General features: G+C 39.5%; 4 protein-coding genes and 2 pseudogenes across 6 annotated transcripts; 4 read left to right on the top strand and 2 right to left on the bottom strand.

The window, feature by feature from the left end:
- The first annotated feature begins 16,867 nt into the window (after positions 1–16,867).
- Positions 16,868–19,234, top strand: LOC143588584 (protein TIC 22, chloroplastic-like). Of its 2 annotated transcripts, XR_013145129.1 has the most exons (9): positions 16,868–17,298; positions 17,371–17,433; positions 17,966–18,040; positions 18,169–18,219; positions 18,313–18,372; positions 18,470–18,541; positions 18,637–18,672; positions 18,764–18,924; positions 18,998–19,234. XR_013145129.1 is itself a non-coding variant. In XM_077069549.1 (8 exons), the coding sequence occupies exons 1-8, from the start codon at positions 16,882–16,884 to the stop codon at positions 18,854–18,856; spliced, it is 867 nt and encodes a 288-aa protein (XP_076925664.1). In that variant the 5' UTR covers positions 16,868–16,881; the 3' UTR covers positions 18,857–18,949. The 2 variants fall into 2 exon arrangements, 1 of the variants encoding a protein (XP_076925664.1); XM_077069549.1 differs by lacking the exon at positions 18,998–19,234 and having other exon boundaries at positions 18,764–18,949.
- Positions 19,235–21,568: 2,334 nt separating this feature from the next.
- Positions 21,569–22,920, top strand: LOC143588587 (pre-mRNA-splicing factor SLU7-A pseudogene; annotated as a pseudogene).
- A 15,475-nt stretch (positions 22,921–38,395) lies between these two features.
- LOC143588586 (protein WEAK CHLOROPLAST MOVEMENT UNDER BLUE LIGHT 1 pseudogene) lies at positions 38,396–41,730 on the top strand (annotated as a pseudogene). The gene is made up of 3 exons (XR_013145133.1): positions 38,396–38,439; positions 39,402–39,879; positions 39,963–41,730. The product of XR_013145133.1 is annotated as a protein WEAK CHLOROPLAST MOVEMENT UNDER BLUE LIGHT 1 pseudogene (transcript).
- Positions 41,731–45,278: 3,548 nt separating this feature from the next.
- On the top strand, positions 45,279–46,228 carry LOC143588583 (thioredoxin-like 4, chloroplastic). Its single transcript, XM_077069548.1, has 3 exons — positions 45,279–45,734; positions 45,927–45,980; positions 46,063–46,228. Exons 1-3 carry the CDS (start codon positions 45,297–45,299, stop codon positions 46,183–46,185), a joined length of 615 nt encoding a protein of 204 aa, XP_076925663.1. The 5' UTR covers positions 45,279–45,296; the 3' UTR covers positions 46,186–46,228.
- Positions 46,229–47,982: 1,754 nt separating this feature from the next.
- LOC143588582 (uncharacterized) lies at positions 47,983–52,465 on the bottom strand. The gene is made up of 6 exons (XM_077069547.1): positions 52,216–52,465; positions 50,670–50,675; positions 48,676–48,712; positions 48,392–48,587; positions 48,187–48,318; positions 47,983–48,095 (listed from the first exon to the last, which is right to left on the bottom strand). The coding sequence occupies exons 1-6, from the start codon at positions 52,463–52,465 to the stop codon at positions 47,985–47,987; spliced, it is 732 nt and encodes a 243-aa protein (XP_076925662.1). The 3' UTR covers positions 47,983–47,984.
- A 1,834-nt stretch (positions 52,466–54,299) lies between these two features.
- LOC143588580 (cold-regulated protein 27-like) lies at positions 54,300–56,062 on the bottom strand. The gene is made up of 5 exons (XM_077069546.1): positions 56,011–56,062; positions 55,080–55,259; positions 54,770–54,989; positions 54,594–54,688; positions 54,300–54,513 (listed from the first exon to the last, which is right to left on the bottom strand). Exons 1-5 carry the CDS (start codon positions 56,011–56,013, stop codon positions 54,457–54,459), a joined length of 555 nt encoding a protein of 184 aa, XP_076925661.1. The 5' UTR covers positions 56,014–56,062; the 3' UTR covers positions 54,300–54,456.
- Positions 56,063–72,089: the final 16,027 nt, after the last annotated feature.

Raw genomic sequence — 72,089 nt, 5'->3', positions numbered from 1 at the left:
GATTCTTTTGCAATAGAAAGTTGGTATTACCTACAAGTGATTAATTTCTTTTTAGTTTTTTAATAAACAGATTATGGTAGTAATCATACTATTGTTGTAACAAAAATAATTATCAAAGGTAAAATAAAGTTGCATACCTTTTCTTATTACCTAATTATAGAGACTTCATTCACGTCTCATAAAACATGTCTTGTCTCACAAAAAAAGTAGTTTTTGCTCATTTTTTACGAACTTCCGAAGATAAAACACACGTTTGATACTACAATTATTAAAAGATTAATGTAAAAAAAGGTTTTAAACTACATATTACAAACATACAAAGTCATACACATACCCAAGAGCACATCATAAAATCATATTTCATATAGAGTGTAAACAACTGACCTTGAGTTTAGTACCAAGAGATTCTCATAAGATTGTTACTTCGAAGAAATAGCACGCAGCTCAAATTTGCAAGAATAATTATCCGTTTGTAATATGCGAAATTATATTATTTCTTTATTTATGTGCAAAACTGCATATAACACATTCATTCAATTTTGATACTTAAACTTACAAATAAGTAAAACATGTAGTAATATTGAGTTGAAAGTGAAGTTTCAAACACCAACAATGTCGTTATCTAAAAAGTATATTATTAAACAAAACCATATGAATCCAAAAGTCAAACAAACATATGTGAAAAAAAAATGTTGTAACTTAAATAAGCATCTAAATTAAAGTGAGTTGGGATATGCAAATAAATGAGGAGATAAAACAATTTACGAAGCCTTAAAATAAGTTAGGCACGCATTTTAGCAACTAGTGTTAATTTATGTAGTAGTTAATGAGCGGTAAAATGATGTCTTTTTAATATCTTATATTGTGTATTTTAGATATTTATATACATTGAACACGATTATTTTGAGTTTTTTTTTTATAATTACGGGTGTTTGGAGCTAAAATGAGTTAATTTGGAGTATTAATGATGCCGAGCGTTGAAGGCATATACGATTGAGGATGATATGCACTCACATTGAAGAGATATGCAAAGGAAATAAAAATCAGGAAAATCATTTCCGACCGCGTCATGAAGAAATTGTCTGACTCCTTAGTGACGCGTGAAGATCCATACCTAGCATAGAAAATCATTGGTAAGGTCCGAAATAGTGAGGTATAAACATATCCTACCCCTATCCCGGAGGATAGAAAGTTGTTTATAGGAATTACCACCAACTCCAAAAACGATACATGAGCATGAAAGGTATATTAGAAACAGAGTGCATGTATCAGTTATAAATCTAAACAACAAAAACAATACCCACACTGAAAGTACTAACAATATAGCATTAGTGGACTACCTATGAAAGGATCGTTATAAAAAGTATAATAGTAACAAATATAACATCTACGGGTGTTCAACAAATCGAATTTCGAAATTCGAACATATTTGAATCGAATTATTCGAATTTTGAAATTTTGAAGTTGGATTCGAATTCGAAACAGATTCCACAAATTCGATTCACGTTCAGAAAAGCTAATTCGATTCGAGAATGAAGTTCGAATCGATTCGAATTCAGTTAAATAAATCTATTTGAGTTTCAAAACCACTACAAATTTGAGTTTTTTAACAATAAAAAGTACAATCACATAAAATAAATAATCATTTAAAGTTATCATATCATAAATATTCAAAATGGTATTGTTCAATTACATTAATTATTGACCAAACCGATGATCTTTCACTTTTCAATCTCTATAACTCAAAAGATTTATTTGGTTTATCTTTTCATAAGTATGTATAAATATAACAAAAATAAAATGTATAATTTGAATTCGAATTTCGAATCGAATTTAAAATCATAAATTCGTATGTGATTCGAAATTCGATTTCTAAAATCGAATTCGAACCGAATCAAATTCGCGAATCGAATCGAATTTCGAGTTATTCGAGTCCGGTTCGAATACTAAACACCCCTAACATCATAGAAGACAACAACAAACATACTATAGTATAAACAGAAACATGATGATGGATAAAAAAACGTATATAGATTTTATAAAAGATAGAATCATGGGGTTCTATACTTAACAGAATGTTGAAATACAAATACATCACCTGTTAGCAATTGAAAATTTGAATGCCCAGGTCAATTTATCCCAATAGTAGGGGTTCAAAAGAAACACTAAATAATTTGGTTTATTTAAAACGATATCTTTCATAAAGCATGACTAGATCAGTGGTTTGCTTAACTTTTAAGCTATTCCTATCCACTCAGAAGGGGCAAGGCAAGATTATAATGGATAACAGAATAATATTGTTGTTTGGTCAACAAAAAGGCACCATTTGCAATGGTAGAAAGTTTATTGCTAGTTAGTGATGTGTCTTTAATTTGGATGGTGGTTATATATTCGGTTGATATTATAAGTGATATGAATCATATGATCTTGTTGTAGGATGGTGGTTATATATTCGGTTGATATTATAAGTGATTTGGGACCCATGCAGATTGATTGATATCTTTTCAAGTTATATTTTAGACAATATGCAAGGAAAAAATTGTCGAGAAATCCTGACCACTCGAGCAAACTCATTTGTGATGACTGATTGACTAACTCAATACGGTATATATTTGAAGTTGATTGACTAACTCAATATCGCATTTGAAGCACAGAGGTTCAAGCAAAAGAAAATTGAAATATAAGCTCGAAAGGATACTTGATTATGCTACCAATGGAGTCACATGCATTTACTTGTTCTGACTTGAAGAGGTATGGGCTAGTAAAGTAGTGTATCAGACTAATTCAGTTTGGCGATTAAGCGAATCAGTTAAGAGTACATTTGTTAAAGCATGTTGATTAACGGGGAAATTTTATAGCGTCGCAGTTAGACCTGCAATATTATATGGAACAAATTGTTGGGCTATCAAGAAGACAAATGCACTTAAGCTGGATGTAGCAGAGATGAGAATGTTGTGGTAGATGTGTGGGTACACGAGGTTGGACCAAATATGAAACGACGTTATTCGAAAGAGATTATGAGTGGCTAGTATATTAGATTCGATAACGGAGACCAAGGAGATTTACATAGTTTGGACATGTAAAGAGAAGAAAAACGAAAGCTCATGTTAGAACAGTAGCTAACATTATTGTATAGGGGATGAGGAGTATAGGCATGCCCAAACTGACTTGTGATGAGAAGATTGGATATGATTTGTTAGACTTTCACCACACATGACATGTCAAAGATAGAAGTTCTTGGCAGAAGTAGATTAAGGTTAATGACTTTTAAATGTAAATATAGTGTTTGGTTAAATGTGTCTTATAGGATTTTGTTATATGTCACTCTGATTTTTGTCATTTCTTTATTTGAGGTGAGATAGAATACAAATAAAATTAACATAATAAACATACAATTATTATGTTAATTTTATTTGTATTTTGATCCAAACCCTATTTATTTTTATGCATTTATTTTTAAATTCTTCTACTTTATCAAGTTATATTCTATTTTGTATGTTTATGTATTCAACTTAATCAAATTTTTATATGTATTTATTTATTTTCTTGAGTATTAAATGTTATGTCGTTATATTATATTATATTTATTTGTTATTATATGTTTTTTATATGCAATCTTAAAGTTACTTGTGTTGTGGGGGTTTAAAAGGGGTGACAAAAGTGATGTGACGTATTAACGGGGCTTTAATAGTGCGTCAGGGTATTAAGACCCGAGAGATAAACGAGGAAATAATAACGTGATGATACCTGCTCTTGAGAAAAACTTTGCAAATGAAGACCGCGAGTAATATTTGCTCACAGTTATATGATTTACTCATTTACAACATACTTCCAACTCATTCTTCTTTATTTTTATTAAACAACATGAAGTCGGTTACAGATTCACACTTGACCTTATTACAACTTAGCAACAGGAAATGTACATGAAATAAAAAAAGAAATATATTTCAATACATTTAAATCCTTATGGAAGCTTTTAAGTAATAAAAATGCCACGTTTGTGAACGTAGTTTGCAAGCTCGTTGGTCTCTTCATCGCGGATAACACCATCTCTGTTAACATTAACACAACACGACACGATGCGCTATTAGCTTAAAGAATGGTTTTATCGTGTCCATTGGTATCGATATATTTTGGCAGACCCTTTAACTGTTCATCCTTTAAGTGTTCTTCCCTCCCGTGAAGTTTCTGTTTCGGACACTGTTGTATAATTGCGTACCTGGAGGATGAATTCGATCATTGATGCAAACCTGTAACACTGATTTCAATCTTGGTTTCTTGAACAATTGTCTGGATTAATCTCTGAATCGTGAATCACTTTCAGATAAACCTATTTGCGGGTTACACGCAATGATTTATCGGATAAGACAGAGATTTTCTGTAGATAGAATTGAATTTTGAAGAATCTGTGATTGTGATGAAGAACAAGAGATAGTAACCGTCTCTTATGTTCTTTCTATGCGATCAAGTTAGGAATCCCAGAGAATAAAACCATCGGTCTATATAAACTGATTTCCATCTCTATCCCACATAAGCCCAAATAATTATTTAGAAGCCCACCAATTATTATACTTAAGCCCAGGTATAGCCACATAATAAATTCAAATAACATTTAGAATTAAATTGAGCCCGCACTCCCGCGTCACCTAACTCGTTTAATCTCTAACGTTATTTTCTCGATCAACAAGTTAATCCAATAACACTAAAATAACCAACAATCCTCCCCTATTTTAGTGATATCCATGATAACTTAACCATCGTCACAGAAATGCAAACATATGCATAAATGAAAATATCCTACGGATTGAATTTTCATCTTAGTAAATTACACGATCCAAATATTCGAATATCGGGGTGTCCTATGGATTGAACCCTTGCTATTCATTTGAATACTTGAAGGTAAAAGACACATACGTTTATAAATCCAAATTCCACTCGACACAATATTTTACTAGCCTGTGTCCTAATCCTTCAAAGAATACATCAAAGCTCAAGTCCAAAGCTTCTTGAAACGGCTAAACTTCATATTCTTATAGGTAGTTAATTATTCTCGCACCCGCACTGCAATTTATCAATGAACTATTAAGAAGTTATACTTCAACCTTCTTTATCTTGCGGTCCGAACACAAACCTTGGATGTTTATGATATTGTGTTCCAATATCTCTATGACAAGCTTTCCGCATTGAATTCAGCATCTAACGTTGTATTAGATGGGAATTGGCTGTCTTGACACAGGATATTAAAGTATGGACTTTGAACTCATCCCCATGACTGATATATTCACGAGATCACTTCCTAACATCTTATTTAGATCGTCAGCCAAATTTTACTCATATATTACAAACCAACTGACATCACACATTGCATTGTATAATATATAACTGTCTAGACTTTCCATTATACATCTGACTATAACCCATATCCAGCACTATCCCACTTGATAGATTTTGGTGATATCGGTTTGACCACAATAGAATTTCATAAATCTCGTTTCTTAGCCATTCAACCACTTTTATCGGTTATTGCAAATGCTAGAAACTCGCATTCCGTTGTCAAGTGATGCAAATTCATTTCTTAATTACCTAAGAAATGAAGCATTCTCCAAAAGATAATACACATCCATTGCTAAGCAGTCTGTTTACTGCTTGCCAATGTTGAGCACTAGGATTACTAGTTTATCTGCTCAAGTTACCCGCAACATAAACTATGTAAGTCATTATGTTAATCATAGTATACATTAAATACCCAATTAACTTTGAATACTCTAATTATGAAATAGAATTACACTAATTAAACACAAACTTGATATTAGGATATATATATATATATATATATATGAGTGCTAACCGAAGAACAATCAAACTGATTGAATTCTTCGATACTTTCTCGATATAATGAAATTGAGTCATAGCTATACCATTTTTACTCCCATTTATAATAATAATTATTATACATAGGATAACATCAACCTCCCCCAGATCTTTTATATCAAAACTAGAAAATAATACTTTCTTTCTTATTAATCACTCAAACCCAAGTAAGTTAACAAGGAATTAATCATTTCCATCAAGATTCTATATTTCTTTTCACTCCAAAATAATTCACATGCTTTGAGATGAAGATGTCATACAAACAGATTCAATGGCAAATGGGACATTAATATTTTGTTTAAATACTCCATTACAAATATCCGAATCCAACAAAGTTTCATGTCAAGATAAAATAAATTTATCTGACTTATTAACCTGGTTAAAATCACCAGACAAGAGATTCTTTTTAATCCATAAAATATACAACACATAATCTAAAACAAATGTTTTCCAGAAGTCAATACAAGTCAAACTTTCACATTTCACATCCCAAATACAGATCCATTTTCATATGATTTGAATTCTTCAAACCATCTCAGATCCTTGCATACATGACTCGTATCACCCAAGTCCATTTACCATGCAAGCATGTCATCCTGTACATAATAGGATTAAAAGAAATAAACGACAAATAATTCTCATCTGAATTATTATTAGAAACCATTGAACTATTTAAGTCCAATAACAAACTCAAAATCGAGTTTCGTTTATTTCACACCCCAAAGGGTTTTTCAACTTGTATACTTCTAATGATAATTATTATCCGGGCCCTGGCCCATTAACCATGTGTGTACCATACTGAAAAATATTTCGATACCATATTTATTTCATTCAAACTATGAAACCACTTTTGGTTCTTTGAATCAAATCCAATTATGTGTTTTACATAATTTAACATGTCCCGAATAAAACATTGAATCAACTACAAAACTTATACGTTTTATCAAAATTAAAGTCGAATTAATAAACGTACCTTTTGTAGAATTTGGGTCTTTCACCCACTTTGACCACATTATGCTTGTTTCCACCCGTAATTTTCACTTGGCGATCTTTCTTTAGGTGTCCCAAATTTCCACATCTCCAACAAAAACAACTTTAACTTCCGGCAATCTTAAATTGAGATCAACTTGAATCCTTTGAATTTCACCTATAACACCATAAACAAGTCGAAAACAAATGCTAATAGCAATAAATTTGATATAATATCAGTTTCAATCTATTGGCATAATATAACCAGTTAATTCTAATATGCATCAACGAGTACTGCAAAGTCAATCGGTTTCTTCCATGAGTTTCATGCCTCATGTACTTTGACTTTTACACAATCCATGATTTCTTGTGGATTTTATAATATAATAAATTTAATATAAGATTCAATGGTGGACAAATACATCACCCCATCATGAGGCAAATTTGTTATACCGGATATTGTTCTGTTTAAATGCTTTCATGTGAAAATCCATAAGACTATTCATTTATTAAATAATGAATATTTGAAAATGGATTATACATAAAATCTCAAATCACACAAACAAGGCAGTGGATTGATTTTATATAAAAAAAATTCACACCCTTGCCTTTATCAAAATTCCAATTCGATTCATTAACCCTTCAGATAATGTCCTATATCATGATCCAGTAGTTAATATAAGTGTCCTATATCCAGGGCCATCTTCGAGAATTTATATGCCTCGGTTGAGCCGAAATAAAAAGGCCCGTAGACTCTAACGAGTAACGAAAAAAAAATTTAGGCCTTATGTAAATGAGTTTTTTGTTTGCTTTAAACAATTAAATTTTTAAATGTGATTACTTGGTTATGATTTATGTTATATAAAAACTGTGTATATAAATAAACCTAAAAATGTCTCAAGTAAGACTAGAACTTGCAACCTTTTGATTGAAAATTATACCCCCTTACAACTAGACCAACCTAGTTATTGAAACATTAAATTAATATACATATTTCTTTTCATAAAAATATATATAAAAAAAAATTTGTGCCCTCGAAAATTAAGTGCCCCGGCCGGTCTCCCACATCGCCCTATGCCCGAGCCGCCCCTGCCTATATCACGTTGACCAAAATTAATTAATTTAATTAAGAATTATTTATGATGGTTACCATGAGATATATTGAAAAACATATTTCCAGTAACACGCAATGGAATCAATTGGATTTCATTAAATCTCAAACTGAAATCCAATCCGAAATTTGGTACTTCTATTATTAAACCATACGAATTAAATTCACCATATGTGAATTAGGGTTTCCACCAAAATTCGATCGAACCACACATTAAACAGACCGACAATTGATAAAATAATAACCAAATCAAACCAAATAGGTTTATCTTTGTTGTATAATTGCGTATCTGGAGGATGAATTCGATCATTGATGCAAACCTGTAACACTTATTTCAATCTTGGTTTCTTGAACAATTGTCTGGATTAATTGTAAGGCCCCGTTACCGGTAGTCCTACTTTCGTGTTGGATTTACTCATAAACGCAGTTCTAAATATCAGAGTTAAATAAAACATTCGTGGAACATTAAAAACATTCAAACCATTACATTCCATAACCATAATTCTTGTCTTATCGAGCATTCATAGTCATTTAAAAACAAAACATAGTCTTTTAAAATAAAACATCATAGCAAAATCTTCAGATGCCAGCTTCGTCCAACTCTGCCATGTGTCCTCCTCAAGCTACCTGCCTCATTCTACTCACCTGCGTGCATACTAAAAGTCAGCTACGCTGAGTGAGTTCTAGTTAATCACATACTCATACAATACCTTCTTACATTTCATACTTAACCTCTTAACTTTCTTTCATACACACATAAGTGCATATACTTTCATTCTTACCTTCATATTTTCTTTACATACATAATCATACGTTTTAAAGAGCCTTTCGCCCTATAACCTCACAGATATTATAAGGGTCTGGTCCCTGACATCACAGATATTATAAGGGTCTGGTCCCTAACATCACAGATATTATAAGGGTTTGGTCCCTAACATCACAGATATTATAAGGGTCTGGTCCCTAACATCACATATATTATTAGGGTCTGGTCCCTAACATCACATATATTATTAGGGTCTGGTACTTAACATCACAGATATTATTAGGGTCTGGTCCCTAACATCACAGATATTATTAGGGTCTGGTCCCTAACATCACAGATATTATTAGGGTCTGGTCCCTTTGTTTCGTGTAACTGTACCGTACCTGTTCATACATACTTTCCTTGACAATACGTGCAACCTCCGAAGAGCGTTCACGTACCATCATCATACATACATACATTATGCATACATCATATATTCATACATACATCATATCTTTCATCATACTTATCAATCATATCTTAACTACCACCTGACGGTTCATGCAATATCCGAAGATCGTTCATGCACCGTCAAGCAATCATCATACATAAATCATACAAGGCATACACTTACCACTTAAGATAAGTGTATTAACTATCACATAGAGTATGCACACAGCCCCGAAAACATAACAAGGAAGTGGGGCTAGAAACTCACCTGAATCCTGTTACGCTCTCCGTTAATCGTTATTCCCTTCTTGAGCTGTGCACGGCTAACTGTATAATATTTACATGTATCAATTAACTACTACTACTCATGTTGTATTTCTATCTTTATATAAACCACAACGAACGGGGTCCGGGGGCAGCGCCCCTGGCAGCGGGGTCTAGGGGCCGCAGCCCCTAGCAGGGTCCAAGGGGCAGAGCCCCTGGCTGGGGTCGAGCTGCCAGGTCAGCTTGGAAAATTTTTATTTCCATTAACTGTCTTAACACATTTTTCATTAGGTTTTTAATTTACTTTCTAATTTGCTAACTCCAGCGAACTTATCATTAAGCGAACTTAACAATAAGCGAACTTAACATTAAGCGAACTTAACAATAAGCGAACTTAACATTAAGCGAACTTACTGTAGGCGAACTTAGTGTTAAGCGAACTTAACATTAAGCGAAGTTAAGCATTGAGCAAACTTATCACCAGGCGAAGTTAAGGCTCGGCGAACTTAGCTTTAGGCGAAGTTATCATGGGCGAACTTATCACCAGGCGAAGTTACAGTTAGGCGAACTTGGCTTTAGGCGAACTTGATTGCAAGCGAAGTTAAGCTTGCAGGCGAAGTTAAGCTTTGCAGGCGAAGTTACCCAGCCGCCGTCTCTGTTCAAACTTAATCACCAAAATCACCCTTATTTCATCGAGAATTTCTTGGATATTACGTTAACTAACTCCGCGATCATTCCCATGGCCTAGTTCGGGTAAAACTTGGCCCGGAAAGACATAAAGTTTGGAGCTTTCGGCTTAAAACGTTTAATAACAAGTCGCCGTACATAGCCATAGGTTTGTCAAGTTCATTTCCAACATCAAGTTTGTTACTTTACGTTTCGTTTAGACCCGATTTACTTTATGTTTAAGTTTCAAAGCTAACCGATCCTAAAAACGTAAACTTTAAGGTAAAAGGCATACCTTTACGCGTTTGGTGTGGTCGCGGTTTGCTTGGTTATCTCGTATCTAGCTCGTATATCGAAGGTCTAATATTGGTTAGCTTGATTTTGGACTCGAGTCTCGTTCTCTCTCTCGCGGCCGTGTGAGGTGAAGGATGTGTGTGTTTTTGAGTGTGTAGAGATTAAGATGGAATGAAATGAGGTTTAGGGTTTTATGGTGGTTTAGGGGATATTTATATCCCTTAAAGCCCATGGACCTAAGACTCATTCCCATTTAACCCACCTTAATTAATCTAAGTCCATGATCCGTTCTTTACTCGGTATTAACTAATTAATAACGCGAAATCACTAAACGTAACTTTCTTTATTTATTATTAGAATATTTAGGATGTTACAAGTCTTCCCTCCTTAAAGAGGTTTCGTTCCCGAAACCTAACTATCTACTTAAACAGATTAGGATAGAACTTGCACATCTCATCTTCAGCTTCCCAAGTAGCATCTGATCCTTAGCTATGTTTCCATATCACTTTTACCAGAGGTATAACCTTGTGACGAAGCTGCTTCTCCTTGCGATCAACGATCTCTATCGGTTGCTCGATGTAGTTCAATTGTTCATCAACCTCGATGTCCATTAATGGCACGTGAGATGTGTCATCAGCTAGACACTTCCTCAGATGAGAAACATGGAAGGTTGAATGAATTCCTTCTAACTCATCAGGTAAATCCAGCTTATAAGCTACTTCCCCCACACGATCTAAAATTTTAAACGGTCCAATGTACCTCGGACTCAACTTCCCCCTCTTTCTAAAACGGATAATTCCTTTCCAAGGCGAGACCTTAAGCATCACATTGTCGCCAACGTTAAACTCAATTGGTCGTCGCCGCTTATCTGCATAAGACTTTTGTCTGTCTTGAGCGGCTTTCATTCTTGCTTTGATCTGATCGAACTTTGAAGACGTTTCTTGAACCACTTCTAGGCTTCCCATTTCTTTCTGACCAATCTCACCCCAACACACTGGGGTTCTACATCGTCTACCATAAAGCATCTCAAACGGTGGCATACCAATACTTGAATGGTAACTGTTGTTATAGGAGAACTCTGCCAGGTGCAGATGATCATCCCAACTTCCACCAAAATCTAAAACACAAGCACGCAACATATCCTTAAGGGTTTGGATCGTCCTTTCAGACTGTCCATCGGTTTGAGGATGATACACCGTACTGATGTTCAACCTTGTTCCCATAGCTTCATGGAACTTCTTCCAGAACCTCGAAGTAAACCGTGTATCTCCATCAGACACGATCGATAACGGTACTCCATGCTTGGTTACAACTTCTTTAATGAACAAGCTTGCTGACGTTTCTGACGAGATGGCCTCTCATATGGGCAGAAAGTGAGCACTCTTGGTCAAACGGTCCACAATCACACAGATAGTATCATGATGCTTAGCTGTACGAGGTAGCTTAGTTATGAAATCCATGGTGATGTGTTCCCATTTCCACTCAGGTATCTCTAGCGGTTGCATCTTCCCATAAGGCTTCCGATGTTCGACTTTGACTTGTAAGCAAGTTAAGCACTTACTGACATAGTCTACTACCTCATTCTTCATTCCCGGCCACCAATAGTCTCTTTTTAAATCTTGATACATCTTAGTAGCTCCAGGATGGATTGAATATCTTGACTTATGAGCCTCATCTAAGATTCGACTTCTAAGATCACCATGGCGTGGGATCCACATACGGTCGAACCTAGTCTTAACTCCATGAGTGTTTTCCATTAACTCATCTTGCTGGCCATAAATCCTTTCTTTCTTTACTAACCCTTCATCTACTAACACCTCTGACTGCACCTTGATGATTTCTTCGAAAAGACTTGGTTCATGATCAACTTGTATGACTTTACTGTTGCAAGGAATTCCTCATTCTTACGACGTAACGCGTCAGCGACTACATTAGCTTTACCGGGATAGTACTTAATGTCGCAGTCATAATCCTTAATCAACTCCAACCATCTTCTCTGCCTCATGTTCAATTCTTTCTGCTCGAAGAAGTACTTTAAACTCTTATGATCTGTATAGATAGTACACTTAGTACCGTACAGATAATGCCTCCATATCTTAAGAGCATGCACTACAGCTGCTAACTCTAAATCATGCGTCGGATAAGTACTCTCGTGGACTTTCAACTGTCTAGACGCGTAAGCTATCACCTTTCCTCGTTGCATCAGCACGCAACCTAATCCCTGATGCGAGGCATCTGCACAAACAACCAAATCCTCATCACCATCGGGTAGAGTAAGGATTGGAGCTTGTGTGAGTCTTTTCTTCAACTCCTCAAAAGCTTCTTCTTGAAACTCACCCCAACTGAATACTACTGACTTTCGGGTCATACCGGTCAATGGTGCGGCTATCTTGGAGAAACCTTCGATGAATCTCCTATAGTAGCCAGCTAACCCTAGGAAGCTTCGTATATCAGTCGGATTCCGTGGAGTCTTCCAATTTGTTATCGCTTCAATCTTAGCTGGATCCATGGTAATCCCTTCAGGATTGATCACGTTACCTAGAAATTGCACTTCTCGCAACCAGAACGCGCATTTCGAAAACTTAGCATACAACTTCTCTTTCTTCAGAACTTCCAATACCTCTCTCAAATGCTCAGCATGATCAGTCTCGCTCTTTGAATAAATCAATATATCATCTATGAAGACGATAACCGACTTATCCAACATCGGCCGACACACCCTATTCATCATGTCCATAAATGCTGCAGGAGCATTTGTTAGACCGAATGACATTACGAGGAACTCGTAGTGTCCATACCGCGTTCGGAACGCTGTCTTAGGGATGTCTGTCTCCTTCACCTTCAGCTGATGATAGCCTGATCTGAGATCTATTCGTGAGAACCAACTTGAACCTTGCAGTTGGTCAAACAGATCATCAATCCTTGGCAAAGGATATCTATTCTTTACCGTAAGCTTATTCAACTCACGATAGTCTATGCACATTCTCATACTTCCATCATTCTTCTTCACGAACAACACTGGTGCGCCCCACGGGAAAACACTTGGTCTTATGAAACCTTTGTCGAGGAGTTCTTGCAGTTGGGACATCAATTCTTTCATCTCGGACGATGCTAGACGGTAAGGCGCTTTCGCGACAGGTTAGGCTCCTGGTACTAAATCTATTTGGAATTCTATCTCTCGCTCCGGTGGCAACCCCGGAAGATCCTCTGGGAATACTTCTGGGTAGTCACACACGATGGGAACATCTTTCATTTCTTTCGTCTCGGCCGTAGCGTTGACAACATACGCCAGGTAGGCACCACATCCTCGTCATAATAACCCTTCGGCTTTAGGTTTTTAACTGTCTTAACACATTTTTCATTAGGTTTTTAATTTACTTTCTAATTTGCTAACTCCAGCGAACTTATCATTAAGCGAACTTAACAATAAGCGAACTTAACATTAAGCGAACTTAACAATAAGCGAACTTAACATTAAGCGAACTTAACATTAAGCGAACTTACTGTAGGCGAACTTAGTGTTAAGCGAACTTAACATTAAGCGAAGTTAAGCATTGAGCGAACTTATCACCAGGCGAAGTTAAGGCTCGGCGAACTTAGCTTTAGGCGAAGTTATCATGGGCGAACTTATCACCAGGCGAAGTTACAGTTAGGCGAACTTGGCTTTAGGCGAACTTGCTTGCAAGCGAAGTTAAGCTTGCAGGCGAAGTTAAGCTTTGCAGGCGAAGTTACCCAGCTGCCGTCTCTGTTCAAACTTAATCACCAAAATCACCCTTATTTCATCGAGAATTTCTTGGATATTACGTTAACTAACTCCGCGATCATTCCCATGGCCTAGTTCGGGTAAAACTTGGCCCGGAAAGACATAAAGTTTGGAGCTTTCGGCTTAAAACGTTTAATAACAAGTCGCCGTACATAGCCATAGGTTTGTCAAGTTCATTTCCAACATCAAGTTTGTTACTTTACGTTTCGTTTAGACCCGATTTACTTTATGTTTAAGTTTCAAAGCTAACCGATCCTAAAAACGTAAACTTTAAGGTAAAAGGCATACCTTTACGCGTTCGGTGTGGTCGCGGTTTGCTTGGTTATCTCGTATCTAGCTCGTATATCGAAGGTCTAATATTGGTTAGCTTGATTTTGGACTCGAGTCCCGTTCTCTCTCTCGCGGCCGTGTGAGGTGAAGGATGTGTGTGTTTTTGAGTGTGTAGAGATTAAGATGGAATGAAATGAGGTTTAGGGTTTTATGGTGGTTTAGGGGATATTTATATCCCTTAAAGCCCATGGACCTAAGGCTCATTCTCATTTAACCCACCTTAATTAATCTAACTTCATGATCCGTTCTTTACTCGGTATTAACTAATTAATAACGCGAAATCACTAAACGTAACTTTCTTTATTTATTATTAGAATATTTAGGATGTTACATTAATCTCTGAATAGTGAATCACTTTCAGATAAACCTATTTGCGGGTTACACGCAATGATTTATCGGATAAGACTGAGATTTTCCGTAGATAGAATTGAATTTTGAAGAATCTGTGATTGTGATAAAGAACAAGAGATAGTACTCTTCTGTTCTTTCTATGCGATCAAGTTAGGAATCCCAGATTTCCATCTCTTATCCCACATAAGCCCAAATAATTATTTAGAAGCCCACCAATTATTATACTTAAGCCCAAGTATAGCCACATAATAAATTCAAATAACATTTAGAATTAAATTGAGCCCGCACTTCCGCGTCACCTAACTCGTTTAATCTCTAACGTTATTTTCTCGATCGACAAGTTAATCCAATAACACTAAAATAACCAACAGACACCACACGTATTCTGTGAGCTTCGATTCTCTCATATTAATTGTGTTGTCTCCATCTTTATCAAATGTTCTGAGCATGCCCTTTAACTGTTCTTCCGTCAAACGAACTTCGCCCAGTTTCGGAAACTGCGATCTTTTATGAAGCATAACTAGAAAAAGGAAAGGCTTTATGTTAATCGGAGAAAGTGATTTGAGTTGCTAATTAAGGGGGTCGACACATATATAATAACTAGTGTTTTTTCCCGGCGCGTTGCGCCAGGCAGGTGGGTAAACACGGGTAGTGATAAAACACAAACGTTGATACGGTAAGTCGACGTGAATTCGGTCGGTTGCAGTTTTGTACATTATTGTATGGGAACTAAGACAAAAATAAAACAAAAAAAATTATAAAATTTGGGGTGGACCAATGACGTGGCATCGGCCGGTAAAACTGGATCATTTGTAAACGCGAATGTTATAGATCCAGGGCGTTGATGCGGTTGAGTCTACACGAATTCAGTCGATTTTCGTCATGTTCGTTACGGTACCACAATTACAAAAACAGAAAATAACATTCGGTTGGTTTTCGTTATGGTACTGGACCTAAAACAAAAGGCGGTGAGTCTACGCGAATTCGGTCGGTTTCCGTCGCGTTCGGTACGGTAACTAAAACAAAATATCAAAAAAGAACAAAACCAAAATTCACAGACGGTGGGTTTTCATTATGTGCATTACAGCCAACACAAAAAAACAAAAAACAAAAAAATAAAAAAAAATACTACCAATAAGGTGCCGCAAAGTGGCCCAATCGAGACTTCGCGGCACCAAACTCTTTAATTATATTATATAATAATAGTGTTGGTGTTAGTATTATAGGCTTTCACTAATATGCTAATATTCTTTCTTTTTTACCTTTTGACTTGGATGTTAAGAATCATGCATGAAAGCGTTTGATCTTGTTTCGTTGCGTTTCATCAAAATAAAAATCTTTACGTTTTAACCATAAATCTTAACCGCTTGGTGTCGATCAAGTGAGAGAATTAATGAGGATAAATAATGAGCGTTAGGAGTTAGGAACAAATGTTATAATGTAATAGAGTTTTTAAACATAAAATATAATTTTTTTATATATTTTTATAGATAAATTAAGGTCACTAAAATTTTGGACAAACATAAATGACAACAAATGTAAGTTACTTTTTTTTTTCAAATTATAAATTCAAATTAATATTTCAAACTTCACGCCTTAAAATAGAAAAAAGAAAAAAAATAGTACTATGCTGTAAACACGATTTTCAAGCTAGGAGCTAGTTGTTAACATGATACATACACGATTGATACGTAACTGATAATAATCGAGCCAAAAGATTGTTCACATTAACAGATAACCAAATGATTACAATTCACACATACACACTCGGTTAAGCTCGATTCACCCCGATGTACACCTCATGACCAGTGTTGTAAAAATCCCGACTAGGCACCTATTAATCCCCGATTAATCGCTAGTCCCCACTTCCCTGATTAATTTTGGGCTCGTCAGACAATTAATCGGTCAATGGTCAAATCCGACCAAAATCTGTTGTCTCCGTCAAGATTCTGACAAAATCAACGGTTTCCGGCGACAAAATTACAAAGGCCCAAGTTAATAATAACATTAAGAATCCAAAAAACCCATTACCAGTTTACCACCAACTATCTTCCTCCTTTACCAATGGAGTCTCCAAACCCCTCTTCTTCTCCACCCCCAAATCCCTTCACTTTCTTCCACCACCACTTCCATCGCCTCACCTCCGACCTCTCGACCCGGTTCGACCAGACCCGACGCCAAATAACCCGAACCCTCTTCCCATTTCAACCCCACTTCCGTCCGTCAAACCCTTTCGCCTCATTATCCCACAATCAACAACACGGCAATAATAATATTAATGATAATAACATTCCTGTCGGGAAACATGCGTTTGACTTGGCTCTATCCTCTGCCCACGTGTCCAAGACGCTGTCTGGAACGGAGCTGTACACAGTCAGCAATTCGGATAATGAGTTTGTGTTGATTTCGGATCCTAATGGGCTTAAGTCTATTGGCTTGCTTTGTTTTCGTCAAGAGGATGCTGAAGCGTTTTTGGCTCAGGTTAAATTATTATTATTTTTTTGTGTGTATGCAAATTCAATTAAGGAGTTTTATTAATGTGTGAATTTGCAGGTTCGGTTGAAGAAAGGCGAATTGCGGGGGCGAGCGAAAGTTGTACCGATTGCGCTTGATCAGGTGATTGTTAATGAATTTAGGTCATTCAGTTTAATCCCAATTTTGCTTCTTTCTGTCATAGGCGTGTACACGAGCTCGGAGCTTGGCTCGGGCTCGCCACTTGTTAGTCTTTTTTTAAGCTTGAATTGGCTCGTTTATATTTATTAGTTGGTTTATATGCGGTTTTATTATTTCTATATATTTAGAGGAAAAACTTTAAACAAGCCTAGGCTCAATCTCGGGTAGTTCCTTAAACGAGCTAAAGCTCGGCTCAAGCTCGGCTGTGCGGTTTGAAATTAACACCTAGAAGTCAAAAGGTGGTAAAACTTAAAAATACCTGAAGGATTGATGAGCCTAAACGAGCTTCCTATACAAGGCTTGAGCTTGGGCTCGATAACTAAACGAGTTTTATTTTAGGCTTGGGCTCGACTTGAACTCGAAAATGCTTGGCTAGTTTCGAGCTTTATATTAATTCGGTCTCGAGTAGCTCACAAGTGGCTCGGCTCGTTTGCACCCCTGCTTTGTGATGATCAACATTGTTCTTTGTGTGTAGGTTTATATGTTGAAGGTTGAAGGAATTGCGTTTCGATTCTTGCCTGATCCTGTTCAACTCAAGAATGCAATGGAGGTTAGTGCCCCCGTCAATTTTAATTTGTTTGTGACTATTTACACCCGAGTTTGTAGGACTAGTTGTTTTGGATTGGTATTATATCTTGGCGGTGTAATTCTGAGTAGTTGTTAATGTGGTTTCGATAGCTGAAAACTTCTGCTACTAATAACGGGTTCGATGGAGTACCGGTTTTTCAGGTATGAAAAGTTAATTCTTGCATGTAATCTTTAATTTTTACATTTGATAGAATAAAATTATGTTTTTCACAAAGTACTTATTTTTTTGCACAGTCGGACCTCTTGGTTATAAAGAAGAAAAACAAACGTTATTGCCCTGTATATTTTCGAAAGGTTTGTGTTTTATTTTGTTTTAACACTCGGCATCTTGAGATTCTTAGTAAAATGGTTTTACTAATGTAAACACGAATCATATTTGTTGCAAAATCAGGAGGATATTGAGAAAGAATTGTTAAGGGTTCCACGAGGACCTAGAGGACCCGCAATTTCACAACATATTATGGTATGCAAACCTTTTTTACTTTTTTTTGACTGTCATTCACAACATATTTTAAGCTATATTTTTTTACTGAGATTGCTGTTTTGTGATCTTTACAGGTGGGAAGTCTAGAAGATGTTCTGAAGAAAATGGAGGTAACTAATTGATTCTAATGTGCCTTAATTTTTTATTTTTTTTATATAATATGATTATCAACCAAATTAAAATTTAAGTTTTGGGTGGCAGACGAGCGAGAAAAACTCGGGTTGGGAAGATTTGGTTTTTATCCCTCCCGGTAAAAGTCACTCTCAACACTTGCAGGAAGTTGTAAACGCGTAAAACATTAAAGTTCATAACCAAAAACATATCCAAATGTAGCATTTTTTGGTCGTCTTGCAAAACAACGGGTATGTTTTCATACGTGTTAAACTTTTAGATAAAACAAATCAATAAAAGCGTGTATTTTACTGTTCTATTCAGGATTGTGTTACTGGTGAAAATTACTGCCTAGAGGATAATGAAAATTTCCGAGGAAAAAGTTGTAACTTTTGTGTGTGGTTTTTGATAATTAAAACAGAAAACATAGTTGAGTTGAGATTGTAGACATGGAAACCAAACTGGTATGTACTATGTAGTTTGTTTCTGTTTTAGTTTTGTTTATAAGGTTCTGTTGTATGAATCTTTGTGATCCTAATGTTCTTGAAGTTCAGAATTATCAAATATTTTACCTTTCTGGCCTTTACTTTTATCTTTTTAGTTAGATAATAAGTGAAAGCTCATTGGATTTACAGATTTTTAGTTAGACCATTGCCTTTTGTTTTCATATGGATGGCCTCTTATTATAGTTATGGTGCATAATTATATGGCCCAACATGTTATTTCTTTGTAGATGAAGTTAACCACTTAATTGATATTCATATATTTTTTATTTATTTTCTTTCCACAAATCTAATAAATTGGATTGAGTTTATACCATCATTGTTGGATTGTGCCAACACTATTGGACCAAGTGACCAACTCACCATTGTGAGAGTTGAGACCATGGAAACACCACTTTCATACCATTACAACCACCATGGCAAGCTTAGGTGTAACATTTGAATACCTGATGTATTTTTTATTATTGTGTTGGAAATGTAGAAAGTGATTTATTTGAGAGTTTTTGTTAATATATCTATGTAATTTTAGTTTGTGTTTGAAAGCTTAAACTGGTAGTGCAATATATTGATAAATCTCAAAATAAGTGAATTTTGGGAAAGTAGCACAAAATGAAATCTATGATGGTCTTGGTGCAGATTGTCTTAGATCCTTGAACGCGCCAATAGGCTTGTAGTTTGGCTGTATTAAGGTGTGATCTAACTAGTTGAGTTCTAGTTCTATGGTGAACACGGATGTAGATTTAAGGGTAGGCTTAGAGGATATATGAGTTAGCCGGTCTAAAAATCCAATCCATGTACGTGGTTAAAAGACCTCTTTAAGAGAAAAGCCAGAATGGGTAATAGAACATTGCTTTGGATCAAGAGTTCGCTATCAAAGACTTGTTTCCTTGTCTTTTTAAGCTTGAAACTCATAAAAAAAAATTCTTATTTCACAAAGGTTACAAAATAAATTCATCTAAAAGTCATTAACTTGGAGTTGGAGAAGAAAAAAGATTCACCATTGTGAGCAAATGGACCTGTGAGATAATCTGATTTATTTTGCAGCTTCGAATTTTCACTTCGAAAGGATGTTTGGAAAGGGAAGCCTCGGGTATATGATCAATAAGGACATGGATGCCAGCTGTGTCGCCTGTCCGGAATCTGACAAAAACATGACTGGCTTGCTATCAAAGTAGTTTAGTTCCACATGCATTCATGCTTGTATCATTGTTGCAAGCTTGACGATGAGACTCGGAGCACTTATTCCTTCGACGCCTGTATGGTAAACAAGTGTGGGATTGGTTATCATGATGGTGTGGGAGACTTCTCTGAAACTTCTTTTGTTCATTTTCTCATGACCAGCACTACCACGGCTTTCGTTTGTAGTTATCTATTCGATGTTTTGGTCCCTGCGGGCTGGTCGTTTAGTTGTGGTTTTAAAAAACGTAAAACGCCCTATATGGCTATATCATAGACGGTGGAAGATGTTAAAAGCTCAATTGTGCACGTCTATTCTCAATATGTCTAACTATCATTCTATATGTTGGTCTATGTAATGTCAATCTCCCTCTACGTTCTCATGAACCTTTGATTCTCAAGTGCTCTTGTAGTTTTGGTTGTAATCTGTCTGCACCGTTTTTCTCCTTGATCTATTTTTTTGTATTATTGTGTTTACACGTGTTTAATACAATGCATTCGTTCAAGTACTGGGCCGATTTGGCCGAAGTTAAATCTCTCTCTCTCTCTATATATATATAAATAATAAAGGGTTATATTATTAACGTCTAAATTTTACTAACGCATGCATGGTGTAATATATTATGTGACTTTGACATCATTTAATTGGTTTCATTTTATTTACTAGTTTTCTTCTAGATATATATAAAATTTTATATGATTCTAAAAATTGTCAACATTTTAATATAAATCTTATCAGAAATTTGAGCCGTATACTTAATTTATCGTATAAAAACATTCTCAAAAATTTTTTTTTTAAAAAAAAGATATAGTTGTTTCAAACTTGGGCCCAAAATCTCCAACTTGAGGGCCACGTTAACACTCACCTAGAGGCCCAGTAATAATCACTTATAAAACAAAATTATCTTTACATGTTTTCAAACCAAACAAATTAAAAGCAGAAGTTTGTAAAATCATCATAACCGCTGTAACAATTTCTCTTAGTAAGTTATTATTTTTCCCTTTTATATTTAATAATCGCAACAATATCATATTATTCGTTTAATATTCGTTCATCCATCGGCCTATATATACAAAGATCATGCATAATATTACTAACTAGTCTCTTGTTTATTTCGATAATAATTTAGGGTTTTGCAATTACATAGAATTATTATCACAATACGAATAGTTTCAGAATTGATTTATTTTAATACATTGTTAATTTCCTGCCTAAATGAGCATTATTAATCATAATATTATTATTATTATTATTATTATTGCAGTGGTGTTTAAATCCAGAAACGATCACAAGAAAGATAAAGAGCTGCAAGAAGCCCGTAAAGCCGGGATCGCGCCCGCCGAGGTTGATGAACATGGAAATGAGATCAATCCGCATATCCCTCAGTTTATATCACATCCTCCTTGGTATCTCAATAATACTGAAAAACCGGGTAATTTAAACCATCAAAGGAAACGAAAGCCGGATTCAAACGACACGAAACCAGCGAAAACAAGCAAAGCCGACAAATGCGGAAAGGTTGCGTGTGACAACTGTGGAGCCAAGACACATGCAACCAAATCCTGCGTGGAAAGAACCCGAAAACATGGAGCTAAATGGACCGGTAAAAACATAGCACCTGATGAGGTAATCAAGACCAACGAGAGCGATTACGAAGGTAAACGTGACCGGTGGAATGGATACGACGTGGCGTTATATTCTTATATGGTTGAACAACGGTATGAAGCTCGAGATGAAGCTCGTGTAAATTATTTAAAAGATGAGAAGTTAAAAAAGCTTGACGAAGCGAAAATTGATGAGAGCAATGAGATAAATTTTGGTAAAGTGGAGAAACGCGTACGGACGACTGGCGGTGGGTCCACGGGGACTGTTAGGAATCTTCGTATACGAGAAGATCCAGCAAAGTATCTGCTTAACCTTGATGTGAATTCGGCCCATTATGACCCGAAAACGCGTTCCATGCGTGAGGATCCGCTTCCCGAAGCGGACCCGAGTGAGAAGTTTTATAGTGGGGATAATGAAAATAGAATAAGTGGTGAAGCATTGGAGTTTAAGAGGAATATGTATGTTTTGGAAGCCTTTAATAAAGTGCATATGCAAGGTGCACCTTCACAAGCTGAGTTAGTTTGTAAAGATTATATTATTAATCAAGAAAAGGTGAAATGTAAAGTGAAGGGGGTGATTTTGGAGAAGTATGGAAACGCGGGGGCTGAAGATGAACTTCCGAGAGAGCTGTTGTTGGGTCAAAGTGAGGTGGAAGTCGAGTATGATCGCGCGGGTAGGATTATTAAGGGGCAGGGAGTGGCTGTTGTGAAGGGTAAATATGAAGAGGATGTTTATGTTAATAATCACACGGATGTTTGGGGTTCGTGGTGGAAGGATCATCGATGGGGCTACAGGTGCTGCAAGCAATTTTTGAAGAACAGTTACTGCACCAGTGCTGCTGGAATCGCGGACCATATGAACTAATGGTCATAGTGTGATAGTGTTGGTTTGATGGTTTTTTAGTAATATGTTGGTAGTTAAATCTGCTAGTTGATATTTGTTTTGGTTTTAAGCTTGAACCATATGAGCTTTGGTTTTCTAGTTACTTGCTAATACTGAATTTAACTTTTAAATATCTGATAAAATGGAACAACGAAATGCGTTTTATAAAAAAAAAAGATGTTTTGTGATATATACTTCTGAATTTTAATTGTTAAAATTATATTTATGAAGAAATAGTTTTTAGTGCTATGTAGATACGTATAAAGTATCATGATATAAATTGAACCACCTTAAACAATTAATAACAAGTGATTAACGTTCAGATGATTACCATACACAATATCCGTTATATGAGATATATATTTTTTTTATTAAAATCTAACTTTTATAATAACTTGTGGATAAACCCACCTTTTGCGGTAGAGACACAACACGAATTCAATTAGCATTGGTTTATTATAGTACCCATATAGCATTGGTTTATTACAGTACCCATATAGCATTAACACTCGCTATAACAATCTAAATAGAAATAATAAATAAATATATAAATAAATAGATAAACGCAAGATACGCCCAAAATGATATAGTTTATGTTGACCATCGAATATCAAAAACCCTACTGGTTACTTCTCATGTAGCATAACCGAGCACGATAAACCTACATTAAATTTTATTATGATACATCAGTCAACAAAATGAAAATAAAAGAAACTAAAGAAATAAAGCAAAGAAACTAAAGCTAAATAAATGTTTCTATCGGGGAAAGAAAAAAAAAAGCCTTGTAAAACATTAAGATTTAAATATAGGAACACAATGATTAGATGAATAAGTGGAAAACAATTGGTTTGCCTTTAATATGGGAAATTTTTCATCAACAGAATAAAGTCCTATTAAGGTAAAATAGATTTATCATATGTTGTCTAATATTGAAAATTTTGAATTGTTGGGGCCGAACTTTTATAGTGTTCCCTTTTAAAATAAAATAAAATCTGAACAGTGTTCCCTTTTATACTTTTTCTAATATATATATTCACATTTAATTAACCCCTATAACTTTTGTAAGCTATATTTTTATATTATAAACACCACATAATGACACAACCAACTAAATGTCATCTTCACCTAACAGGTAAATAAAAATCAGTCCAAACACTTTTCAAATTAACTATACAACAAGTTTCAAATGAATTATAGAATTCACGTGCAATCAAAAGTATATTCATAAGCATAAAGAGCTCAAACATTGGTCTTAGTCCTAAAATAAAACCCTTTAAAGTCGCATTTTGTTCAGTGACCGTCCCTTCATCACAACTCCTCATGGCCAGACTGAAACTCCTCCAGACGATCTCACGTTACAAAATCTTGCCGGCGCGAAACAAAAAGGACCAATGGGTCCAGAAGATGAAACCAGTGACCCCAAAGAATGGCTCATAAACGAGCAACGACGTCTAATGGACAAGTACAATGAGATGGTCAAACACAAAAAGTCAGCCGACTTAACACAACGGCTAGCGTTTGACAAGCAAAACGTTCATGGAACAAAAAGGGCGCGCGCGCCGGAAGATGGTCATTCCGTTCACACTGCACACACTGAGTTTAGTGATGAAGAAGTGCACAGCATGAGGAAGACGCGAGATACTCATGCAGGAGGCTCACAGCTCCGCGCGCACGTGAACATGGCGCCTGGAGCCAAAGCCGATCTGGATCTGCACATACCGTACAGCCCACCAGTTAGAGGGCAAGTGGACGTAACCACACCGTACAGACCAGCCATCTTGGTGAAACATTCAAAGTTCACTGAGCGCATCGCGAAGGCCCCCATTCAGCACAAAACCAAGATGCCAAGTGGTTTGGGCAAATATGACGGCACAACAGATCCAGACGATTTCTTACAAGGGTTTTACAACACTGGAAACCTAGAAAGCTGGACGATGCCAACAAGGTGTCACATGTTTGCTCGCTGCCTCACGGGCGCGGCGCGTGTCTGGTTCGAGAGCTTGCCGACTGGGCAGATCGATGGGTTCGAGGAACTATTGGAAAAGTTCCAAGCCCACTTCGTACAGCAGCGCAGACACACGCGCGACCCTGATGACATCATGCACTGCGTGCGCAAGAATGATGTAACGATTGAAGACTACATAACTCGTTTCAATCAGGAGTCTCTGGCAATCGGAGGTATTACTGAGCAACTCTTGCGCGTGGCCTTTATACAAGGCGCGCGTAGTGATCAACTCCGCCGAGCTCTCGTAAGTAGAGATGGCATGCCAACCACTTGGGCCAAACTAATGGAAGCATCGCGAGTCTTCGCGAGAAATGAAAAACAAATTGCCCAAGATAGGGCAAGAGAAAGAGCGCATCAAGCTGAGACACCGCGCAGCAACGAAAGAAGGGGCAAACAGAACTCTGTATGGTCCAGGTTGCAACCAACCAGTTTTTCTTCCGCAGAAAAGCAGGCGCAACCAAGCTCACCCCAGCCCCAAAAAGACGTTCGTAATCGCGGGGAGGGTGACAAGAGGGAAGGCGGCAGAGATCCTAACAGACCTCTGCCAAGAATATGGACTCCCCTCACTAAAACGCCTTCACAGGTGTTAAGCACTGAGAATGTCCAATTCAAAAGCCCCAAGCCACTACACTACAAGGGACCATCAGACAGTGGCAAGTACTGTGAGTTTCACAAGTCCACAGGGCACAACACTGATGCATGCCACCACTTGAAGGATGCAATTGAAAAAGATGTGAAATCAGGCAAGCTGGCTCACCTGGTAAAAAACTCAAGACCAGAAAATGAACAATCAGGAGCCTCAGCCAGCAAAAAGTACAAAAGAATCTGTGTAGCCGAGGGAGGAAGGCAAGGGCAAATATCAAAAAAGAGAAGCGCGCAAATCCAAGGAGATTGGCGCGAGCAACAAGTCATCTTCCCAAAAATCAGGGGAGGCCCTTCCATCAGCAGCCCTCTTGTCATCACTACACACATTGCTCATTATGAAGTGTCAAAAGTCCTGGTGGACACTGGCAGCGAATCAGACATCATGTATGAGCAATGTTTCAGGAAACTGGATCCGGCAGACCAAGCAAGGCTTGAAATTGTGAATGCACCAATCTCTGGTGTTTCGAATGAAATCATTCATCCCCTAGGTCAAATACAATTTGAACTAACCATGGGGGATGAAAAACACAAGCGAGCAGAAGTTGTCAACTTCTTGGTCTTGCCCACCACTTCTTGCCACAATATGATCTTGGGTAGGGGAACGATTGCCCAATTCAACGCCATACCGTCGCCAGCGCACGGCGCGTTAGGGTTCCCAACACCAACAGGTGTAACTTTTGTTTACCGAGATCATTTGTGTGCAGTGACAAGTACTCCGCGGGAAGGGAGAATGAAACTTCCAATGGCAAACAATGCGCCAGAGGAATGGATTCTCAACCCAAAATTCCCGGAGCAAAAAATCACAATTGGCGCTACGATATCAGACGACACGAGGTTGAGAATGAAAAGATTGCTCACAGCATATATGTCAGTCTTCGCGTGGCAACACTCTGATATGACTGGGGTTCCGTGAGACCTAGCGCAACATTCTCTCAACACCTTCAAGTCTGTAGAACCAATTGCTCAAAAGAAGAGAGTCATGGGGGATGAGAAGGCGAGAGCCATGAATGAGCAGGCTGAGGATCTATTGCGCGCAAACATCATCCGCCCGATACGATACCAGACATGGGTAGCCAATCCTGTGATGGTAAAGAAAAGTAACGGGTCGTGGAGGATGTGCATTGACTTCAAGGACCTCAACAAAGCGTGCCCAAAAGATTGTTACCCCCTCCCAAACATCGACGCAAAGGTGGACTCCGTGGCGCCATTCAAGCTCAAATGTTTCCTGGATGCCTACAAGGGCTATCACCAGATTCAAATGGCACCACAAGACGAGGACAAGACCGCCTTCAGAACAGACAAGGGTGTTTTTTGTTACACAAAAATGCCCTTTGGTTTGAAGAATGCGGGAGCCACCTACCAAAGACTTATGGATGCTGTTTTCAACGAGCAAATTGGAAGAAACCTAGAAGTCTACGTGGATGATTTGGTGATTAAAAGCAGGGAGGAAAAACAAATGCTCAAAGATATCGAAGAAACCCTTGGACGCCTAAAGGAAGTTAACATGAAGCTCAATCCGAGCAAATGCACTTTCGGCGTACAGGAGGGAAAATTTCTAGGTGTAATGGTCACCAAGGATGGTTTCAAGGTGAACCCAGAAAAGGTGGAGGCCATCCTTGACATGCCCTCGCCATCCACCATGAAAGAAGTCCAGAAGCTGAATGGTAGATTGGTTTCAATCAACAGGTTCCTAGCGAACCATGCAAGCAAATCTACCCCATTTGTCAACACATTGAGGAATTGCTTAAAGAAAAGCCAATTCAAATGGACTCCTGAGGCCGAGCAAGCTTTCAGAGAGATAAAAGAATGTTTGATAAATCTGCCCGCGCTCACAGCTCCACTTCCTGGTGAAACTTTGACATTGTATCTATCAGCAGGAGAGCGCGCCATCGGCGCAGTATTGTTGGTGGATCGCAAGGGAATCCAAACGCCAATATACTATGTGAGTCGGGTGCTGACAGATCCTGAGACGCGCTACTCCATCATGGAAAAGTTAGTTTTGTCACTAACACACGCGTCGCGCAAGCTTCATAGATATTTCAATGGTCATCCCATTGAAGTTCTGACTGGTTACAACATCCAGCAAGTCTTGCGGCGTCCCGCGCTCTCAGGAAGGCTGACAAAGTGGGCGCTGGAATTAGGTGAGCACACGATCGCCTATAAGTCCCGTCCAGCAATAAAGGGACAAGTCTTGGCTGATTTCATTGCAGAAGTCCCCGAAGGAAAAATTGAAGAGGCTCAGCGTGAGGCAGATCCTCCGCGAGCCAATGATGAAGAAAATGTTTGGAGATTGTTCACTGACGGAGCTTCAAACAACGAAGGATCCGGCGCAGGCCTCAAGCTGGTGGATCCAGAGAATCAGGAATATACTTACGCCATCAGGTTGGACTTCAAGAGCACCAACAATGAAGCTGAGTATGAAGCCCTGCTGGCTGGCCTGCGCATCGCGCACAAATTCGGAGTTAAAAAGCTAGAGGCCCATGTTGATTCATACTTGGTAGCAGCACAGGTCAATGGCCTTTATGATGCCAAGGAGAACACCATGCCTCTGTATCTAGAGCAGGCGAAAAAGCTCATCGAGCAATTTGACTGCTTCAGAATCATTCATATTCCGCGCAGTGAAAACAAATCTGCTGACGCGCTGAGCAAGATGGCATCAACCAGCTTCGATCACTTTGGTAAAGATGTCAGAGTAGAAGTAATGAGCAACCCGTCGGTGGGAGCGAAGTCTGTCCTTGTAACTCATACAACCCCTTCATCATGGATAACTCCAATAAGGGAATTCTTGAAGGAGGGAAAAGTACCGGACGATCGCGCACAGGCGAGGAAGATAAGACACAAGTCGCAAAACTATGAACTGCTTGATGGTACACTATATCGACGCTCTTATCTTGGACCGCTCATGAAATGCCTTGATGCGGAGGAAGCAAGCTATGTGATCAGAGAGATACACGAAGGAATCTGTGGAATACATGCTGGCCCGCGCATGGTGGTTGACAAGGCAATGAGCGCAGGTTACTATTGGCCAGGCATGTACTTGGACGCTTTAAAAGAGATCCAAAAATGCAAAGCGTGTCAGAGCTATGCGCCAAACACCATGCGGCCAAAGAACAACTTGATTCCGGTGACCTCCGCATGGCCTTTCCACAAATGGGCAATCGATATTGTGGGTCCCCTACCGCAAGCGCAAGGGCGAGTAAAATTTTTGGTAGTGGCAGTAGACTATTTTACAAAATGGGTTGAAGCCAAGCCACTAGCAAAAATCACAGCCGAAGCGATGAAGCAGTTTATCTGGAGCCACATCATATGCCGTTTTGGCTTGCCCATGGAAATTGTGAGCGATAATGGCAAACAATTCACGGACAAGAAGATATCCACTTGGCTCAAGGAATTACGCATCAACCAAATTTTCACTTCAGTATACCACCCTCAGGGGAATGGCCAAGTGGAGCGCGCGAACCAAAGCTTGCTGAATGGGCTGAAGAAAAGGTTAGAGGGAGAATCCCATTCTTGGGTTGACGAGCTACCTAATGTCCTGTGGGCGCACAGGACATTAAGCAAAACCAGCAATGGCGAATCCCCGTTCAGCCTAACCTATGGAACGGAGGCAATGATTCCAGCAGAAATTGGATGCCCATCCCATAGAGTGCTCATGATGAGCAAGATTGATAACGAGCGCGAAAGAAGGTTGGATCTCAACTTACTTGAAGGGCGCAGAGAGGCGGCTATCATCAGTGAAGCCAAATACAAGAAAAAACTGGAAAAATATTACAACCAGCGTGTGAAAGAATGCCACTTCAAGAAAAATGATTTTGTCCTTCGAAACAATGAAGCTAGCCACGCGATACCCCCGGGAAAAATGTCCCCCAATTGGGAGGGACCTTATCAAGTCTCGGAAGAATTGGGAAAAGGCGCATACGCTTTAAAAGATTTGAATGGAAAGAAGATCCCGCGCGCATGGAACGCGGCACAGCTTAGAAAATGTTTCATGTAAAAAATGTCAAGTTTGTAATCAAGGCTTTTTAAACCATTATGAATAATGATACGCGCTATCTTCTCTTAATGTGGATTCTATTACCTTTTGCATACATGTTTCACACTTCCCTTTATTAATTTTGAGCAATATGACAACATTGTATTGACATCAAAACGAAATAAAAACGAAGTAAAACATACATGCGCGAGCTTCAAGCTCAAACGCGTTAACGAGTCTTAACTCTAAAAACGTCAGGGCCTTAGCCCAATTCTATTACCTTTTGCATACATGTTTCACACTTCCCTTTATTAATTTTGAGCAATATGACAACACTGTATTGACATCAAAACAAAATAAAACGAAGTAAAACATACATGCGCGAGCTTCAAGCTCAAACGCGTTAACGAGTCTTAACTCTAAAACGTTAGGGCCTTAGCCCAATAATGTGAGCCTTAGCTCAAATCACTCACAACATCCATCCTACATACTGCGCTGCCTGACCATAAAAATACCTAAACACAACTAAGGCAAAACAAATGCCAAAACATAGTTGTTAAGGTCTCAGGTCGAGGTCGCGCATGCAATTGTAATGGATATCTGAGCAACACATATTGATACGTAAAGGCTAAAAAACTCATAATTCCATATAATAAATGCGCGATAACGTCACGCAAAAGAGGAATAATGAAAACGCCTAGGCACGTGTCAACATAATCAAGATATGGCAAAATCACTTACAATATGACAAGGTTTAAGTATAATAATTTCCTTACAACCTTGTTCTTATTTCAACGTGCAAGCATATCTTATATTCAACAAGCAAACATGCAATATAAAGAGATGAATGGGGAATGCGCAAGATGCGAAGAAGGGAAAAACAAAATTTCATTCCAAAGCATTGAAATTTACAAGTTTACAAGATGATAAGATACAAACTACAAATAAAAATAAAGAACATGAAGGGCTTCTTAAGTCTCCACGTCGACGTCAGCCTCTTCATAGTCCTCATCACCGCCCTCAGCATCTGGCGCAGCCCGCTCCTCGTCATCTCCAAACTGACCATAGTCAAGTTCTTCGTCCTGAATGGATTCTTCTATCACAATAGTGTCAGGAGCGGATCCTTTGGCCACGCCAGAGCCGCTAGCAGGGGCAGCATGCCCCGCGCCATCATCGCCGCCACCAGCCCCCTCGCACTCGTCAAGTAATTTCTTTAGCGAGCTGAGATCGGGCTGGTCAGCAAGTGCGGATATCTGCAAATCATAAGGAAAAATATGAGTACAAAAAGACTTGGAAAATAAGTCAAGGTAATCTCATTAAGGTTAAAATACCTGCGCAAGGATGGGAATGGGAGTATTCAAATACTTCTCCCCCATCTGGGCCATGTCCGCGCAGGCAACGTCGCTCTGATAAGGGTAGTCGGATGGGTTCTTCTTCAGCATCCCATATTCATAGCCATCCTTAAACCCTTCAGTTCGACCCACCAAGCGCGCGGCAGCGTTGCAATCCATCACAAGGGCCTGAAACTCGTCTGAGTATTTCATCGCGTAAGCGCAACGAGTCACACCCTGTGAGATTAGCCATTGGCGATCCTGCGCGAGGGAAGCAACAAACGTCTCAAGAGCAAGAATCTGAGAGTTTAACAACTCAACAGTTTCCTTAGTCTGTTTCAGCTCCTCTTGGTCGGACGCTGCTGCCGCCAGGGCTTCTTCCTTTTCCGCTCGCGCAAGATCGAGTGCTTCCTGGCTAGACGCTGCCGTCGCCAAGGCTTCATCTTTTTCGGCCTGCGCGGCCGCCAGCTCCTTCTTCAGGCGGGCAACCTCACTCTCCAGTGATGATTTGTCAGTTATAGACTGGACAAGAGCTTGGTCGCGCGCCTCCGCGTCCAGCTCCAAGTCGCGCACTCTACGCGCGTACTTGGCAGCGTCCGCCTCGGCCGCCTGCAGCTTCTCCCGCGCAGCTTGTAGCTCATGCCCGCGCTTCACGAAAGCGGTGTTGGCACTTGCCCTGTTCTCACTGAGCTCTGCTTGGAGCTTCTCAGCTCTCTCTCGAGCATCAGAAAGATGCCAAGCAGATACTTTAGCCTCTTGCTTGGCTTCCGCAAGAGCATCACGTACCTTTACGTAATCATAGCGAAGCTCTTGGGAGGCAGCAAAGAAAGCCGACCCAGCAAACAGATGATCTTTGAGCAAGTCATCGCGAGCGCGGGCCTCCTGAAACCTCCTTTCAGCTGGAGGCACAGAATGAGCCCAGAAGTCCTCACACACACCCATGGACTGAAATGAGCTGTCCTCAGTAATGTTCCATCTCGGGCGGTAGATGTGATCGGCTTCCTGCAAACACAAAGTAATGATCTAAGTCATCAAAACACTAATATGAAAGTCCGCGCAGCGGAGCAAAAACGAACCTGTAACTGCGGGGATGAAGCAGAAAAGTCAGCGCCAGCCCCACCAGAAGGCTGCGCCGGAAACTCTCGTGGCGCTGCAGGGCTGGCGCGGCCGCCGTCGGAGTCTTCAACTTCAAACTCCTCATCCTCCTCTGAAACAGGCCTTTTCTCCTGCGACCTAGAACCAAAATCATGCTCGCGATGAGGGCTGTGCGCAGGAGGAGGTGAGGGAGGTCTAGACGCCGCCAGGTCGGCGCGTAAAACGGCCTCCTGCTCCTTAGTAATCCCGATGAGGGGAGATTCAGCGCTTGCAGGAGCAGGAGCAGAACCAACGGCGCTGGCACCGGCGCCAGGAGTGCCGCTAGCAGCTTGCACGCCAGCAATGACTCCTGTGAAAAAATCAACAAAAAGAAATGGTTCATGACTTGATCTAAAAGAGTCAGAAAATAAAAGCATAATACGTACCTTGGCGCAACTCCGTTCGCGAGGCAAACATCGCCATGAAGTCCATTCTACCCTTTTTCGAGGTAAAACAGGGGACTTCGAAGCGACCTCCGGCGCAGCCTCGGCATCTTGTTGCGCTTGAGGTTGATCCACCAAGGTCGCCGGCTCTACAAACATTTGAGTGAGCAAAGATTCATTAGTAATTCTATCAGAATCGCGCTCATAGAACCATAAAAGATAAGCAAAGGATAAGCAAAGTATACCTGTCGAAGGCGCAACGCCGCTTCCCTTTTCCACCGCGCGAAGGGAGGAGGTAGCAGCACCATACCGCGTGTGGACAGGAGGTCTGCCCACTTTTTGAGGCAGGGAAGACAAGGGAAACTTGGAGGGAAACTCCTGGGTTTTCTCAAATCCCCTCGCCTGAGTAGGAGGATCCTGAACAACAGGGGCGTCATATTTCTTCTGTTTCTTACTGGCCCCTGCGCCAGTTTTCCCTTTAGCTTTACGCTTTAGTTGGGGCGCCTCCTCCTCCTCTTCCTCTTCCGCGAGCTCCAGCTCGTAGTTCTCAAGCGCGTCTACAATACGTGCAACAGAAGTGTTAGCCAAATTTGGTATTATAAAGGAAAATGCATAAGTACAAAGGCTTACCAGGCGCGTCGCTGTCGAAGAGAAATCCCAGATCAACAGGGATGGACATGTCATCGAAGCGATCGGGGAAGCCAACCTCCCCAGCGCCCAGCGCGACGGAGCCACCCTCCATATGCTCATCATAGGCGGCGTGGACATACTCCTTGCTGACTGCACAAAACAAGTCAAATGATATCAGCAAAAAGAATTATATTCGCGCAGAAGTAATGCAATGAGATTAACTTACACAAGCCGTCAACTTGGATAACGGGCTCAGTCGCGCTGTCAGCCCACCTCCTGCTCATACCAACCCCCACCAGTGCCTCCTCGCAAATCTTCTTGGCGGGGGATGGTTCGGCAGTCAACTTTTTAACCCAGGCGCCAGTTGGGTTCTTGAAGACACCCACATCCGCAGGCGCAGAAGAGATCGCGCGCATGGTCATGCGGATGGGGATCACACCAGCCCTGATATAGAAAAACCTCTCAGACCAGTCATGAAGGCTCTTGAATGAAACAGTGCAGCACTTGACCTTCTGACTGCGAGGAATAAACGAGAACCAAGAATCTTGGATCTTGGGCTTATAAAAAAACTGAAAGCGCCGAGGGGTGGGCTCCTCGCGCTGAGATTTGCACATGAACTCAAAATGAGTCATGCGCACAAGTCCAAACGGATGGACTTGGGATATATGAATCCCATAAAACCTAAGCACCGCACCCAGAAACCTTGTCATCGGGAGACGAAGGTTGCAGTGGGTGAAAAAATGGCAGTAAAGGGATATATAGCCGGTAGGCGGGTCCGCCGCCGTTTGCCCGGCCGCCGGCAACATGCAGCCATACTCAGGGAGAAAACCCTGAGTATCGATAAGGCTGTCAAGATCGGCCTGCCTCAGTTTGCAGGGGATCTCATCCCACTTCTTCACTGCCTTGGTCCTCGCAACATCCTCCGATGAGGCCTCAGCAGCCTTCTTCCCCTTGCCGGTCTTCTTCAACGTAGACATTACTAACGATTTAACACGGCGATGGATAGGGGAGATTGTGTTGTCTGAGCTATCAGACATACAATTGTAAAAACGGACAAAGGATGATCTGAAGAACAGAGATCTGGAAGCAGAAGACAGCTAATCGGAATAGAATGAAAGAAAGGAAAGCTTTGAATAAAACAGCAAAGAAGATGAAGAATAAAAACTCTAAGGGCTTGCTTTTATAGGCCCAGGAGAGAGAAAACTTGGTATTGAACGGACTTCACGCGCCTCCACTCGCAGGTGTAAGCCAACGCGAGCGCGACACCTGTCCCTGACACTGTGTGAGGGGACACGAAAAGAAACTATACAGGTGCTGCCAGAGTTCACGCGCCACCACTCGCAGGATCGGACCAACGCGAGCGCGACACGTGTCCCTGACACTATGTGAGGGGACACGAAAGGCAACTGTAGCACCTCGAGCACACGAAAGGTCTGACACGTCTCCATCACTGACGCATGTCAGCAACAACCAACCACGTACAGGGACGATTCGTTTTCAACCAAAAGGATAGAATTTCGCGCAACGATGAATAATAAGAAGAAAAAGACAAACCCCTACTAAAAGAGCAAACTACTAAGTCTAATATCTATCTTACCTCGCTCGCGCGAGACAAGACACACATTAGACTGGGGGGGCTTGAAGAGGTATGTACCCGCCTCAACACCGAGCGAGGCGGGTCAACCCACAAGATATGGACAAGAGGCTTGAAATCAAGACATTATGAAGGCACAAAGCCCAAACCTACGCGCATGGCGCATATCACATATGCTCACGCATATCACATATGCTCAGGCATCATATGCTCAGGCACCACAGATGCTCAGGCATCACATATGCTCACGCATCACATATGCTCACGCATCACATATGCTCACGCATATCGCATATGCGCGTGGCGCATCCGTGCGTGGCGCATCCGCGCGTGGCGCATATCACATGCTCGTGCATATCACATCTGCGCATGAAACATCTGCGCGTGAGAATAAAGAGAAGACCTCGCGCATCCTCAGGATAGGCGCGTATCACACATGCACATAATCAACCTCGTCCTTATCCAAATCAGGATTAGGGCAACCTTGATTGTGCACGTCAGACAACCTTCCAGAAGGTATCTTTTTAAGGAATAAGAATATGCTGATGTTGACAGCTGCCAATGAAGGGTGGACAACTCAGCAAAACCCATGTGCTACCACGTGATTATAACCAATGAAAAAGCACCAGGTGTCCCAGAGGACACGTGGCGCAAAGCAATTGGAGGAGGCCAACAAGGCCCTAATTGGGTTTGAGCCCAATCATTGGAAACCCTAGCACTATAAATACCACATCAACTCCACAAGGAAGGGATCATCCAATTACACACAATTACAGAGTATTCAGCTATTAAGCAATACATTCCATTTCCTTACTCTCATATTATCTTCTCCTACAAACACTTATTCTCACACCGGAGGGTTACCCCAAAGAGGACCCCTCTGTCCCTTTCTGAGGGGTAAGTTTACGGTGCTGTTCATTTTGTAGGTGGAAGAATCCAGATCCCAGAGATCCATCGGTGAAATAGCATAATCACACCCGAGAAAAGTAGATCGTCTACCAGCGAGTCGATCCACGTCTCTTCAAAATGGAACAACGAAATGCGTTTTATAAAAAAAAAAAGATGTTTTGTGATATATACTTCTGAATTTTAATTGTTAAAATTATATTTATGAAGAAATAGTTTTTAAGTGCTATGTAGATACGTATAAAGTATCATGATATAAATTGAACCACCTTAAACAATTAATAACAAGTGATTAACGTTCAGATGATTACCATACACATTATCCGTTATATGAGATATATATTTTTTTTATTAAAATCTAACTTTTATAATAACTTGTGGATAAACCCACCTTTTGCGGTAGAGACACAACACGAATTCAATTAGCATTGGTTTATTATAGTACCCATATAGCATTGGTTTATTACAGTACCCATATAGCATTAACACTCGCTATAACAATCTAAATAGAAATAATAAATAAATATATAAATAAATAGATAAACGCAAGATACGCCCAAAATGATATAGTTTATGTTGACCATCGAATATCAAAAACCCTACTGGTTACTTCTCATGTAGCATAACCGAGCACGATAAACCTACATTAAATTTTATTATGATACATCAGTCAACAAAATGAAAATAAAAGAAACTAAAGAAATAAAGCAAAGAAACTAAAGCTAAATAAATGTTTCTATCGGGGAAAGAAAAAAAAAAGCCTTGTAAAACATTAAGATTTAAATATAGGAACACAATGATTAGATGAATAAGTGGAAAACAATTGGTTTGCCTTTAATATGGGAAATTTTTCATCAACAGAATAAAGTCCTATTAAGGTAAAATAGATTTATCATATGTTGTCTAATATTGAAAATTTTGAATTGTTGGGGCCGAACTTTTATAGTGTTCCCTTTTAAAATAAAATAAAATCTGAACAGTGTTCCCTTTTATACTTTTTCTAATATATATATTCACATTTAATTAACCCCTATAACTTTTGTAAGCTATATTTTTATATTATAAACACCACATAATGACACAACCAACTAAATGTCATCTTCACCTAACAGGTAAATAAAAATCAGTCCAAACACTTTTCAAATTAACTATACAACAAGTTTCAAATGAATTATAGAATTCACGAGCAATCAAAAGTATATTCATAAGCATAAAGAGCTCAAACATTGGTCTTAGTCCTAAAATAAAACCCTTTAAAGTCGCATTTTGTTCAGTGACTATCTCAGAGGTCGGTAAGAATTCTTACACTATAATACTACTAAAGAAAACACTTTCACAAAGAACGACCGGCTCTTGTAACGCTAGGGTAGGTCCGACATTGATTTTGTCATCAAAAGAGCAAGAATATAGGATACGAATGGAATGGATATGGGATGAGATTGGATTATTTAGTTCTCATATATAATTAGCTAATTAAAAGATAGTGTCTCATACTTATCGTGTATTCATTAGTCATCATCTATTATGCATCTAGGTTTCCCCATGAGAAAACATATCAGTTTATGATCTTATTCGACTAGAATTTACCCATTGTTAATTTATGATCTCATGCTTAATACTTTCCTTATAATTTTCACAAATAGGTTTTAATTAAGTTTGCAAAAGTTATACGATGACCCTTTGAGCTTTTCTAAGAGTATAAGGATCATAAAAAAATCCCTAAATTTTTAAGGTATAAACATTTATACTTCTATTTGCAACGGCTATCAGTTAATCAAACTCTTAAATCTACACAATTCTTTATAATAGGATTCAAACCCTTAACTTAACAGTGAGGGACGACATCACTACATATACCACTAGGCTAGACATGGACAATGCTTGTGTTTAGTAAGCTGACAATCATAAAAGTAAAAACCATAAAATATATGTTACATAATAAGAAAAGAAAGATCGGAACCGGATAGAAAATATTAATATTTTTGTATTCAACCTTTTTAGAAATAAAATATTTTCTTTAATGGCTAGCACGAACCTTGTAATTCTACTTTTACCATTCTCCAGTGGCGGAGCCGCATTCAAGTCACCGGGTTCGGCCGAACCCGGTCCATTTTTCGGTTTTATATACAACTTATAGGTACGATTTAACGAGCGAACTCATTCTTTTTCGGCGAACGAACCCATTGTCACGAAATCTCTGTTAACATTTCACAGTTCGCCGGTGAAAAAACAAAAACTTGAATTTTAAAGAGAGACAACGATGTCGTTTTCTTAAGCTTTGAGTACATGTCATTTAGATTTAGGGTATCCATGGAGAAGAAGATGATATGAGGAGAAGTCTTTTCAATTTCTTTGCGTTCACAAAATATATGTCCAGACAAATATTGTTTTAATAATAATAATATAAGTAGTACCGTATTTTGTTTAATGACGTCATCATTTCATTGATCTATATTTATTTTTATTATTTTTAACGGCTAAAGTATTATTAAAAAACTCCAATGCTTTACAAGAAGCTTGAAACAAAGGAACGTACAACACCAAAATTCATTTTTTTTAAAATGCACAATTACACTAACTCGACCAATCAAATTACTCTCGTCCCCCCCCCCCCCCCCCCCTCCCATTTTTATCCATAAGAATATAATCCTTTAATTTTGATTTCCTCCATCATCAGTTTAAAAAAATATTCGAACTAATCGTATATGTAGCGGTTATATAAAAAATGCTTGCATTTTTTATATTGAAAATAAGTTCTTTCTAATAGTCGCAGTCGAAGATTTTATGCTTCGTTTTGAATACATGAATACGCGTATGGAACAATTATAATATGTAAACATTTTTATTTAATTTGACTTTGTATTTTATTTTAATGTTTAATTAATTTAGGTTTTTAATAAACAGTTATTACAAAGCTATAATCGTTGATTTAATCGAGTTATTGAGAGTAATCGGGAGGTATTAATTAAGCATCTGGTTTGACTACGAGGCCTTACTGGTAGGTCATCCTCTCAGTGTTTTTAAATCAATTAGCGATTGTTTATTGACCGATTCTTGCATTTAAAATATCGAATTAGATTAACCAGCTTTATTGTTGTTATTATTATTATTATTTTCTAATCTTAATTGTTTTGTGTTTGCTCTGTATAGATATTATGTTGGTAGTTAACCAGCTTATAAGCCTTAGGAACACTCGAATAATATAGTTTTGTAATCACTTATGGAGGTTTTCAAAGTTAAAACCCTAAATCGATTTACAAACTCGCCTTGTAGTTTACGTTTTTTTGCTTTGTTTTGAGTGGTAAGGAGCTTGATGAACTCGTTAGGCACTAGTCGGGCGGTAGGGTACCGAATAGCAGTTAATCGGATTGGAATTTTATGTGTTTTTTTTTCAAACTTATATAGTTTTATATATACCACAAAAAATTGTTTTCTTTTATTTGTGCTCATGCATATGGTTTGTGGAGCCGGGAAGCAACCTCTCTATCCTTTGGGATAGAGGTACGGTTTGCCTACAACCCACCCTCCTCAGACCGTGCTAACAGCTTTGCTATCGGTGGGATTTTTACTGTGTATGCTTGTTGTTGTTGTATATACCAAAAATTTTATAAACTTATTAATCGGATTGGATTAATAAGTATAAGTTTCCATTGCTTCTTAGAGTTTGACTGATTTTGAGCGATTTTGATTGACTTTGTCTGATTAGCGATTTTATGGGCCAATTAGGTGAAATCGAATCGGTAGCATGCCCATTTGCGATTAATCGGAGATTAACTGGCGACTAATCGCGATTTTCACAACCATGCCAGTTAGCCTTTTCTAGGAACTTTGATTATGCTAGTCTTATGCTAATTTTATCTTTGTTATTTGATCTTCTTCATACTATATTGGTTATTTGATCTTTATACAAGATTTATGTTAATTTTATCTGTTAAACAGTCATATATCTGTTGATTTCAGATTTGATCTTTCTGTAATGGACGAAACAAAAGTTATTGGAGAGGGTACAGCTACAAATGGTGAAGCTTCTGCAAATGTACCAAATGAGGAATCCGTTTCAGGTGCCACGGTTCCAGTAGTTAAAACATCCGATGAACCTAAAACCGAACAAGAAACCGTAGTAAAAACAAAAATTGAAGATGAGGTACTACCAACAGAAAAAGATGGTCCCAAAAGCAACTCACTTGTTCAAGAATCACCAGCTTTATCACCAAGTCCATCAGAACCATCTGCGCAGAAACCAATTGATGCTACTGTTGAAAGTAATGGCAGTCGTTTAATGGTGTCCAGTAATTCACCGCCTGTCAAACAACTCAAGAACACGAGCTCGAGAATAGGCGATATTGATACAGCTTCACCTTTTGAATCTGTTAAAGAAGCCGTTTCCAAGTTTGGTGGCATTGTTGACTGGAAAGCCCACAAAATCCAAACCGCCGAGGTATAACTTCTGCAACCTATAAAATCACAATGTTTATTTCATCATTGAAAGGTATTTTAGATATTATTTACGTGGCAGTGCAGAAACGCAAGTATATAGAACAAGAACTTGTGAAAACAAACGAGGAGATTCCATTATTAAAGAAAGATTCCGAGGCAGCCGAAGAAGCCAAACAACAAGTATTAAAGGAATTAGACAGCACTAAAAGGCTTATTGAAGAACTAAAACTGAATCTTGAACGAGCACAAACTGAAGAAAATGAAGCAAAACAAGACTCTGAATTAGTCAAACTAAGAGTTGAAGTAATGGAGCAAGGAATTGCTGATGATTCCAGTGTTGCAGCAAAGGCACAGCTGGAGGTTGCACAAGTTAGACATGCAGCTGCAGTTGCGGAGCTGGCAAGTGTAAAAACTGAGCTTGAAAGCCTTCGTAAAGAGTATGATTTACTCGTTTCTGAAAAGGATATAGCTGTTAAAAAGGCTCGTGAAGCAGCGTTAGCATCAAAAGAAGTTGAGAAAAAGGTTGAAAACTTAACGATTAAACTCATGATGACAAAAGAATCTTTAGAGTTAACACATGCTGCTCATTTAGAAGCTGAAGAGCATAGAATCGGGGCTGCAATGGCACGCGAGCAAGATGCATTAAACTGGGAGCGTGAACTGAAACAAGCCCAAGAAGAGATTGACAAAGTCAACAACGAGATTGACTCGATCGAAGACCGAAAGTCCAAACTAGAAACCGCTACAGCTTTGCTTCACGACTTGAAAACCGAACTAGCGGCTTACAAGGAGTCAAAATCGAGTCAAGAAGATATCAACAATCCTAATAACGAGATTCAGTCAGCAAAGAACAATGTTGAAGAAGTGAAACAAAACATTACAAAAGCAACCGAAGAGATCGATTATTTAAAAATGGCGGCAGGTTCGTTAAAAACCGAGCTGGAGAAAGAAAAGGCTGCCCTTGCCGCCATTAGGCAGCAGGAAGGGATGGCGGCGGTGGTGGTTGCGTCTCTTGAAGCAGAACTTAACCGAACGCGATCAGAAATCGCGCTTGTGCAAATGAAGGAAAAAGAAGCCCGTGAAAAAATGGTTGAGTTACCAAAACAGTTGCAAAAGGCGGCCCAAGAAGCGGATGAAGCAAAATCAATGGCCCAAGAGGCCCGTGAAGAGTTAAACAAAGTTAAAGAAACAGTTGAACAAGCTAAAGCGGGAGCGAGTACAATGGCGAGTAGATTACTTGCAGCTCAAAAGGAAATAGAAGCAGCAAAAGCTTCAGAAAAGTTAGCTTTGGCAGCCATTGAAGCACTTCACGGGACAGAAAACAAGCCTGAATCGGGAGTTACACTTTCGTTAGATGAATATTATGAGTTAAGTAAGAAAGCCCATGAAGCAGAAGAGGCGGCTAACTTACGTGTGGCTGAAGCAATCTCACTTATTGATGTAGCAAAGGAGTCTGAGTCAGAGTCTGAGTAAACTTGAACAGTTGACTTCAGAATTAGCTTCAAGAAAACAAGCACATGATGCTGCATTATTAAAAGCCGAGAAGGCGAAGGAAGGAAAGTTGGGCGTTGAACAGGATTTGAGGAAGTGGAGAGCTGAAAATGAGCAGAGGCGGAAGTCAGGGCTCGGGGTGGGCCCGAGAGAGAGTTTTGAAGCGGTGAAGAGTTTTAACACTAGGCCCATTAACCAGTCAAGCCAGAACCCGAGGCCTGTTGTGAAGACAGCTTTACCTGAAAGCAATTATAACAGTAGCAATAACACAGCGGAGTCTTCACCCGAGGTGAGGAGTTTAAAGAAAAAGAAGTCGTTGTTTTTCCCTCGGATTCGCCCTGCTTGCGGTGCGCGCATATAATGTATATATGTGTGAACCCTCGGGTGGGCAAAAGTAAAATTGCACTAATTTTAACGTTATTTTACTAATCTCGTGAAAATAACGTTAAAAGTGGCAGAAGGTTAATCAGGCATCATGTGGTGGCGTTGATAGCCGAAAGACAATGGTACATGCACCAATCAGCCGGATCCAGTCTTATAAGAGTTGCATGAGATTGCTTCGGGCTTTGCACGGCTTACAACTCCGACCGAATATGCCAAGTCAGGACGAGTTTGTAAAAGGTACCGGAGACACCAGACAATCTTTCGATATCTCATAGCATCAAAATCTTCTTCGTCTTTAAATTTAGAAACTTCTATACTCGGATCCAGTCTCGCTTTTAATATGCTCCGAGCCGTATCCAATATCGTGCGGTTCCGCCTCTCGACAACACCGTTTTGTTGAGGCGTATATGGAGTGGTTAAATGCCGAATAAAACCCTCGTTTTTAGAGAACCGATTGAAATCACGAGAAGTAATTTCTCCCCCTCGATCGGTTCGAAACGTCTTGATTTTCTCACTATTATCTGCTTCCACTATGACTTTAAATCGCTTGAAGGTATCAAACGCTTCACTTTTTTCCTTCAACAAAAAAGTCCACATGAAACGTGAAAAATCATCAATCAAGACGAACACGTACCTATTTCCGGCTATAGTACTAGGAGTAATGGGCCCGCATAAATCTCCATGGATTAGTTCCAAGGCTCGGGTTGCTCTGAAAGTTGCCGACTTCGGAAACGGTTTTCTTGTTTGCTTCCCGACTAAGCACGAGTCACAGATTTGATTTTCTTGATCAACTTTTGGCATTCCAACGACCATATTATTTTTTACCATTTGTTTCATAGACTCGAAATTTAGGTGTCCTAGTCTCGCGTGCCAAAGCCAATTCTCGTTATCAATCCGGGCTTGTAAACACACGGGTTTCCCCGTCTTTAACTTAATTGTATAAAGACGATTCTTGGATCGAGTAATGCGCATCAACAATTTACCTTGATCATCATACATCAACAAGTAATCGTCTTTTATACGAATATCACAACCACTTTCTGTTGCTTGCCCAAGACTAATAATATTACTTTGTAAACTAGGAATATAATAAATGTTGGTCATATAATTGTTGCTCCCCCGTTTTACCGACTAGCAATATCGACCCTTTCCTGCAAATATCAACATAAGACCCATCTTCAAATTTAACTTCGCCACCAACACACTTATTTAATTCGGAGAAAAAAGATAAATTACCCGTCATATGGTTGCTCGCTCCTTTATCCAAATACAACAAGTCTTGTTCGTTCGAACCACCCTCGTAATCTTTTGGTAAATTATCTGTCATATGGTTGCTCGCTCCATTCAAGTCCTGGATTGTTAATCAAACACCAACTAAACGAATAACTCTCGTTTATATTAATCAGAAAATATAACTCTAAAAACTGATTACAAACCCTCAAACTCTAACTCGGTTTGACTCTTGATGAACCCTAACTCGGTTACACCAAACTCACCCTAGATGAACCCTAACTCGGTTACGTCTCGTGTGTGTCTCCAGATGAACCCTAACTCGGTTGCACCTCACGCCACACTTTTCACCAGATTACAAAACTTGAGAAAAAAAATCACACGGTCACCTTCCAGCCTTGTCAAAGTTTGAATGACTCCACCTCGATATGCGTGCTTCTCTACAAACAAGTTCTTAACAAGACAAATCAACCAAAATCCTCACTACCGGATGCCGACCAAAATTTCCTCACGTCACAAGAAATCAGCAGGTCTTAACGAACGCCACAAGTTTCGCCGGAATTCCTCACGTCACAGTTTTCCGATTGCAGCGGCTCCGATGATGAACGCAGATGGTGTGTTGAAGGCCGGTGGGAGTTCCCTCAAGTCACAGGTTACTCTGACCTTCACTTACACAGGTTCGACCTTCACGTCGGTTACCGGGTTTGATTTTGTCGATTAGGTTGTTCTGAACACAGGTCCGATTGTAAGAGCTCTGATACCAATTAATGGAATTGGTGCTAGGTATCGAACACGAACTCGCACACTAACACGAATATTATTATTGAGAAAGTTCACAAAACTCAATTACCCAAATTACAATCTCTAAATCCCAAAGCACCGGTATTTATAATCTAACCTATCACGTTTAGACTACAACTAGGATTGCTAAATAATATGACATAATAATTATACTAACAATTAAATCTAAGCACATTTCATTGTTTATAATTATCCACTTCATATTTAAATCATGTTACTTAACCTTGCACGCTAAGTAACGGTCTTGAACCGAAATTCCCAACAACACCACCCCCCCCCCCACCGGGTAAGTGATCCATAGTCGTGTATGTAGACTGTGTTATTTATTTAAGACATGAAGTTAAACTATTACTAATTTTTTATAACTTGTTTTAAAAACATGCAAGAGGAAGAAAGATGTGTATCTTTTATTGCTTTATTATGTCATCAAATCATATCAATGATCCTTACAACCATAAAAGCAATAAGTCTACAACATTATGAGCTTATCAAAAGCAAGAGCACAATGGGTGATTACACATTTACCCCTAACAAAAACAGGTCAGGAGGAGACAAAAATGAGAAGTGTGAGAAGAATTTGTGATCACACAAATAATCTCTTAATAAAAAATTCAAAAAAAATAATTAAAAAATTATAACTCAAAATATAAATAAAAAACGAAAAAAACAAAAAAAAAGCCAAAATATTTCCCACGTCATTCCCGTGAAAAAAAACGACGAAAAAGCACAATGTCGAGAAAAATGACACAATGATAAATAAAAAAAAACACAATAGGTCGCAAAATTTAACACAATGTCGAACAAAACATAACACAATGTTGAGTAATATAACACAATATCAAGAAAAAAAACACAATGATAACTAAAAAGACACAATGATATTTTTTCCTCAACATTGTGTCTTTTCCGAGTTTTTTTTTTCTGAGATAGAGGAAGACGGTGGAAACATTTTTGCGTTTTTACATTTTTCATTTTTTTATTAAACTTTGAGTTATGATTTTTTTTATTAATTTTTCATAAACTTTTTAGGGTTTTTTTCTTTGCTAGAAATCCTTCCCATTTTTTCAATTTTTTCCCCTTTTGTAGAATAATTTGACCCTAATGTTCAACCATTTATTAAATTAAAGAAAATCTATTTCAAAAATTACAAAGTGGACATAATCATAAATTTTAAAACTTCAGTGACCACTTTGTAAATAACATAACATGAGGGTGACCAAAATTCAAAATGTCAATTATGGTATAATGGTGGATAGAAGATACAAAAGTGTGTGGTTGTGGTGTCATCTTCTCATCAACCAATTGCTCCACCATAGCACCACCTTCCACCACCACCTTAGAGGTATTATTATTCAGCTCTAATCACCATCACCACCACAGGATCATAACCTGATCCTTTTGTATGCCTGCAATCTGATACAACCTACATTTATAGCAAAGGTATATAATAATATATAGTTCATGTTATACTTATACAATCCCACATCATCCTGCAAAAGTTATTAGAAAATTATGATTCATCAAACTATTTTAAGCTATGCAAATGCTAAAAACCCGAAAACCGAATTCAACAGCCTTTCAAATATCCCATGTTTTCTTCTGGATAAAAGTTCAATCAGAAGATACCCTATATGTGATAACAGTAGTGTAGTGTTACAATATCATAGGGAAGTGATCCACTGCCAGCCGGTTCGTTGTACGGGCAACGTGGACATACAAGAGTTGTCTGATGAAGATGATGAACTCTGTCCTGTGGAATGTGTTAGAGAAATAAAAAAGGATGATGAATTGTTTGCGGTTCTTGAAAAGGCGAAAAATGATAATACATTGGTGGTGGTTGATTTCTACCGAACCGCGTGTGGTAGTTGCAAGTATATTGAACAGGGTTTTGCTAAATTGTGTAAAGGGTCTGGTGATGAAGAGGCTGCAGTCATATTCTTAAAGCATAATGTGAGTTTTGTTCTTCGAAATATGCATACAAATAGCATAGTTAGTTATGTTTAGTGGTCTAATCAGTTGAGATATCAGTTAGTTAGCCTCTCATTTAACCGAATTCGGTTAACTAGATCAATTGTCTCAACTGATTTTGATTCAGTGTGACCCGAGTTGACTAGTACATGATTATGACTCAAAATGGTGCAGGTGATGGATGAATATGATGAGCAATCAGAAATAGCAGAACGGCTTCGAATCAAGGTATAATGTTTAATATGTACAAATTCCACATAATGATGTATTTTTTGTACAGAATTTGAGTTTGTGTCGATGGAATATACAGACGGTGCCTCTGTTTCATTTCTATAAAAATGGGATGCTATTGGAAGCTTTTCCTACCCGAGATAAGGAACGGATAAAAGCGGCTATAGAGAAATACACAGCATCTGCTACTGCAAACGCGTAGGGCGTTCTGGTAATATGGTTAAACTTTGCCATTTGTAGATAATAGTTAGATATACTTTCATGGTGTTATATATATAAATCAGTCCATGCTGCATTGTTATCATTATTTTATTCATTCATATCAACTGTCTCATTTTTCTCCCTCTAATTTTTAGCCCACAAAATAGGAATACTCAATAACTAAAATGAGTAATATCTTAATCTGTAGATACAGATTAAGATATTACTCATTTTAGTTATTGAGTATTCCTATTTTGTGGGCTAAAAATTAGAGGGAGAAAAATGAGACAGTTGATATGAATGAATAAAAACATGGTTTGTTACAACTTACAAGAAAAATCAAATCAATATATGTTCTTCAACTTCATTGAACTGCTATTTGTGCAGTGATATATTTTATTTGTCCCGATGATTGAGTGCTATGTGCCTTATGTCCAAGGCTTGAGGCAAAACTACTATCGAGCCGAGGGTCTCACCGGAGGCAGCCTCTCTATCCCCATGGGGTAGAGGTAAGGCTGTCTATATCTTACCCTCCTCAGACCCTACCATAGCTTTGCTATTGGTGGGATATACTGAGTACGATGATGATGATGATGATGATGATGATGATGATGATGATGATGATGATGTAACTTTGTACTTTCAGTTTCAGGTTATCTAAAACAATTCATCATTTCTTGTTATGGAAAGGTTTGTCTGAATTTATGTTTATTTCTTAGCGGATTTGTGATCGGTAAGTTTTTATGTGAAAGCTTGTAAATAAAGCATAGATAATTCAGAAAATTGAGATTTTTATTTAGTAATTAGTGAGAAATAAAGAGTATATTAGTCATTTAACATTAAAAATAACGAAAAACTAAAACTAAAACTAAAACCTCTTTATCTTCCACTCTATTGTAGATTTGTAGGGTAGTAGTGTTAAAAAAGTGTTAAAACTGACCGGACCATCTAAACCAAACAAGTCGGGCCGGTTTGAGATCCAAACAGTTCGGTTTTCACAATTTGGCGGTTTAACAGTTTGGCCTGGTTTGAAATTTGGAACATGCTGTCTAAAAAGAACCAGTCATTTAACCTTTATTACTTATAAATTCTTTTCATTTTGGAATATATTGTTATGCAGCATGAACCGTCTTTATCAATTTTGATTTTTTTGATACAAACTAATAGTTTTATAAACAAAAACTGGTTAAAATCTAAAGACTTGCCCAACCCAGCCGGTTAGTTGGTTGTTTACCAAAACTGTAGTCAGTGATTCATCACAGAATGTTCGTCGAAACATGACCGTCAATACCCTGCTTTTATGGCCCTAAAACGCTATAAATCACATTATTATAGTGGATCAACTTCAAAATCAATGTATTATGGGGTTAACATCATTAAAAATAAATATTTATTATTGTGTTACAACAAAAAGAAAAGAAAATCCAGTAACAAAATTACTGTGTGCAAACTGCAAAATGATCAAATAATTGATTTTTCTCCATGTATTATATAATTTTTCATATTCATTGTTTTCAATGCAAGTTTCCATCTAAATCCTACATTGACACCTGCAATTGACTCACAAGATGCCATATGAACATGTCAAAAAGAGAGAAAAATATCATATCCTTCTTAGCATAAAAGTAGCATATAGATACGAAAAATAAAAACTTTGACCATACATTCTAATCCCGTGTATGACAGGAAAACAAACTGTTAATGCTGCCATTTAACACAAATTAACAAGATAAAGTAGTACAAATGTACAATTAAACAAATACATAAGTTAGCAGATATGTTTACCAAGCGGGTCATTTTTCATCTCTTTTGTTCAGTAACCTGAACCCCTGGCCCATAAAGCAAACGACACCGGTCACAGAATGAACCAACTAGTCGAGAAGACACCTCCTTAAAGAACACAGATGCCATCTGTATAAAACACATACAAAATGTTTATTAAATGGTGAAAACGCAACATATAAAATGTACAACTATACAACTCAACTAGTTGACCAGTTACCTGTGAATAAAGTGGTGACTGAAACTTAAAATCCACAAGAAAATGGAGGTCACACGTCCCCGGAGTAGGTCCCTGATGAAACTCCCAAATGTTTATTAAATGGTCAAAAAGTTTACTTTGTGAAGAAGTTGTCTGAAAAAAGAAATAAGACTTTAAAAACATGTCACATTCTTATAAACAACCAAAAATAATGAAAATTTGTTACCTTTATCGATTTGTAGTTGACCAATTTGACATGAGACACATAGCTTTCAACAAGAAACTTAAAACCGATTTCTAGCTCAGCATCAAACGAACCATCAGGATGACGTTTAATTATATCCGATCGTTTACACCAAGGAAGAAAATCCTGATACATGTCAACAGCAGCAACCACTGCATACATTTGTTCCGGTGAATACCTAAAAACCAAAACAGTTAACTTATTATTATACCAATAACACGAACAAGTTAACCTACAAGTCATATGATTATTATTATTATCATTACCCTAAAATACGCTTCTCCTCGTGAACTTTTGATACCGCTGCAATTAGAGGTGCACAAACCGGTTTTTTTTTAAAAACCGGTTCGGTTATTAACCGGACCGGTTTTTTTGGCCCGGAAAAAAACCGGTTCGGTTAATAACCGGACCGGTTAATAACCGGTTTTTTTCTGTCAAAACCTAACCGGTTAGGACCGGTTTAGAAACCGGTTAATAAACCGGTTTTTTTATTAACCGGTTTTTTTTATTAACCGGTTTTTTTTATTTTTTTTTTTTAAATTTCGCGGTTTCAAATACGAATATTTGTTTTTTATATTTTGTACTTAATGAAGACCATTATTTTTTCACAGTATAAACAAACCGGTAACTACAAGGCAAACCGGTAACTACAAGGCAAAACGGACTGACCGAAGCCATTCTTTGCTTTCGTTGTTAGGGTTCTTTGCATGGAAGATGAGTATGAGTGTGTGTTGGTGAATGTGTTTTCAACAAACCAAAGATTAAAAACACATAACTTTCATTTATAGTTTTTACATTAAAAATACAAACATTAAATCGTTATCGCATATTCGTAACTCAAAAATACAAACATTAAATCATTAACACTGAAGAAATCTCTGCCAAGAACTGTTCATGATTTAACTCAAAAATACAAACATTAAATCGTGAACTAGCAGATGCTCCTGTTGTTCCCAATCGCAGTTTGTTCATGATTTGCCTCCATGTTTGCTGTTTCTTTAACTAAATTAGAAAAATCCAAATCAACAAGTAAATAAGAGCACATATTAGGAAAAAGAATGCTTAGACACGATTACATGAACAACTTGCTGTTTCTTACTCATGATTTGCCTCCATGTTTGCTGTTTCTTTAACTAATTTTCTTCGCTACCCGATCCCGAGCTATTTCTTAGGTAATCGTCGTACGCGGCTTCTTCATCGGTCATTGGTTGAGTGTGTCCTTCATTGACCTCGTCTTCATACAAGCCCGCTTCATACTCCATTTCCCCCTCGAGTGAGCGTTGATGTTGTGCCCTATCTAAAGAGTCCAAGTAATCCTTGTAGCAAATCGACATCTCTATAGCTGGTGCAGTGAGTCGAGTCCTCCTAATCGATATAACCCTGCCAGAAACAGAAAAAGCAGACTCCGAAGCTACCGTGGAAGCTTGGACCGTTAGTAAATCTTTGGCCATGGCGGCGAGGATCGGAAACTCATCCTCCTTACCTCTCCACCAAGCCAGCAAATCAAGACTTCTAAATTCATCCGGAGTCATGTGTTTCACAAAGTTGGTACCACCATACCTTCCAAGTTCACTGCTTGGGGTGTTTACCCTTTGACGTTTACCGGCGTCTTCCCAAATCATGTAGTACATCCCCATTTCAAGGTCGGTTTGGGATTGGGATTGGGCAACAGCTCTTAACGAGTCATGAATTTGGGAAGACGACCCGTATTTTGTAAGGTAGACATCATAAATGTTTGACAAGGTGGTGTTGAAAGCATTCTTTAAAGTTTGGCTATAATAGGGGTTTTGATCGTCGTTTAACCCAAGCTCATCACAAATTTTTTCTATTAAAGCTTCAACACCACCAACATTGATGCAAGGGTTTAACGCAGCAGCACATGTCAAAACAGCGGGTAGTTGTTGAAAATATTTTCTAAATTTTTCTTTCATTTTTACACCCATATCAAAATAAGGTGCACCCCTACAATCAAGTTCACTCAACTTTGTGCACATGACAGCAATTTTTGGTAAAGCAATGGGGCTTGTTGGATAGTAAACCCCGGATAAACTAGTTGTGCAAGATTTAAAAATTTGAAGGACCTCCGTAACGATCTCAATCAATAACCAGTTTCTAGGATCATATGGTGCACATTTACCCCTACTTGACAAAATTTGATGAAACGCAATTAATGATTCTTTTTGTTGGATGGCTTTCTCAAACATATTACAAGTCGAGTTCCATCTTGTTGGACAATCCCAATTTGGCCCCAACCATTGACAATTAGCTTCTACACAAAATTTTTTGTATCTTGAAAATGTTTTATTGTTGCTAAAAACATCTCGTAACATTCTTTTAAAACTGTTTCTTTGCGTTTCGATCACGTTTAACCCATCTTGCACGGCCAAGTTGATAATATGTGCAATGCATCGGCTATGAAAAAACGCTCCATCACAAATAGGTTTATACTTTAATTTTAAATGGCCAACCGCGGCCGTATTGTTGGAAGCGTTATCAAACGAAATTGAAAAGATTTTATCTTCAATTTTGTATTGTCGAATGACTTTATCCAAGATTTGAAAAATATTTCTACCCGTGTGCGGGTAATCAAACAATTGAAACGCAACGGTTCGTTTCATCATTTGCCACGACTCGGGGTCAACCCAATGAGCCGTCACACAAATGTATGAGTCGGGCGAACCATGAGGTACCGACCAAACATCCGTTGTTAAGTTTACACCAGTTTGTAAGTTTGAAAAGTATGAAATTAGTTCGGATTTAGCGTTTTTCCATGCTTTAAGACAATCTCTTCTAAGGGTCGAACGACTTACGTGTTGGTAGCGTGGTTGAACATAGTTTTGCATCATCTCCGTGAATTGAGGGTTGTCGAAGTGGTTGAAAGGAAGTGTTTGTTGAATCACAAAGTTTGAAAACTGTTGACGTACCGCTTCAACGTCGTACGTAAACACCCCTCCTTGATTCGTCATCTCCGGCTGCGAACTACTTCCCGCTTCGTCCTTCAAGGCCTTGCAAAAGCGCTGTTGTATATGCGCTTTTAAAGTGGAGTTTGCATCTTTGGCATAGAACTTCAAACAGTGCTTGCATCGAGCTTTTTGGCGACCGTTAGACAGTTCGCATAGGTCGAAATGTTGCCACACATCTTGGTTTCGTTTCGTGGGGATGATCCGAACGACCGTTATGTCTGTGTTCGAGGCACCCATGTTGACGGATGAAGCAGCACTTTGGGAGGCCATGATAATAAGAGCGTATAATCGAGTATGAAATAAATGAGTACGAGTATGAAATAAACGACTACAAAATAAGAGCGTATGGAGTGGTAATGTGGTATAATTGAGTGTGAGATAACAAAATAATCGCGTATGAAATAAACGTTTAGAGCTAGTAGAGTTGTATAATCGAGTGTGAGCTAACCTACCCAACCTAAACTATATATAGTTGTTTGTGGGGGTAAAATGTTAAAAAAAACGACTAGAAATCAAGAAAAAACGGGCAAAAAAGGACCCAAACGGTCATATGGCCGTTTTATAACGGTCAAAAACCGGTTAACCGGTTTTTAGGTTAACCGGTTTTTGACCGTTAACCGGTTAACCGGTTTTTTAATAACCGGTTTTTAAATTTAACCGGTTTTTTTACTAACCGGTTCAATAACCGGTTTTTGTCCACGAATGAGTAACCGAAGTACTAACCGGCGGTTCAATAACCGGTCTAACCGGTTTTTAATAACCGGTTTTTCTATTAACCAGTTTTCGGTTAAACCGACCAAACCGGTTCTATAACCGGTTTTTTTGAACACCTCTACGCTGCACCACCTTGATCTCCATCACTGAAACCGAGAAACCCTCTCCTTTGATCAAAACTACCGAAATGTGTATTTTGCAAACACACGGGACCATCCTCGTGACTACTACTATATGCAATGCTTTTATAAAACCGATTCCGAACATAACTTTCCAGTTTCGGTTTGTTTAGTGGACATTTAATTAACTGTCTACCACCACCATTCTTGCACATAAACAACTGCCTGATGGCCCTTGAACTCGACACTAACGATGCCATTTCTGCATATATCAACACTGAAACATGTAAATAAAGTAATAAACACAATATATATATATATATAAATTGCATGTATGTAATCATAAAACAACAGTCTGTCTGTATGATCCAACAATTTAAAATAATAATAATAATAATAAAGCATACATTGTGAAAAAACAACTTATTTATTATTAAAAGAATAAGTAATGATTTAATAATTCATGAGACGAATTACAGATCCAGAAAAGAATGGATTATTACCTATAAGAATGTGATCGAATTCAAAGTCAGGCACCGTGCGTCATCAATTAGGGTTGTTATTGTTATTATTATTAGAATGATGATGAATCAAGCGTTAATTAAACGATATATAGAGTTTGATTGTATTGATCGGTTAATAGACAAAGTTTGGGAATGAAAACAGGCTCTCCGTCTATTTTACCAACGGACCAACAATATTATCATTTCATAACCCAAAATATAAATACTTTGACCCTATATTTTCAATTTTACATTTATATTATTATATTTTATAAAAAAAGTGTGGATTACGGAAGCACATACATGTATTTTTTGAAGTTGGATATATGTATCTCACACGTGCTAGTTAAATATGTAGATTATGAGCTATATATATATGTGTACTTTTATGAACTATTGTTATTTTTATTTTTTATGGAAACTAATAACATATAATATAATGAAAAATAAAAAAATTTAATATTTTAGTACTTAAAAGTAGTTTTCAAGTAAAATAAAACCATTTTAAAAAATTGAGTGGTTATAAGATACTTTTTATATGAAATTACTACTTTAAAAATTTATAGAACTGGAGTTGATACTAGAGATTTGCCTTTTCTTCAATGTTATAACAATTTTTCTAAAAAACAAACTGGATAAAAAGATAATAAATACTTTTATGTAATTATTCAATTCTTATTTTTATAGATAGTCTAACAAAACAACTTTTATAGATATCCTAGTTACTAAAATCTTGGTCGTTGGCAATCAAAGTTACATGACACCACATAACTAACATCATAAGTGACGCGACATGTTATGTGTACTGGCTCGACAACATCTTGGGACAATTGCGACACGTAACCTGTTAGGTATTACAAAAATGGATGTAACCTGTGGGACAATTGCGACACGTAACCTGTTAGGTAGTACAAAAATGGATGTAACCTGTTGGAGTAGACGTGCACAAAATAACCGGTTCCGGAACCGAACCGGTGGAACCGACCCGGAACCGGTTCTAACCCATACCCGGAACCGGTTCCTGACCGGGTATAGGATTTCTCCTCGGAGCCGGTTCCGGAACCGGAACCGACCCGGAACCGGTGGAAAAAACCCGGAGGAACCTGTCAAAAACCCGAAAAAAACCCGGAGGAACCGGTCAAAACCCGACCCGGAACTGGTCAAAACCCGGTCAAATACCCGACTATACCCGGAACCGGTTCCGGAACCGAACCGGGTTTGACTTTTGTTGACCATACCCGGAACCGGTTCCTACCCGGTTCCGGGTTTTTTAAATACCCGATTTGTGCACCTCTATGTTGGAGAGCTAAAAAAACAAACATGCATACCTTGTACGAGTGTGTGCGTGCTTTCTAATAACCAAACTCATATTACAGTTTTCAGTCATATAACGAACTAACAAATTTGAATAACATAGATATCAATTAACAAACAAACTAAACAAACTAACCACCAACAAAAAATGAGCAAACTAATCGACCATCAACCTAACTATCTTGATTTTCCAAGTCAAGTAGATGAAACATCTCGCGTCTCAAAAGTTTTCACCCACCTCATTATGATATAATCTACACTTAAATTCTTTACACTTGAACCCACATCCAATTCTGCACTACCAAATCTTTAATAGACTAACCTGGGTTAACACTTAATAACCTCAGGTAGGTTAAAAGAAACATATAAATGGTCATCTCACTCATCTGGAACACCTCATTTTGTGTTCTTTCATTTACAACAGCAGTAGAGCCTTACTTTTTCGAACAATCATAACTATCCGGGATTTCAGAAGTGCATCCGGGAACAACCTGATTTAAAAATACTTTAAATGATATGATCTAAAGGAATAAAAATACCAACTGTGTTTATAATCAATTTCCCAAATTACCTGATCATTGCTCGACCTCGAGTGAGTGATTTTTGAAGTTCTCGTCCTTTTTCTGCTGCACGTGGTGTCTTCAACAAAATTTTGATCCGTCACCTCTGCAACGATGGAATGTTAATACACATTATAAAAAGTATGCTAATTCAGTAATTTGCAAACTGTAAGTCGCTTAAAAGTACCTTTATTACTACAGCCCATGTCTTGATCATGCAACCGAGAGTCTGTTACGGGATAATTCAGTGAAGTTGATGTTGAAGATAGTCTTTTGAGGGACCCGTTTGTGAAATGTTGGATCCAAGGGTTTCCTGAAGAAACACGAGGTTTATCTGCATCTTTCACATGTGATTTTTCTTTCTTGAAACATTTATTTGACCAACGGCCACGCTGAAGAACCTTAAACTGACAAATAAGTAACATAAATTGGATTAAGTGTATAATATAAACAGGATAATGGAACTAATAATGTATAAAATGAATCAAATTTTAAACCTGGCCTGAAGGGATACAATTTAAAGTTGAAATTGCATCAGAAGAGAAAGGATTTTGTGTTTGAGAAGTTTGCATATCCAACGAGTTATATAACTGGTTAACGAATGATGCTTCTATCGACTTCAGATATAAACTATGTTTCTCATTGGTCCACCTGGATGATTCATCTTTCTGGGAGTCCTGAAACACCAAGCTATAGTTAGCACCTAATATGAGAAAACAACACACACAGAATAAGAATCATGTGAACAGATTTGAACTAAGAACAAAATAAATAGGCATAAGATAATAACTGGTGGTTCCACACTTCCACTATGCTTCCGCACGCTTAACTGTGGAGTTACTTTTTATCTACTGCTAATGTGCCCAAAAAGAGTCGATGTGTGATGACTGAGATATAAGTCTTTAACTAAGGTGTCACAAATCCGCTTTTAGAAAAATACAATAACTAACATTTACCACACACAGACATTAAACTGCTAGTTATCCAACAAAACTCAAAAGTTAGTTTGCTTTAAGCCCAAAATATCACTAACTTTTCATACATGTTAGCATAATGTCGAAAACCTACAAGTTCGCAAATTCGAGATTTGAAGCACATATATCCTAAATTCCTAATTTTAAATCAATTACTCTCCAAATTCAATACAAACCGTGAAAACCTAGCATCCACACACACACCATAACATATATCAGTTTCCATAATACAACACTCTAGTTCAAAACCTAACAAAATTAACAATAATAATATTCATAGAACACAAATTAGAAGCATAATTCAATACAAAAAGAGCGAAAAAAACCTAAAAATCTAAAAAGACCTAGAATCACACCGGTAAATCAAAGCATACAGATGATAATACAATTAAACACAAATAAACGTATGCTTAAACAGAGAGTAATTAACTAATTATTATTATTATTATTATACCATAATTGAAGTCTCTTCCTGCTCCACAAATTCATTCACCAACACATCGTCGTCACCGTCGCCGTCGTAGAAGGAGAAACTATATTATCTTTCACGATATATTTATTTATTTATTTATTGATAATAAAGATAAAGATCTTTGTATAGATAAAAAATCAAAATTAATTGGTGCTTTGGATATTTTATTTTCTAATGAGAAAGAGAAAGAGAAATTGAAAGGAAAAAGTGCGTTTAGGAGGAATAATAACAACTGCCAGCTGTCATATGCTTTTACACGTGGTCTTGGAGCCACGTCAGCCAGAGCTTCAAGATCAGATATTTAATATTTTTCATTTTTGCCGTCGATTTTTATTAATTATGTTGTGAGCTAGACTAGACTAGACTAGACTAGACTAGACTAGACTAGATATTTTATGGATTGATTGTCTTTACTCTCAAGACTCAAAATATCAGCCTCACTTCTAGATTGGACCGGACCATGCCTCCAAATTTACATTATTGCCCTATGGTTTTGGATTACTTTCCTCCTAAGGTAATAGTAAGGATATTCTTCTTTAGTATTTTAGTTTATTATTATTAGTTTTGAGTTATCTAGAAAATATACAATAATAATAATAATAATAATAATAATAATAATAATAATAACACTTAAGTGTCATTTTAGCGCATATAGTTTGTCTAATTACGCAACTTTAGTACCATTTTTAAATTTATTGCAAATTACTACTTCACTTTTCTAAAACTTGTCATTTTAGTACTTTTTTCTAACTCTATCTATTTTTATACGTTAAGTTAGGGGTAATTCGGTGACTTCGTTATTTTTTCTTTTTTCTTTTTTTATAAGCCTTTCCCTATGTGGCACAAAATAAAAGGAATAAGTATTTTTTTAATTAAATCCTAAAGTTAACCATTGAAGTCTAAGACCACCGTTGCACTTGGAACAACTGAAAACCAGGCTGCCACCATCGAAGACCTTAGCCTATCAAAACGACAAAAACCACACCCACCACCAAAGACCGGGCCATCACATTTGAAAACCACCCAAACACAATCAAAAACCACCACCGCCAACCCCAAAAACCATCGCCGCCCAGATTTTGCATTTAAAACCACCAGACGCTACAGTTCATCATATCTGATAGCCACCATCGCCCTCTTCATATATCAAATTTGTAGGTGTATGGCTGATTTCAGTGGTGAGGGGTTGATAGATTGAATGAACGGGGATACATTATATATCAATTTTGTCGGGTAGCCGGAAAATCGTGGGGATTGACGAGTTGCCGGTAAATCGATAGGGTCTCTAGCAATTCAGATCTGAAGAGAGAGAGAGAGAGAGGTTGATCGGGAAACTGTGTGGTTGTTGAATGGTCAATGGTGGTCGAGTACTCGAGTGGTGTGAGCTGCGGTGGCAGTCTTGGTAGTTTGCGGTTGCTTCCTCTGGTCCTTAGCATTAGTACCATTGTCGCCTCTTCAGGAAGGGTTCAGCCGGGCCCATACAATGGTCGCCGGAATTGCCTAGTGGTAGTGGTTAAGTGGTTGTGTGGTGATGGTTAACTTGATGGCAGGGAAGAGGAGTTAATGGCCATTTTCGTCCCTGTGGTTTGCTGTTTTCGCCACTTCAGTCCAAAGTTTGAAATTTTGTCAATTTCGTTCTCACGGTTTTAAAAATTGGCCAATTACGTCCCACCGTCTAACGGCATCCAAATATGTCGTTAGTTTAAGGGGTATTTTCGTTTATTACATTTTACTAAATATTTTAATAAGTAAGTAAAAAAAACATATTTTCTTTTTCTCTTTCTTCTCCAACTCATCCTCCACCACCATCCCCAACCCACCACCACACCCACCTGTGTCCACCTGATCACCCCACATATCAAACCAAAACTTTACAATAAATCCCCAGCCAACCCATCTTCCATCTCCCTTAAATCAATACTGAGTTAACCCTTAATTTACCCTCCAATTCATTATTCGATGCCAAGATTCTGGTGGCCGGGATTTGGGATTTTCGCCGGAAAAACGAGCGGAAACCCACGAAAATCTACCGCTTACGACCGCCTACCGGCACCGGAGAGACGAAACCCTAGTCAGAACATTACAACGTGACTTCGCTGATTTTCAAATTGAACAAAATATCGAACTACTTGAAAATCGAAGATAGAAAAAGCTTACCACAGCCACTTGATGGTATACTAGTGGTGCAGTCGGCTGGACTTGAGTTTGGGGAAATCGTGTAACGAAATCTGAGTTGTTTGTGGTGATGGTAACACGCGGTGGGGCTGATAGGATGCGGTGTTCATAGGCGGTGGTTGTGGCGGTCATAAGTGGTCGTGGGTTGGTGGTGGTTGCCGAACTTCCGGTTGAGAGAGAGAGAGTGAGTTTATATTCTTTTAGGTTATATCTATATCTATATCTATATATATATTAAGTTTTAATTACTAAAATGTGTAGTAGACGAAAATACCCCTTAAACTGACGACATATTTGGATGTCGTTAGACGGTGGGACGTAATTGGCCAATTTTTAAACCGTGAGGACGAAATTGACAAAATTTCAAATTTTGGACTAAAGTGGCGAAAACAGCAAACCAAAGGGACGAAAATGGCCATTAACTCCAGGGAAGAGTAAAAGAGTGTGTATAACTAATGCTTGGATGTGAGTTTAATGGGAAAAAAATTAGGTGGATGAATAAACACGGATCCACCCCTTAAGGTCTAACACGTTAGTCCGAGGGTAATGGATGGGTATTCTACACGATGGGTTATAAAACCTTCTTGGCGCAGACAAGTGTACCGTGCAAAACAGAACACCGTGGGCTCGTTACGAGGAATGGGGAGGATTCTCTCGTAACCACCCTCCGGCGTGAAAATCAGTACTTGATAGTACAAGGTAATATAATTTGATAGTGATAGCAGAAGAAAGTATATCTTTTACCATTTGGAGGTTTAGCGGTATTTATAGCCGGAGGAGAGAGAGTGTGGCCAACCACCTTGTCAGGTTTTTCACCAATACAATTCCCCACTCGTGTGGTCGTGGTGGTTGGTGGAAGTTGGTGGGCATCATGGCTTTTTGACAAGGACGTGATTGTACTGTTCGTACCGTCATTTATGTGTTATCCTATCCCCATTGGTTTGGCGTTTATCCCTATGTGGGTCACCATCTTTTTGTCCCATGCTGGTGGGACTTTTGCATTACCATTCCCGAGGTGTCAGGAAAAGGTTATATTGGACTCCACTCTTCGCGCCATTCACTACGCCCGGCGTTAGTGATTTCCTGGCGCCTATTGTTCCGCCAAGCGTATGCAATTAGTTTTATACTTTGTCAAATGGTGGGTTTCATACCCTACCTCTACAAGTCCCCCTAGTCCATAGTCGCCCTTCTTTCAAGAAGTGGGGTTGTGGACTTATCATAGACTTATGGTTGTCACCTCTTTTCCTTGTTGGTTTGGTTTATTTTTGTGGGTAATTTCACATATTTGGCGGGTGACTTCCTTAATCGTAACCGCTGGTTAGCGGTTGTTTCATGTTAAGTCATCCCGTTTCGTAGCTTATTTTGGCGGGTGATTTATGTTAAATCATCCCATAACGTAGCCTACTTTGGCGGGTGATTCATCTGAAATCATCCCATGATGGCGCCTATTTTGGCAGGTGATTTATCAGAAATCATCCCAAGATTGCGTCTATTTTGGCGGGTGATTTATGTTAAATCATCCCATGATGGCGCCTATTTTGGCGGGTGATTTATCTGAAATCATCCCATGATGGCGCCTATTTTGGCGGGTGATTTATCTGAAATCATCCCAAGATTGCGCCTATTTTGGCTGGTGATTTATGTTAAATCATCCCATGATGGCGCCTATTTTGGCGGGTGATTTATCTGAAATCATCCCATGATGGCGCCTATGTTGGCGGGTGATTTATCTGAAATCATCCCATGATGGCGCCTATTTTGGCGGGTGATTTATCTGAAATCATCTCATGATGGCGCCTATTTTTGCCAACACTTATCTTTTATGTTTCCCTTTATATGGATGACGTGTAATGTGGCGTGGAGGAGTGAATTAAATGCAGGTCAGTGAAACGACTGCTGGACGTGACAGTTTGACGACGGTTGCTCTGTCCTGCAGACTTTCTACTTGTGCCAGGCGAGTGGGCGAGAATCCCGGTGAGGCGCGCAGCTGTAACACATATCCTCTGGCACCCTGTTATCGTGATGCTTTCTGATTGGACCACGTGTTAATTATCCCTTTTGTATCCCCGTCCCTCATTAATTGCAATTAGTATAAATAGGGGGAGGTTACACCGTTTTAAGCACCATTTCTCACCGTTTTCGTTATCTCCCAATTTCTTTCCCTCAATCCTTATTTATTTTATGGCTGAGTCTTCCCAAACCTCGAGGACTAAGAAGAATAATTCCATGGAGTTCGTCGGTTGTCGCATGTCTGCCGAGGACTTCAACGATATTGTCAGGCTGTATAACCTTGGCCCTGAGTATGAGCCTGAACCGCCTGCCCCCGGTAGGACTGCTCGAGAGGCTCCTATCGGCAAGATTTCCGTGTACCGAGAGTATTTCTTTTTGGGCAATCTCCGTTTGCCCCTTAACCGGTTTTTGGTGGATGTTCTGGGTGGTTTTGGGCTGCATCTTAGCCAGATTCATTCGTTTGGAATGGCTCGCCTTCGCCATTTCGAATATACCTGTCATTGCCTCGACATTACTGCGACGGCTGATAGGTTATCAGCTTTTTACCGGTGGCGTTTCGCCCAGGGATGGTATAACTTGCATACCCGCCCTAGTGCAAAGGCTATTGCCTTAGATGCGCCACCCAGTTTGCATGAGTGGAAGGGTGTGTTCTTCTACGTGTCTGCTCGTGAGGTGTCGCGTTCCATGTTCTTCACGGATGTAAAGGAGCTTCCTGAGCCGAAAGTGGCTCCTTATTCCGGTTCGGACTGGTTCACCACTTTGCAGGCTAGCCTGTCTCCGCTTCGTCATTATTCGGAGCGCGCGTTGGTGTTATTCGGCATGTGTCAGATCTGGGATGATGCGGCTTTTGTACCGGTCATTCTTAATGTTGGTCAAGGTTAGTGTTTTCTTTGCTTTTGCTCTGATGTATATTCTATTTAGTAGTATCCTTACTTGTTTCCCTTCAGAGGTGGATGACCGCATGCTCCTCCTGCAACCTGCGCCTAAGGGCGTTAAGATGTTAGGGCGAAGGGAGTTAGGTCCCCATGAGGAGCCGATCCTTACTCGGACCGCTCGAAACTTTGTGTTTCCTCTTCCTACGGGGCAATCATCTGCCTCGCGGCCGCTACCACCTCCTAGCTCTGTTACCCTTCAGAGTGGTAAGTTCAGCTGCTTTAATCACTTTACTTTGCTTATTTTGCTAACGTTTCATTCTCCTTTTCAGGTAGACGATCAAACGTTGTGCGCCTTCCTAAGTGCAGTGGTAGGGGGCACAACACAGTGGTGGGGAGACGGTTGCGTCTCCGATAGACACCGCCGCAAGAGACGCTGTGGATGATGACGACGATGTCGTCATGATCTCCACCGTTCCCTTTGGGGCTCCGGTGTCTTCTTCCGCTTCATTGCTTTAGGCACTTGGTTTGAGTGCCAGCATGGCGTCTTCCCCAACCACCTCCGCACAGGTTTCTATTGGCTTCTCCTCGCCAACATCTTCACAGCCTGTGGTTGTTGTGTCTGCGCTAACCACAACGGTTGCCACTCCAATTTTGGTGGCGGCTGATGTGATTTCTGCAGCTGCAGCTTCTGGAACCGTTGTGGATACAAATTTCGTATCTATCGGGCCATCTTCCTCTTCTTCTTCTTCAGCGGGTGGGGCGTTCACTGTTCCACACCATTTGGGTCCCACCCCTGTGATTAATGAAGATGATGAAGAGATGCTCCGCGCCGTCAAGAAACCTAGTCTTGGCGGGTTTGTCAAGCGTGGTCTTGTCAAATCGTTAGGTATAATTTTTGCTATTATTTCTTTTGTCTGAGCTTGACCTTTTCTAAAGTCGTTTGCTCATTTCAGGCGTGCTGGCGATTTCTTCATCGACTGTTCTTCCCACCACTTCTGGCGTTGCATCTTCTCTGGCGGCTCTTTTTGCCAGTCTGCCGATGATGACAAGTGTTAGCAGCTTGTCTGAGGCTGGGCCTAATGTACAGATGCTGAGTTTGCCGATGATGGCGGGTGTGGTTGGCCCGTCTGAGGCCGAAACTATTGTGACGACTGTTCGTGCGCCAACTGGGTCAATTCCCGTTGACGCCCTACCTGCTTCGTCTGTGCAACCGATGAAGGCGATTGTGGACGAATTGCCTAAGGTTAGTCTTGAATCAGCGGGCTTCTCTGTTGCTGATTTTTTGAAATTAAGACAGTCCTCACCAGAAAAGACTTTAATTCTTGATGGTGATGAAGCTGTGCCGCTGCCTCCCTTTCGCCTTGGTGTGATGGTGCAGGGTAAATTTTTCGAAATCCCAGGCAGTATCAGTGGCGGGTTGAGTGGATGCTTGAGTGGGGGTGTGCTAGATGTGGATATGGACCCCCGCGACTCCATGGAGGCAAGCCAAGTTTTTCGCCCTCGGTGGAAGGTTAACTGTGGCGCCAATTTTGAGGATCCTGCCACTTGCTCTGAATTTTTGGAGTATGCGGTTCCTCCTGGTGAGCGCATCGCTCGTAAAATCCGGCCCCGGAGTAGTTTGTATTCCGACGCCGCTTTTCACCAAGTCCAAGCGTTCTCTTGTTTTGCGGAGTTGCTGCGCGAGAATCGTGCCCTTCATGAGGACAAAATTGATGTCGGTATTCGCATGAGTGAGATGGAACAATTGGTGAAAGATGCTGAGGCCGGCACTTGGAAAGCGGGTAAAGAATCGTCTGATCATCGCCAAGCTTTAAGCGATGCAGAAGTGAAATTGGCTAAGGCTGAGGCAGACCTGGCGGAGTCTGTCCGCGACCGCGCCGCCCGCTATAAGGAGTTTGAGGCTGCGTGCAAGAAGTCTAACGCTGATCTTGCGGACGCACGCAGCCGCGCTGTTGCTGCCAAGGAGGCTTCCGCTCGACTCGAGAGTGAAACCGCTGATCTTCGAAAGCGTATTGAAGAGTTGGAGACGGAAGCCGCGGTGAGGAAGGCGGATACATGTAAGTTAGCTGACACACTGGTTTCCAATGAAGAGACCATTAAATTTTTGACTTCTGAGCGTGCTGCTACTGCTGCCGACCGCGATTGGTTGTTGAAACATGCTATTTACAAGGTATTCCTCCGCTTTTTTGCTTCCTTTCTTGTTCCTTATTTTGATGGTTTCTTTTTTTTTTGTGTGCAGGTTGCTCAACGCATCATTAGCGATGATGATTTGACGCGTTGCGTTGGAACCCTTGTTAATGCTTCCCAACAGCTTGGTCACAAGGCTGGATTTGAGGATGCTATCACGCATATGCGTAACAAACCTCCCACTTGAGGCCTACGCTCTTCACGCCATTGATGTGGAAAAGGAGTATTCCGTTGCTGAGATGGAATATGATTCTCTTACGTTTCCTATTCTTTCCCAAGTTGCTCAGTACGCTAAGGAAAAGAATGGCGTGCAGCTGTTGAGGAATTTGCTCGAGCCTTCGCAAGCTGGACCTTCCGCCACTCCTGCTGGCGGTCAAGAAGATGACGCTATCGTTGACTCTGGGAAGAGTATCAACGATGTAGATTAGGTTTTTTATTTTGTCTTCTTTATGTTTTTATTTTTTTATTTTTTTTTTGTTGTGCGCGGGCGTAAGTGCTCGCTTGTAAATTTCGCTATGAATGAAAAAAGTTTGTTTTGTGAAATGCGGAGTATCGTTTCCATTCAAGTTTGACCCTTGACCTGTTTTTACAATTGGAATCGATTTACATATAACACCTTCGCAATTGTGTTGCGTTCCATGTTCTAGGAATCGTTGAGCCATCGAGATGCATCAGAGTGTAGGCGCCTTTTCCCAATACTTCCTTGATCTGGTATGGGCCTTCCCAAGATGACGCTAGTTTGCCTTGTGGTTGTGTTCTTGATGCCTCGTTGCTGCGACGGATGTAATCTCCGATATTGAACTCACATATTTTCACTTTGGTGTTGTAATACTTTTGTAGTTGGCGCTTGTAATTTTGTTCTCTTATTGCAGCCAACTCTCGACGCTATTCGAGAAGCATTAGATCTAGCCTCCTTTCTGCGTCGTTGTCCTTCGGTATTGTGATTCTTGGCGACGGAATGCCAACTTCGGCGGGGATCATTGCTTCGGTACCATAAGTTAGGCTGGACAGCGTTTCTGCGTTACTTGTGTTTTTGTGCGTTCTTATGGCCCATAGTACGTGAGGTAGCTGATCGAACCATCCTGATTTGTGGTTCGCCAATCTTTTCTTGATTCCACCCACGATTGTTCTGTTGGCGCGTTCTACTTCGCCATTCCCTTGTGGATGAGCAACAGAGGTGAACGTCTGCGTGACATTGAGCTCTTACAACCATTTTTGGATATGTTGGTCAGCAAATTGTGTTCCATTGTCGCTGACTAAACTCATGGGTAACCCAAACCGACAAATTATAAATTCCCAAATAAACTTCTTGATGCTGGTTGCGTTGATTGTTGCTACTGGCTTCGCTTCGATCCATTTTGTGAAGTAATCGATCGCTACCATCAAGAATTTCACGTGGCCTGGCGCCTCTGGAAATGGTCCGGTTATATCAATTGCCTATTTCTGAAATGGCCAAGAAGCTGTTACATGTATCATGGCGTTTTTTGGACGCAGGGTGTTTGGTGCATGGCGCTGACAAGCGCTGCATTTTCTCAATTCTTTTTCGGCATCAACATGCATGCCTGGCCAATAGTATCCTGTGTTCATTATTTTGGCCACTACCATTCTTGGACCTGCGTGTACGCCACATATTCCTTCATGGATTTCTCTAAGCAGATAATTTCCGTCCTGTGGGTCTACGCATCTGAGAAGTGGTCCCAAGTATGATCGCCTATATAGGATGTCTTATTGAATTGTGTAATTTAACGCTTTATGGCGGATCTTTCGCGCGTCTGCTTTCTTTTCTGGTAAATACCTCTCGCGAGGTAATTTATGATTGGTGTCATCCAATTTTTCTCTGCTTCTGAACAAACCAGAACTTCTTTGTTCATTATTGACGGCGTAGCTAGGACTTCGATGTGGACGTCTTTTGCGAGGTGCTTGAACCCAACAGATGCAAGTTTGCTTAAGGCGTCAGCCTGTTTGTTCTTACTTCTATTGATGTGTTTTACCTTGCATGTGGCAAAAGTTGCCATTAGTGCCTTAGCTTGCGCTAGGTATGATGCCATCCTATCGTCCTTCGCATCGTACGATCCTTGAATTTGGTTTGCCACTAACATGGAGTCTACATGTGCTTCCAAATGGCGGGCCCCTAGCTTTCTAGCAATTCTCAACCCTGCCAGTAATGCTTCGTACTCCGCCTCATTGTTTGTGCTTTTGAATTCTAGGCGTAATGAATACGTAAAGTGTTGCCCTTCTGAGTTGGTTATCTTTAGGCCCGCTCCAGCGCCTTCATCATTGGAAGCTCTGTCTGTGAACATCGTCCAGTTTTCATCCTTCTTTTGGTCCACAGGGGTTTCGATTTCTCTTTTGCATTCTTCCTCCTTTCCTTGAGGGATTTCTGCATTGAAATCAGCCAAGACCTGGCCTTTGATTGCTGGCATTGGTTTGTATTCGATGGCATATTCTCCCAATTCTATCGCCCACTTGCCAAGCCTCCCAGACAATTCTGGCTTGCTTAGTACATTTTGTAAGCGAAAGTTGGTGAGAACATGTATTGGATAGCCCTGAAAGTATCTTCTCAAACGTCGCGCTGTCTGGACCAAGGATAAGACTAACTTTTCCAAGGTGGAGTATCTTGTTTCTGCGTCTGCCAGGGTGCGGCTTATGTAATAAATGGGCGTTTGAATACCATTTCTTTCCACCATCAGCGCTGACTGTGTTTTCTGATGCTGCTAAGTATATATTAACGGTTCTCCAGCTTTGGGGGCTGTGAGTGTTGGCAACTCTTCCAGTCGTGTCTTGATTTCTTGGAACGATGTTTCTGCTTCTTCCATCCATCGGAATTGAGACTTCTTGAGGCAATTTCTCAAGGTTGAGACGAACGGGAATGATTTTTCAGCATGACTAGACAAAAATCTATTCAGCGCGACTAATCGGCCGTTGAGCGTTTGCACCTGTTTGGCCGCTTTCGGCGACGGCATTTTTCGCACAGCTTCCAATTTTTCTGGGTTGGCTTTGAAACCTCCGTTCATCACGATTACTCCCAGGAATTTTCCTTCTTCCATGCCAAAGGAGCATTTTCCTGGGTTAAGCTTCATGCTTATCGACCTTAGAGTTTGGAAGGTCTCCTCGATATCTTTCAACATGGTTCATTCCGTCTTGCTTTTGATGACGAGATCATCCATGTAGACTTCCAAATTTCTTCCAATTTGAGCTTTGAATTCTTTGTCCATCAACCTCGGGTAAGTAGACCCGGCGTTCTTGAGGCCAAATGGCATCATTTTATAACAATATGTTCCGCTGTTCGTTCTGAACGCCGTTTTGTCTTGGTCTCTTGTCGCCATGTGGATTTGATGATACCCCTTGTAAGCGTCTAGGAAGCATTTGAACTGAAAGGGTACCAGCACGTCAACTTTAAGATCGATCTCTGGCAAGGGGTAGCAATCTTTTGGGCACGCCTTGTTGAGATCTTTGAAGTCAATACACATGCGCCATGGGCCATTTGCCTTGGGTACCATTACTGGGTTTGCCACCCAAGTTTGGTACTGAATTTCTCGGATTATACCTGTATCGATTAATTGCTGGACTTACTCATCACAGGCTTTTGCCTGCTCTGGCCCCATCTTTCTTCGCTTTTGCACCACCGGGATGAAATTTGGGTTAACTTTCAACTCATGTTCCGCTTTGCTTCTTAAGACTCCCGTCATGTCCGCTGGGGTCCAAGCGAAAATATCAACGTTTTTGAGTAATAAACTTTTGAGCGCCGCGCGCGTTCCTTCTGAGATGGTTGGGCCAATGGTTATGCTTTGCTCCGGGAATTTTTTGTTGAGGGTCCATTTTTCCACTTCTCTGATCTTACTAGTTTTCAGCATCTTTTGTGGCGGTGCTTTTCTTTCCGCCATGTTACACTCCTTGTTGGCGTGGATCATTGCTATCCCAGTCGGGGTCGGTACCCCTACTATCCCGTGTGCTGTTGACGGGGTAGCGTTGAAATCACCAATGGCTTCTCTTCCCAAGATTATATCATACTGTGGGTGAGGGGTTTCCATTACTAGGAAGTCGACGTCTTCCGTACGTGAATGGAGCCCATCACTTAGCTCGACTGGGAATGTCAGCTGTCCCAGCGGGTATGCGATACTTTGGTTAAACCTCGTGATTGGGGCGTTAACTGCTGTCAATCGACGCTTGTCCTCTCCGTCTACCAGGTCAAAACGCTGGCGGTACATGATGTTGGACGTTGCTCCTGTGTCCACAAAGAAACGCGGCGTCCTGTAGTTGCCGAAAACGGCTGTGATCACTAGGGGTGCTTTCTTGTTCGCCCCTCCTCGTACTCTTGGGAAGATGACTTGTTCTTTTTTCCACGGCGCCCATTCTATTCTCCTTTTCTTATTTTGAACATTACTGGAGATCATATTTGCGTGTAGATCTTTAATCTTTTTCTCTGGTTTTCCGCCATCTCTTGGAGGTGGGCGTCTGTACTTCCCTCGTATGTTTCTGACAAGGTGATCCAATTTGCCATTTTGACACATTCTTCGATCGCGTCTCTCAAGTTAATACACTGGTTCGTTGTATGGCCATGTTGTTCATGAAAGTCGCAATAACTTTTCATATCCGTGCCCAGCCCCTGTTTAACTGGTGATGGTTTCTTCAATTGGATCCCTTCGTTGTACATTATATGTGCTGGACTTTTTGTCAGCGTGTAAGGCCCCGAACCCGGTAGCCCTACTTTAGCGTCGGATTTACTCATAAACGCAGTTCTTCAAATCAGAGTTTATTAAAACTTTTCGCGGAATATAAAACATCAATCATTTGTTACAAAACGTTAAACCTTTTCTTTGATACCATAACACAAAACTTTATATTTAAAACATCTTTACTTCTTTCTTCAGATGCCAGCCGTTCAATCCATGCCGTGTGTCATCCTCATGCTAACTCTGTAATCAGCTCACCTGCGTGCATACTAAAAGTCAGCTACGCTGAGTGAGTTCTAGTTAATCGAACGCCATACAATACATACACATACATACATATCCGTAGATACATATCCATACTTCACTAGTTACCCTTCTGTTCTACTTACATACTTGATACCATACATACATACATATCTACAATCACTAACCTCAGTCTACCGAGAGTACGTTCATAGTTCACCGTCTATACCTGTACTCAAGGTCGTGAACACGTACAAAGGTCCGCAGTCCTTACCTATGTTCACCCTTTATGGTACGTGCAAGGTCCGCAGTCCTTCCCTATACCATCCTACACCACAACACGTACAAGGTCCACAGTCCTCCCCTATGTTGCAACCTAAACCATAGCACGTACGAGGTCCGCAGTCCTCCCCTATGCTACCACAATACAACTACAGCACGTATAAGGTCCACAGTCCTTTCCTATGCTGATGCCTATCTATAATACGTATAAGGTCCGCAGTCCTTAACTACGTTGTCGTCTATTATCTGTAACACGTATAAGGCCCACCGTCCCTATCTACGTTTACATCTATCATCTACTTTACGTATAAGGCCCGCAGTCCTTAACTACGTTTACATCTATCATCTACTTTACGTATAAGGCCCGCAGTCCTTAACTACGCCATCACCAGCCGAGTTTATGTCCGACAAAAGCTAGAGGGATTTGCCATCCTAACTTACTATGTCGAACGTAGAACTCACATACCATTCGTGTACCTGTATACACCTACTTCACATATACAATAATTACATCATAGCATAAGAACACCCTAGGCGTTCTTTACATCATTCATTTAACAACCATACCTCTTGTCGATACGTGCAATATCCGAAGATCGTTCACGCCCCGACAAGTATTCATTTGTAATGTTCATACATCTTCGATGTATAATATTCGTACCTTTATTTTTGACCTGACAGTACGCGCAATATCCGAAGATCGTTCGCGTACCGACAAGCAACCATTCATATCCATCACATATATCACATATGGCATACACTTATCACTTAGGATAAATGTATTAACAACACATCGAGTATGCACACAGCCCCGAAAACATAACACATAAATGGGGCTAGAAACTCACCTGAATACTGTTACGCTCTCCGTTAATAGTTATTCCCCTCTTGAGCTGTGCACGGCTAACTGTATAATATTTACACGTATCAATTAGCTACTACTACTTATGTTGCGTTTCTATCTTTATATGACCCACAACGAACGGGGTCCGGGGGCAGCGCCCCTGGTAGCGGGGTTCTAGGGGCGGCAGCCCCTAGCGGGGTCCAAGGGGCAGAGCCCCTGGCTGGGGTTAAGCTGCCAGGTCAGCTTGGAAAAATTTTATTTTCGATAACTGCCTTAACACATTTTCCATTAGATTTTTAATTTATTTTCTAAACGAACCTCACTTCAGGCGAAGTTAAACCTCGGGCGAACTTGGCTTCAGGCGAAGTTAAACCTCGGGCGAACTTGGCTTCAGGCGAAGTTAAACCTTAGGCGAACTTGGCTTCAGGCGAAGTTAAACCTTAGGCGAACTTGGCTTCAGGCGAAGTTATCCTTAGGCGAACTTGGCTTCAGGCGAAGTTATCCTTAGGCGAACTTGGCCGTAGGCGAAGTTATCCTTAGGCGAAGTTACGCTTGAAGGCGAAGTTACGCTTGAAGGCGAAGTTCATCAGGCGAACTTAATCTTGCAGGCGAAGTTGTCGCGCTGCAGATCTGTTTGCCCATAACTCCTTCGTTTCTTAGCCAAATAACTCGATTTTGGTACCCACGGAACCGTATGATCGGCGCCTACAAACCCCAACCATCAAATCGGCCTAAAATCGACGTTTTAGGGGTCCGATTTGGGCAGTTGGGTTTCGGGTCCGGTTAACCCATCCAATCCTAACCATTTTCAGTAATAATAGCTTTGTTAGATTAGTTCTTACCTTACCAACTCAGATCTATCAACAAATCTCGGGTCTCGGCTTCGAATCTAGATCGGTTAGAATGTGTGTGTTTTGAGGGTGTAAGGAGTGTGTGTTAGGGAGTTTGGTGAGAAATGAGATATTTTGGGATTTTGGGGGTATTTATATCCCTGAAATCCCATTCTCATTTAACCTATCTCAATTAACCCAAGTACATAACCCACTTCCATTACCCGACACTAGCCCGACCCATACCAACTCCTATTCTTTTATTTACTTCCTGATAACCCGAGTAAACTTCCCTTCTATTAATAAGTAATATAATTAATATTACCTTTGAAATTTCGGGATGTTACACAGCGGGTGTAACACCCCGACCGATGGCGGATTATACATCGGGGCGCTACGAATTGTTTCAATACTCGTGACACTATTTGGGTGTCAATATTTAATAAATACATTTCATTGCGCATGCGCATAACACACCATAAAGTAACATAAATCACATATCATAACTCATAATATTCAAATACATAAATTTGTCTTGTTATATTTTAAACTAGGTCCAAAGTAAAAGAAAACATCCTACGTGTCCTCGAGTTTCCAAAAGCAGCTACAGCAAACCTGAACATGTGTTAAAATAAAACGTCAACACTTGCGTGTCGGTGAGAAATCAAGTTTAATAGATATAAATAGATAATAACAAAGCACTGCGCGCAACATGTGTATAACTGGTGTTCAACATAGTGTGTAAACAGATTGTGATCAAGCCTAAATAGATCATAGCTCATAGTTCATAGCGTGCTCCAAATCGAGCAAAAACAAATAATCATTCGTGTATGTGCAAACAAATCAAGAAAATCGTAACAATAGGTCTCCCGTGTTCATCTAATGGATCCATGAAAACTTCGGAATAGGCCGATCAAAGCGGTTAATGATCCACACATACAAATATACAACACTAGTAAACGTCCATAACACATGGGTTTTGCGCACATAATTTCATAAACAAGTTTAAGACTCAAGTTGTACGAACACATGAACATCCCAAAACGTTAAAAATAAAAGGGGATTAGGTACGAGATTACTCACTTGTAAAAGGTGCGTTGAAAGATAACGTAAGAACCAACTTTTAAACAAGCGAAAGTTAACCTATAAATAAGAGGTTATTGGTTTAACGATTGGTTTTTATGTCTTGAATAAGTCGCTTAAACAAATTATTTAAAAAGAAAATTATATATTATAAATTTACCGAGATTTCTGGGCAGAAAAGAAGAGAAGACGGATTGCAAAGAGGGGAGTTGGAGGCGTTGCTGAGGATCTTCGGCTGAGAGTAAGGGAGAAAGATTTTGGGGAGTGTTTAAGTGCTTGAGTGTAGTGTTTAATTATCCAAGAAATTAGTTTTATTTATAGGAAAACCCTAGGGAACACATCCCTTGAAATGGGGAAAAAGATCTTATCAAATCAAAGCAAAAGATATCAAAAGCAAAAGATATCACAAGCAAAAGATATGGTGGCAGCTGCAGGGGATGGGGAAGGCTGACAGGTTACTGTTCATAGCATGAGAGGGGTCAGTCAAAGTACTGTTCAAGACATGGAAAAAAAGATTTTAAAAGATTATGTCAGTTACTTTTCTGACAACCAAGAGGGTTGGTAAGCAAGCTGCGCCGAAAGTGACTTTTCGGACAGATGTCAGATCTGGCCTACCGTGCCCATACCTTGGCAGGTATAGCACAGAAGATAAGATATTTCAAAAGCTTACAGGCTGGCTTAAACTGGAGAAAAGACTTAAGTGTCTAGCGCGAGAAGGCTTGAGAGCGCGAGGGCGAAGGCAGACAGAACAAACCTTAGCGCGCCGCGAGAAGAACTACAATCCTTAGCGCGCCGCGAGAAGAACTACAATCCTTAGCGTGCCGCGGGAAGAACTACAATCCTTAGCGCGCCGCGGGAA

The sequence above is a fragment of the Bidens hawaiensis genome, unplaced genomic scaffold, assembly GCF_021521415.1.
Source record: "Bidens hawaiensis isolate Kalapana, Puna unplaced genomic scaffold, B.hawaiensis_p1.1 tig00036471_1, whole genome shotgun sequence".
In the NCBI taxonomy this organism is placed as follows: Eukaryota; Viridiplantae; Streptophyta; class Magnoliopsida; order Asterales; family Asteraceae; genus Bidens; species Bidens hawaiensis.
This window is presented reverse-complemented; position numbering and strand designations above follow the sequence as displayed.

Coding starts and splice junctions, on each gene's coding strand:
- LOC143588584 (XM_077069549.1), top strand. CDS start 16,882: ATGGAGTCTCCAAACCCCTCTTCTTCTCCACCCCCAAATCCCTTCACT. Junction 18,220..18,312: donor ATGGAGTACCGGTTTTTCAG/GTATGAAAAGTT, acceptor TTTTTTGCACAG/TCGGACCTCTTGGTTATAAA. Junction 18,673..18,763: donor ATGTTCTGAAGAAAATGGAG/GTAACTAATTGA, acceptor TTTGGGTGGCAG/ACGAGCGAGAAAAACTCGGG.
- LOC143588583 (XM_077069548.1), top strand. CDS start 45,297: ATGATTCATCAAACTATTTTAAGCTATGCAAATGCTAAAAACCCGAAA. Junction 45,735..45,926: donor TCATATTCTTAAAGCATAAT/GTGAGTTTTGTT, acceptor AAAATGGTGCAG/GTGATGGATGAATATGATGA. Junction 45,981..46,062: donor CAGAACGGCTTCGAATCAAG/GTATAATGTTTA, acceptor TGGAATATACAG/ACGGTGCCTCTGTTTCATTT.
- LOC143588582 (XM_077069547.1), bottom strand. CDS start 52,465: ATGGCATCGTTAGTGTCGAGTTCAAGGGCCATCAGGCAGTTGTTTATG. Junction 48,588..48,675: donor GAGGAGAAGCGTATTTTAGG/GTAATGATAATA, acceptor TTTGGTTTTTAG/GTATTCACCGGAACAAATGT. Junction 48,319..48,391: donor TCAACTACAAATCGATAAAG/GTAACAAATTTT, acceptor TTCTTTTTTCAG/ACAACTTCTTCACAAAGTAA.
- LOC143588580 (XM_077069546.1), bottom strand. Junction 54,689..54,769: donor CATGGGCTGTAGTAATAAAG/GTACTTTTAAGC, acceptor CCATCGTTGCAG/AGGTGACGGATCAAAATTTT. Junction 54,514..54,593: donor CGAGGTCGAGCAATGATCAG/GTAATTTGGGAA, acceptor TTTTTAAATCAG/GTTGTTCCCGGATGCACTTC.